Source organism: Juglans microcarpa x Juglans regia, chromosome 3S (assembly GCF_004785595.1).
Source record: "Juglans microcarpa x Juglans regia isolate MS1-56 chromosome 3S, Jm3101_v1.0, whole genome shotgun sequence".
Taxonomy (NCBI): Eukaryota; Viridiplantae; Streptophyta; class Magnoliopsida; order Fagales; family Juglandaceae; genus Juglans; species Juglans microcarpa x Juglans regia.
The window spans coordinates 12,062,717-12,134,805 of record NC_054599.1 but is presented as its reverse complement, the minus strand read 5'-3'; the positions used below and the strand labels follow the sequence as shown (position 1 = coordinate 12,134,805).

Sequence of the window (72,089 nt, the reverse complement as noted above, 5' to 3'; positions counted from 1 at the left end):
GATGGATTTAGGAAGGCCCTAGATTGGTTTATAGGCTCAAGCTTTTTGGTTAAAAAGGCTTAGGAGAGACATTAAAGACTTAGGCCCAACTTGATGGACACAAGACCATGGGCCTAACTTATTGGACATGAGAAATTAGGCCAAACATAGAAAGCATAAGGCCATTGGGCCCAACTTAGTAAGATTTAAGACTTCGGCCCAATTGAGGAAAGACCCAAAGATTGAGACCCAACTTAGTGGACCATAGAGGCCAAATATAGGCCCAATAAATCTAGACATAAGATGCATGTATAAAGCCCACAACCAAGACTTGTTCATATGGCACATTAAAAGCCCAAGCCATGAAGCCCAAGCCTTTTATTTCATTTCATTCTTCCAAATGGGACCCACATACATCATACCACTAGTTTTCCTTCTCCCACAACCCAACCACACGCCCCTAGGGTTCCCATTCAACCTTGGTTAAGCTTTTAACTTGAGTTAAAAATCACTATTCATCTCACTCATGAATAGTAACCCAAACATCATGATTTTTCATAGTTTTCTTGAAACCTTTTTCTTCATAATTCAAATCTGAAATCTTTGTTTTATGAACTTGTTTTGCATCACTCTTAGAAAACTCTTGAAGGTTAGAACTAACCCAACCCATGTTACTTGAGTCAAAGACATGTCATTGCCACCACAACCCACCAATCAGCTACTTGGTGCAAAAACCATGTAGCCCCTTCAACTACCAAAGCCACACCCCTTCCACAAATTTTTCAGGAGTTTTTTTTTGCACCACTCAACGCTTATAATGTCCCCTAAAACCAGACCTAAGAGTTGTCCAAAAAAAATTTCACAAGCAAAGCCAAGAACCCAACTATTTCCCCTAGAAAGTGTAGTTGAATTCAAGCTGGTTTCACCTTCATCTTTCATGAATTTTCTGCACCTATTTGCCTCGCTTTCTATAACATCCCTCCTAAAAAGCTTGTTAAGACTTAACCATTAGCTCCCTTATTCTTAGTTAGCAAAAGATTGTTATTATTGTTGGAGAAATTTTTTTGGGATTATTTTCAGCACGAGAATCACATTTTTTTATTTTTGGAAGGGTTTTAGTATTATATTATATTTTAGATTAATTGCCAAGAAGCCAATTGTAACGAATCGACCCAATAATTTTAAGGTCGAGACATTAATAATTTTGATCGGGCCTAAATTATATTTAATGAGCCATATTGGATAAGCCAACTAGCGATAAATTGTTGAGGTTGATTGAGAGTTTTAATCAGGCTCAATAACTAAGTTAAATCCCATTTATTATTTATTGAATGAGTTAGACTCATTTTAGAATTTAAAGATCGGCCATTAGAAATTTATTTGAACTTAAAATTATCACTGATTGAACTCCCCTACGCAGTCTCAGTCACTCCAATCATATATTAAATGAATTACTAGAGCATGTTTTTAAATTCAAATGTTCTTCTTGAATGATCGTGACCGAGTCCAACTCGAACTTGAATTTGTTGGCATCCTATTCCAACAAGGACACAACTTTACAAATCATCTTCACGTTAAAACTCTTTAACTGAATCCAACTCAAACTAGTCGTCATCCTCTACCAAATGTCTCTATAAATATCTCTATTCTGCATGTTATTTGAAAAAAAAAACCAAAAACCTCCCAGTCCAGTACAATGATTTATTTTGTGTTAGAAATTTTAGTAAGCAACACTACAAGATAAGTAGCTTGATCATAAATTAGGATTAACATATGTTAAATAGTTTATATAAATTATTATTAAAGCCAGTTCTTTCAAAACTAGTGTTAGCGTACCACACATGTCATGATATCTGCAAGCACATCATTCGTCATGTTTCATTCCGTAGATTATAGTTATGTATGTATTATACTCTCACGTTGCATAAGACATGTAAGGTTTTATAAGATCAAGTGTAAGATAAGCTTATAACAGTTAATCAGTGACCATTTAGATGCATGGTACCAATGCTTATGGGTGGATGTGCAAGCTACGGAGTTAAGTGTGTGGGCCAATATGATAAGTATGATAAGTTAGATAATTTAAAAAAACGTATGCATGACATAAGTATATGTATGAATGATCATGATTTTAAATTTTCAGCATAAGGTATTTTTTGAAAAATCTTATGTTAAATATGTTTACGTTATGATAGATTTCTTGCTGAGTTATCGACTCATTTTAGTTTGTTTTTAAGTTTTTAAACCACCCCAGGTCAGGATAATTATGACGATAGAGTTGTAAGATGGGACTTAATCCAGAGAGGCATGACAATTGCCGAGATCATGTACATAAATTTTAAGTTATGATTTTTATGGCACTGTGTAACACCCTGCCCATTTATCCTTATAGATTAACTCTTAGATTAACACTAGAATTTAGAAGACTAGCTCCTTAGAGTAAGTAGTCAACGACCCTAAGAGATTTGGAAAGAACTAAATTAAATTTAGAATCTTGGTTAAGAGCATTGATCAATAACCACACGATTAGTGATCTTGAAACCATGTTTTAAGCTTAATTTCTTTATTCTTATCATTTCTCATCCTTTTGCTCTAAAATTTCCTTGTTTGGTTATCTATTTCTATTACTCATAGATCATATTAGAATTTTAGATAAACCTTTAGACATGTCATTTAGGGTAATGACATGTCAAACGTCAAAACCATAGAATCAACACCCATGTGTACTTAAGTATGCAATGGACTAATGTGCCCCTAACTCGAATATTTTTATACCATTTTTTTTTATCAAGAACATTTCTATCATTGGCCCTTCATTTATTCATGAAATTTCCTACCAAACTTGATTTTCAAACACCCTAGCTAAAATCCCAAATTTTTGTCCAATCTGAAAATGCCCTTGAATTTTCGGCAACCACCCGTGAAAATTCCCCATTTATTTGATCACCACTTCATGACCCAATCCCACCGTCTACCACCTAAAGAGGATACTGTAGTATGCCTCTTAACTAGCCACAAATTGCCAAGAGGATAGTCCAGACAAAAGATTTTGCCTTGTGAATTACTCCATACCCGGCAGCACCACTAACCCTTAAGCATGACATTAATTGGACCACCCTTTCACCGCTACCACACGGCAAAGCCCCTCTCCCCATAGCCATTTCAGCCTACTCTAAGGTGCAATGATACCAAACTAGCCAACCACCCAAGGAGGATCTAGGCTAGGCGACATCATCACCACCACCCAAACCCCCTAGTGGGAGGCCACCTTGCCAACGCCACACACACCCCTTGGAGCCTATTTTAACTCCACTCCACCCTCACTTCACCTCCTCAAACTCCTTTGAGTGTTCTTGAGAGTTCTCGTCCTCTAGTTCTTTGAAGTTCTTAAGTGTTCTAAGTGAGTTCTTGAGTTGTGAGCTTCAAAGGCTATGAAATCTTTGTAAGTTTTCTCTCTAGATCTTAGTTTATATATTAAGTTGTGGTTTTGAGTGTTAGCATTACTTTTGGGTGATTATAGCATGAGATACCATGTTTAGCTCAAGCTGAATATTGGTGGATATGTTTATTGTTTAAATTGTTTCGGGTGAAAATATTAGTTATGCCATGCCTTGATAATTCATGATATGATTTGACTATGTCTTAAGAGTAATTTTTTAAGGTTTAGTTTGAGGCTAGAAACATGCCATAATAGGTTTTAATCCCTATCTTGTGTTTATTATCAAAGCATGTATGGTTTGACTTTTAATCATTGACTTATTTTATTTAGTCTTGAAATATGAACATTTAGAAAACCTTCTGATTGGGATAAGAAGAATGCATGATTTAATTCTAGCATGTCATTGATGGAAAGGTCATATCATGCATCACTTGAGGTTTAGCTAGAATTTAAGGATTTTATTAGGCATGACTAAGTGTTGTGATGAACTTGCTCAAAGTTAAGCTTTTACTTCGTCATTAAGGATTTATAGTGATCATTTTTTATTGGAGGAATTTTTCATGCATGCATTCATGAGGATCAATAGTCAAAATTTCATATAGGCATTAACTAGAGAGCATGCCACAAATTGAGGATGAATAGGCTAAGATCACTTTGATTTTTTATTAAGGCATAGACATTCTTAGAATGTGCAAGATATGAGGACTATGAATTTTGGTTAAGATTGGAGAGCATTTGCATTAGTAGCAATATTTGGAAGATTAAGGGTATTTTCATAATTTCCCTTTTATCTAGAAACTTTTATTTTTCCTTAAGCTAGTATAGATTCGAACTTAGTACAATTTTTATCACAGCCACTACCTCACTTCCAACTTCAACAGTCTGTAAGTTGGCTTCTAGGTTACACTTTGATGATTATTTATGATTTATTGATAAATGCCGCATTCATTTTATAACTGTCATTTTGAGCATGAAATGTCACATCTTAAGTTCCATTTTTTTTTTTATTTTGCATACAATCATAATTTTTGAAATGTGCTCATACATGCATGTCATGAAAATCATTTTTAAAAGCATTGCATGAAAAATTATTTTATCACAACTCCAAAGACTAGGATGGGGAAGTATCTTGGTGGAACTCATCTGTCCACTTTGGAGTGATTAAATATGGAGTGGTGACCCTTGGGTTGACGAAGAACAGTCAATAGGATTCGAATGAGTTATTTTTAAAGAATGCTAGAGCTAAGTTATAAGTTACGACACCTAATGTTGGTGGGTGTGGGGCCCCTGGCCCCCCGCTTGGGATTGGCCAGTGACTGAGACGCCAGGACATATAACACAAGGCTACACACCCCTCGTACATGACAGATAATATGCTATGCACCAAAGTACACTAGCTGTATGCAATAACTAGCAGCGAAAAAATAGTAAAAGTCGGATAAACTAAGCAACATGATAAGCAATTGCAAAGCACATGGACCATACTAACATCATATCCCAAACATTGTCGAAACATAAACATGTGTCATAAAGGCATAATATCCCAAAATCATAAAGTATAGTTTAAAATTCCCAAAACACAGGACCTCCTCAAAAACATAGTTCCACAAAAGTTGAAGTCTAAAACCATAAGTACTATTTACTTTTTTTTTTGTAACTTAAGCTCCCGTATTCTTCATGAAGATTCGGGCTTCACATGTTTTTCCAAAGCCTTATCTTATCCTGGTTGTTACGCCGCTCGAACTCCACAATGATTTCAAGTATACCAGTGATCTCTCGGTCGATGGCCTTGAGTCGCTCTAGGATGGAGGGCACGGGCTGATTCACAGCCATCTTAGTTACAATCCTCTTTGGAGGACGAGGTGCTATTCTCTTCCTCTTGGTTATGGTCGTCATTTACTAAACCTGTCACAATTTTTACCATTCCGGTTGGAGAATGGTAGTGGAAACTACCACAATGAGAATTCAAGAAATCTCAATAAGTAATCACACAACATACCACAATTAACACAAGCATACAAAAGGTATATCATGAAATGCATGCATGGGCATGTACTTGACATATGCCTTTGACCAGAACTTGACTTGTGCACTTGACCATTTTCAAAAGAATTGTAACAGAAACTTAAGCTTTTCATAAAAACGTCTTAACTTTTTCTTATTCACATGAATTTATTCAAAACTTACCTTATTAGAACATATCACAAGATTTGCATTGAGTGATCCTTAGCACTTAGGCTCATATTCTTATTTAGAGGGTGGACACAACACAGTTCCCTTTAGCATCGTGTGTTCCTGCTAATTACCGCACCATCAACGGTCCGTGCACCATGATGAATACGTCATAAACAGAGATTCATATTAACTCGATCTTACTTCATTGGGTTACATGCCTTATAAACCCACTAGTATTAGGTGCTTCCTTGCTCTGGTACCATTTGAAAATAATCCATTCAAGGCTCATCGATAGTACTTTGTCAACCCAGGGGTTACCACTCCATTCTTAAACACTCCAGAGTGGACAAAGGAGTTCCACTAGGACATTCCCTCGCCCCAGCACTTGGGGTCGTGATAAAACTTATAAACTTTTTCTTTGAAAACATTTTTTCCGAAATGCATGTGACATGAGACTTATAACATACTTACTTATACTTGACATATGACATGTAAAATGACATGCATGAAATAACCAAGCATAACATGTTCATTTCATAGCATGATAACATAAACCATATGAGATATCAAAATACATACATGAAATCATGAGAACTTGCTTAGGCCGAAACATATAGGCACAAAAACATGAAGATTCATCACTTAGGCATGTTCCAAACTTCAAGCATATAATATAGAAATCAAGACATAGTAAAACAAAATATGAAATGATAGGTTTTTGACCAAGGTCTGAAACTTCCAATACATGTTCAAACCGAAATATCATGTTACATAAACCATCAACCTTAAGATCATATTAGTATATTCAAACAAACAATCAAGAGATAGTAAACAGAGCAATCGAAACTATGGAAGGATTTATACAAACATATACAAGCATTAACCAAGAGTATGTTGAGTGTATACATACAAAAATATATGTAAAGAAATACTAGCAAGCTGTAAATCCGAAGATACTATACTAGACAGAGTATCTAAAACCCTACCTCATGTTCTTGAGTGTGTGTGTGGATTTCTAGGGCATCACTTGGTCTTAAACCATTTGACTTCTTGGGTTTTTGGGTTAAAACACCTTCATTTCACTTATGAAGTAAAACAAAACCTGAAGTAAGCAAAGATACATGTGATGGTCGAAAACATGGAGGATGAACTCCCCCTTACTAATCGGCTTCAAGGGTTTTCGTAAAAACCCTAAGTCATTTTTCCAAGAAAACGTTAGAAAGTGTGGGTGTTCTATCTTTCTCAACGTCTAATGAGATTTGAATCTTATTTTCAGATTGAGAAGTGACATGTGTGTGTGCAAGACTCAGAAGAAGCCGATCCTTACCTTGCTAATCCTTGGTGGTGCTGAAATCCCTTCTCTTTCAAGGATCCTCCTTGTTTGGTTGGAAAGAAAATACAAGAAAGTGAGGGAACTTTCAAATGAACATGGGAGAATTGTGTGGAGAGAGTGAGAGCCCATGCAATTCTGAAAAAATGGCAAGGGAAAAGCCCCTTGGCATGAACCCCTTCCTTTTTATATAAGACCCTTCACTTCCCTCCTTGGTTGCTTCCAAAATTCTTGTATGGATGACAAGTGGCATAGGTTTCTTTTTTCCCCTTTCCCTTTTGCTGAAATGCCTCTTGGATTTCCTCACTTGGATTGCATTGGGAAGATTCATCTTGGGAGGTGGCGTGTAGGGTTCCTCTTCGCTTGGCCGAAATTCCCTTCTCTCCCCTTTATGCCCTTCCTTTCCTTAAACAAGTAAATATTTCTTCAAGGGTAGCTTGGTAAAACATTTCATACCTTTTCTTTTTCCCAAGAAGTAACCTTTGGCATGGATGACAAGTGGCATTGGGCATGTGCCATAGCCCTAGCCGTCCACTCCTTCTCCCCTTCCCAAGGTGATGGTTGATCTTCCAAGTGCTCCTTCCCTAGATGACCTTTCACGTACCATTGGTCCAAAATAAACTAAGTGACAAGTGGCAAGTGAATGGGATGTTGGGGAGTGTGCTAGCCGAAACCCTAAGGTTATACTTGTCCTTGATACAAAAGTCTTCACATAATCTTCTAGAAACTTAGTGCATGCTTGACACTTGGCAAAAGTTGACTAAATTCGAAATCCTTTGTGCCTCCCTTTGGTTTCCTATGCAAAACTTATAGAAAAGCTTCATTTCACTTCCCAAGGCTTCCCTTTCCAAGAAATCTACCTTGGAACTCGAATTCTGGACAAAACAATGGGCTAGGCGTGCAAGCCATTCTTGGTGCTTTCCTACACCTTTCTCTCCTCCTTAACCCACTATCAAGACTAGATTCAAGGTGTAACATTCTCATGACACATGGCACTAGTGACTTAGAATTGAGTCATGGGCCTAAACCATTGGAACTGGGTTTCTAAATAGGGTTGAAATTACAAAGTAAACTAAGGCGATTCTCTTCTTCGGCTCAAGTTACCACATCAAAGATTTTATGGCCTTCCAAAGTAACTAAGGCTCCTAAAATGCCATGACAACCTAGAACGAATTCTAAGGGCCAAGTGTAGACAAACTCGGGCCATCACATCCTCCCCTCCTTAGAAAAAGATTTCGTCCTCGAAATCAGCGTCGCAACTATTAATCAAAACACTCATAAGAAGAAATATCGGGCTACTACCTCTTCCATAAGCGGCGTAGACTTCTCGAATGATGTTGAGGATGAGGGCATTTCATCTACCTCCAGGGTCACGTAATCCTGTGAAAAGTAAAATATAGCTTCCAAGTCATAATCAAAATACATATTGACTCGCATTTTGTTCAACCTATGCTCTATCTCAAGCTCCGTGTCCTCGATTGGTTGACCTTCTTTATGGAAACAAATACGATCCGCAGACGTATCTGAGGTCTCGAAAGATATGAACCGACTTGCGCGTTCTTCTGCAGTGCAACTCGATTATGCTTCTGGATTGAAATTGTGCAGATTTCTTCTTTCTACTTCCTTTGAGCTACTCCACAGTTGCTGTTCCTCATGTGGTAATGCTCGTCGAAAATGAAGCATTCTTTGAGCGTCCGCATCCATCACATGAGTGCGATGACGCTTAAACATCTCCATCTGTCTTGATTGTTCCGCTATCACTTATTGTTTTCTTCTAAGGCGATCTTTGATATGACGTTCTCTTCGTTCTCTCAACTATGCCATTGAAGAAATAGACAAATGTGGGGTCCTTCTAGTTAGTACCATCCCTTGTTTCAAGGGTTTGGTAGGTATACACAAGGTTACCACGCTTAAACAAACAAACATGGAAGAGACAGATTTCACATAAAACAAAACATTCACAACATACATATCTATAACACACAATTCATACATACATCAAGAGTTCTAAGATACAAACAAATGAGGACATTCACTTCTCATTGTACCCTCCCATTCCCAAGTTGTTTCTTCAAATTCTGGGTTATTCCAGAGCACTTTCACTAGAGGTATCTTTCGACTCCTCAACTCTTTTTCCTTGCGATCCACGATCTGCACTAGTCATTCTATATAAGACTAGTTGGGTTGAAGCTGAATCTCGTCGGGCTCCATAACTACTAGCCGTCTTTCTCTGAAGCTTTTCTTCAAGGTTGACACATGAAACACAATATGTATTCCTTGCATTTCTGTTGGCAGATCCAATCTGTAAGCTACTGGATCGACTCTTTTGATTATCTCATAGGGTCCAATGTATCGGGGACTCAACTTTCCCTTTTTACAGAAACGTATGACTCCTTTATGGGTGATACTTTGAGGTATACCCAATCTCCCTTGCAAACTCCAGACTCCTACGTTGGTTATCGGTATAGCTCTTCTGTCTGTTCTGGGCTGCTTTCATTCTTTCTTGAATCATGGTTACTTGTTTCTGGACTTCTTGTAAGTATTAGGGTCCTAGCATTTTCCTTTCACCCACTTCATCCCAATACAAAGGGGATCTACATTTTCTTCCATATAAAACCTCGTAGGGTGCCATCTGAATGGTAGTCTGAAAACTATTATTGTAGGTAAATTACACCAAAGGTAGGTGAGTTTCCCAATCACCACTTAGCTCCATAACACATGCTCACAACATGTCTTCCAAAGTCTGGATTGTACGTTCCGTCTGAGGGTGATAAGTGCTGCTAATATTCAGACGAGTGCCTAATAGCTTTTGCAAACTTTGCCAAAATCGTGAAGTAAGATGGGTATCTTGGTCAATTTGAGAAAGTTTCTCCATAGAGTTCGTGTTAACTTTGGGTAGAAAATGCGCGCTCTTAGTCAATTGGTCGACTATAACCCATATCGAATTCTTTCCTGAAGATGTCCTTGGCAGACAGATTACAAAGTCCATCGACACAGCATCCCATTTCCACTTTGGGATAGGCAATGACTGTAGTTCACCTACCGGTTTTTGATGTTCAGCTTTTACCATCTGGCAGATGGAGCATTTTGCCACAAATTATGCTACTTCCTTCTTAATTCCATCCCACCAAAACTGACCTTTCAAATCTTGGTACATCTTTGTACTGCCAGGGTGCATTGTGTAAGGGGTGCAATGAGCCTCCGTTAGTATCTTTTCCTTAAGTTCAATGATGTTAGGAATCACTTTCCTCTCCTCATAAAAGAGCATCTCATTCCTTCCAATAGAGAAACGTTGTGGTCCTTCTGATTTTAGAATCTTCTGTCGAAGCTTCTCCAGTTTCTCATCTTTAGGCTATCCCTCTAGGATTTCTTCGTCAGTCACAGATATGAACTCTTGTACTTCTATAAAAATGGCATCTCGCGGCTGATCTCCAATCATTAGGTTCCTCAATTTTGCTAAGACCGATGGTAAGTCTATCTAAGCCTTACGGCTAAGTGCGTTAGCTACAACGTTAGCCTTGCTGGAGTGATATTTAATCTCACACTGATAATCACTAATGGTCTCCACCCATCTCCATTTCCTCATATTCAGATTTTTCTGACTGAATAGGTACTTGAGACTTTTGTGGTCCATGTACACTAATCGTTTCTCTTTGTACAAATAGTGCCTCCAAATCTTTAGTGCAAAAACTACTGCTGCCAATTCCAAGTCATGGGTAGGATAATTCCATTCATGATCCTTGAGCTGACGTGAAGCATAAGCAACAACTCTTCCTTCTTGCATTAGAACGCAACCCAAGCCCATCTTATCACTGTAGACTATATAGGGCTTGTGACGTTCTGGTAGTGCTAATACTGGGGCCGAAGTCAACCTCTTCTTCAACTCCTGAAATCTTTTCTCACATTGCTCAGTCCATACATATATAGCATTCTTTCTTGTCAGAGCCGTTAAAGGGCTAGAAAGTCTAGAAAACACTTCTACAAACCTTCGGTAGTATCCTGCCAAACCGAGGAAACTAAGTACTTCATGGGCATTAGTTGGCCTTTGCCATTCCGTTACAACATCAATCTTGGTAGGGTCCACTGCCACTCCTTTGCTAGAAATCACGTCCCAAAAATTTCACTTCGCGGAGCCAGAATTCACACTTACTAAGTCTGGCATACAACTAATGTTCCTGTAATATCTTTAGTACACTCCTCAAGTGCCTCTTATGCTCTTCCTCATCATAGGAGTAGATCAATATGTCGTTTAAGAACACCACTACAAAACTGTCTAAGTATTGTCGGAAAATCTGATTCATCAGTTCCATAAATGCGGCAAGGGCATTTGTCAGCCCAAAAGGCATGACTAGGAACTCCAAGTGTCCATAGCGAGTTCAAAAAGCAGTCTTAGAGATGTCTTGCTCCCTGATTCTGAGTTTGTGATATTCGGATCGTAAATCAATCTTTGAGAAAATTGCAACTCCTTGTAATTGATCTAATAGATCGTCTATCCTTGGCAAGGGATATTTATTCTTGACAGTCACCTTGTTCAAATCCCAATAATCGATACACATCCAAAGAGTCCCATCCTTTTTCTTAACAAACAAGACTGGTGCTCCCGGCGACGATGAGCTAGGTTGGATAAAACCCTTCGCTAGAAGCTCTTCAATTTGCACTTTAAGCTCTTTCAATTCTACTAGGGCCATTCGATAGGGTGCCTTATGCACTGGGGCTGTGGCTAGTTCAAGCTCGATTACCAATTCCGTCTCTCCATCTGGGGGTAATCCAGGTAATTTGTCGGTGAAGACCCTAGGAAACTCCTCAATCACAGGGATTTCTTAGATTTCTTTAGGTCATACTGTTACATCCATCATCATTACTAGATAAACATTGCCCCCATTCACCAAACTCTTCTTGACTTGTTTAGCTGTTACCGTAGACGGATCAAGTCGAACAGTCTGGCCCATATAACCCTTTCGCGTGCAGGTAGATTGAACACTACTTCCCGCCATCGACAATCTATCTGGGTGTAATGTCTAGACAACCAGTCCATTCTTAAGATTAGATCGAATTCCATCAAGTGGAAGACAATCAAATCCGCAGTCAAGACTAAGTTTGCGATTTCCAACAGGCAATTCTTAACTACACTTGTGCAACCGATTACTTTCTCATCGGGAATAGCTACTAAAACTTCCTGAGGCATTTGCTCAGCCTTGAGCTCACATCGTCGTACGCATCTACTAGAGATAAAATACCTTGATGCTTCGGAATCAAACAAAGCACATACCACGTACTGCTTCAATCTAACTTTACCTAAAGAGGTAACTATAATTACTCAAGATTCCTAGACACAAGCTATCTATGACTTGAGACGAAGTTGGAAATGTTACAAGTAATTACTCTTGCATTTGCCGTCTCATCAGCTTCTAGGTCTATCTCTCCTGGTGTAATAGCATAAACCTTATCTTTTGTTGTAGTCTTGGGTTTAGCTTTTGGCATTGATGCTCCTCCAGGCGTAATGCATACAATCCTGGATCATATGGCCGGTTTGACCACATCTAAAACATGCTCCCGAGGCCCTTCAACATTTTCCACTGTGCCTTTTCCCGCATTGGTGACAAGGTGGTGGAGTGACGGGTGCTGTCTTCTTGACTACCACGCCCTTTCCTTTGCTTGTAGTTATAGGGGCCTTTCGCTTCCTTGTACTACTTCTTGATGAGTAAGGAAATCCCCTTTTCCTATTCGCTTGAGCCTGTGCGATTAGACTTCATTGCTCCGCCTCTAGTATCGAAGTTGCATTAACCAATTCTTGGAAATTTCCTATTTGTACACATGCCACTTGGTTTCGGATATGAGGTTGCAAACTGTCCTGGAACTTCCTTCCTTGCATCTTCTCAGTACTAATCAAATGAGGCGTGAACCTCCCCATTTCCATAAAACGAGTAGCATATTGATTGACCGTCATATTCCCTTGGGTCAAACTTGCAAATTTCAAAGCTTTTTGCTGCTTAGCAGTCTTTGGAAAGAAATGATTATCAAACTGTCTTGAATCATTCCCAAGTGAGTGCAGTCAGACTTCCCAATTCTTGGGCCAAAAGCTGCCTTTTGGTGTGCCACCAAATTCCAGCTTCTCCTTGAAGCATGTGGCTTGCGTACTGGACATTCTGCTCTTCCAAGCATCCGCTAACTTCATAGGAAGATGTGTTCTTATGCCGGTTTTGAACCATGATTTCCTTCTCCTGAAAATGCACAAAACCAGTATGGGCCAGTCCCTTCCTTAAAGGAGAATAACCATTCTTCTCTTGAACTTGTGATCTTACGGGCGTAGCTTCATCTTCCTCTGGATTCAAGCCTATAACTATAAGATCCAAGCCTACAACAACGTGTGGCTTTATCCAGAGACGTAATTGCTCTGGTGCCATGCCCTATGGCGCCCCTAGCCCCTACTTGGGATTGGACGGTGACTAAGATGTTGGAACATGTAACACAAGGCTACACATCCCTCGTACATGACAAATAATATTCTATGCACCTAAGTACACTAGCAGTATGCAATAACGTAGCAACAAAAAATAGTAAAAGTTGGATAAACTAAGCAACACGATAAGCAATGGCAAAGCACATGGCACCATACTAATATCATATCTCAAACATTGTTGAAACGTAAACATGTGTCATAAAGGCATAATATCCCAAAATCATAAAGTATAGTTTAAAACTCCCAAAACACGGGACCTCCTAAAAAACATAGTTCCACAAAAGTTGAAGTCTAAAACCATAAGTACTATATTTCATTTTTTTTCCTTTCCAAAATAACTTAAGCTCCCGTACTCTTCAAGAAGATTCGGGCTTCACACGTTTTTCCAAAGCCTTATCCTCATCCCCGTTGTTATGCTGCTTGAACTCCGCAATGAATTCAAGTATACCAATGATCTCCCAGTCGAGGGCCTCGAGTTGCTCCAAGATGGAGGGCTCAGGCTGATTCACAGCTATCTTAGGCACAATCCTCTTCGGAGGAGGAGGTTTTGTTCTCTTCCTTTTGGTCATGGTCGTTGTTTACTAAACATGTCACAACTTCTATCATTCTGGTTGGGGAATGGTAGTAGAAACTACCACAATGAGATTTCAAGAAATCTCAGCAAGTAATTACACAACATACTATAGTTAACACAAGCATACAAAAGGTATATCATGAAATGTGTGCATAGACATGTACTTGACTTATGCCTTTGACCAGAACTTGACTTATGCCATTGACTAGAACTTCACTTGTGCACTTGACCATTTTCAAAAGACTTGTAACAGAGACTTAAGCTTTTCATAAAAACTTCTTAACTTTTTCTTATTCACGTGAACTTATTCAGAACTTGCCTTATCAGATCATATCACAAGATTTGCATTGAGTGATCCTTAGCACTTAGGCTCATATTCTTATTCAGAAGGTGGACACAACACGGTTCCCCTTAGCACCGCGTGTTCCTGCTAGTTACTACACCATCAACGGTCCATGCACCGTGATGAATACGTCATAAACAGAGATTCATATTAACTCGACTTTACTTCGTCAGGGTACATGCCTTATGCACCAACTAGCGTTAGGTGCTTCCTCGCTCCGATATTCTTTGTCGACCTAGGGGTTACCACTCCATTCTTAAACACTTTAGACTGGACAGAGGAGTTCCACTTGGACATTCCCCCACCCTAACACTTGGGGTTGTGATAAAAATTCTAAACTTTTTCTTTGAAAACACTTTTTTAAAACTCCTTTGAAAACACTTTTCCCTAGATGCATGTGACATGAGACTTGTAACATACTTACTTTACTTGACATATGACATGTGAAATCCATGCATGAATAACCAAACATAACATGGTCATTTCATAGCATGATAACATAAACCATATGAGATATCAAAACACATACATGGAATCATGAGAACTTGCTTAGGCCGAAACACATAGGCACAAAAACATGAAGATTCATCACTTAAAAATGTTCCAAACCTCAAGCGTATAATATAGAAATCAAGACATAGTGAAACAAAACATAAAATCATAGGTTTTTGACCAAGGTCCAAAACTTCCAAGACATGTTCAAACCGAAACATCATGTTGCATAAACCATCAACCTTAATAAAGTGAAAACCGAAACTTATAGGAGTATTTTATGGCATTTTCATCACAAATCCGAAACATATAATTCCTTCCTTAGAGTTACTTAAGATCATATTTGCATATTCAAACAAACAATCAAGAGATAGCAAACAAAGCAATCGAAACCATGGAAGGATTTATACAAATATATACAAACATTAACCAAGAGTAAGCTGAGTGTATACTTACAAAAATCCACGTAAAGAAATACTAGCAAGCTGTAAATTTGAACATACTATATTAGAAGGAGTATCTAAAACCCTACCTCATGTTCTTGAGTGTGTGTGTGGATTTTTAGGGCATCACTTGGTCTTAAACCTTTCAGCTTCTAGGAGTTTTGGCTTAAAACACCTTCATTTCACTCATGAAGTAAACCAAAACCTAAAGTAAGCAAAGATACATGTGGTGGTCGAAAACATGAAGGATGAACTCCCCCTTACTAATCTGCTTCAAGGGTTTTCTTAAAAACCCTAAGTCATTTTTCCAAGAAAACGTTAGAAAGTGTGGGTGTTCTATCTTTCTCAAAGTCAAATGAGATTTGAATCTCATTTTCGGATTGAGAAGTGACATGTGTGTGTGCAAGACATAGGGAAAGCCAATCCTTACCTTGCTAATCCTTGGTGGTGGCGAAATCCCTTCTCTTGCAAGGATTTTCCATGTTTGGTTGGAAAGAAAATACAAGAAAGTGAGGGAACTTTCAAATGAACATGGGAGAATTGTGTGAAGAGAGTGAGAGCTCATGCAATTCCAAAAAAATGGCAAGGGAAAAGTCCCTTGGCGTGAACCCCTTCCTTTTTATAGAAGACATTTCACTTCTCTCCTTGGTTGCTTTCAAAATCCTTGCATGGATGACAAGTGGCATAGGTTTCTTCTTCTCCTTTCCCTTTTGCCGAAATGCCTCTTGGAGTTCCCCACTTGGATTGCATTGGGAAGAGACATCTTGGGAGGTGGCGTGTAGGGTTCCTCTTCCCTTAGCTGAAATTCGAGTCTCTCCCCTTTATGCCATTCCTTTCCTTAAACAGGTAAATATTTCTTGAAGGGTAGTTTGGTAAAATTATACATGCATTTTCCTTTTCCCAACAAGTATCCTTTGGCATGGATGACAAGTCGCATTGGGCATGTGCCATAACCCTAGCCATCCATTCCGTCTCCCTTTCCTTAGATGATACTTCATCTTCCAAGTGCTCATTCCCTAGATGACCTTTCATGTACCATTGGTCCAAAATAAACTAGGTGACAAGTGGCAAGTGAATGGGATGCTTGGGAGTGTGCTAGCTGAAACCCTAAGGGCATACTTGTCCTTGATACAAAAGTCTCTTCACATAATCTTCTAGAAACTTAGTGCATGTTTGGCACTTGGCAAAAGATGACTAAATTCGAAATCCTATGTGCCTCCCTTCGGTTTCTTATGCAAAACTTCTAGAAAAGCTCCATTTCACTTCCCTAGGCTTTCCTTTCCAAGAAATCTACCTTGGAAGTTGAATTTTTGACATGGGCCTAAACCATTGGACTTGGGTTTCTAAATAGGGCCGAAATTAAAAAGTAAACTAAGGCCACTCTCCTCTTGGGCTCAAGTTACCACATCAAAGATTCAGAGGCCTTCCAAAGTAACTAAGGCTCCTAAAATGCCATGGCAACCTGAATAAATTCTAAGGGCCAAGCCTAGACAAACTCGGGCCATCACATTGGGTGTACATGTTATGATTTTTATGATATTAAGTTATGTTATGTTACCATTGCATTGAGAACGAGTATGCAAACAACGTAGTTTGGACGTGAGTTGTACTACAATCATCGACAGGTACTCACAGTGCATATGTGGAACTGTGATGATACCATACGTTACGTTAATTTTATGACTTTATGTGATTCATGATGAAAGACTAAGTTTTTAACGATGGAAGTGAAATTATGTTTTCTGTAAGAAAATGTGCATAAAAAATCTATTTTCTTGAGAAATCTGAATGGGAGATAAATACATTTTTCTGCACTGCATGCATTTCATGTTTATCACTCTTCATGTATAGTTTATCTTTGTGCACGTTAGTTGTATAACTTACTGAGATTTCTAGTAAATCTCATGCTTTGTGGACCAACTATCATTTCGAATGATAGATAGAAGTTGTAGATGTAGATGGACCCAATGGACAAGTGGATCAAGAGGATTGAGGGGGAACCAAACGTTGACAGGAGACTTGATCTTATTTTGATATTTTGGCCTGACCCTTCGTGCCATAGAGCACATGACGCAGCTGGTTTAGATTTTTTTGGAAAGCTTGGTATTTTGTACTAAGATTAAGCTACTTGATGATTTGAATTTATGGTTTAATCAATATTATTGGGATGATTTTAGTTATTCTGGCATGATTTCATTTTCACCCTTACTTTTCACTGCGATTATTGCATACTGCTAATTGCACTTCTAGGATGCATTATATACTAACTATCATGTACAGGGGTATGTGACCTTGTTTTGTATGACCCAACGCTCTAAGTCTTTGTTACATCCCAAGCGGAGGTTGGGGGCATCACAGAGTGGTATCAGAGAAATTATGTCTCTGGGTAGACGCACATGTCCTTAGGTAAATGCCAAAATGTAGGTTTTGATCTTTAGATCGGGTAGGCTTGAATCATGAAGCAAAGATTGGATTTGATGCACGTACCTGATAGGATGGACCATGAAAGAAGGGAAAAGAACCCCGAAGGATCCAATACTCATCATGAACATGATCATTGTTTGGATGGAGGGCACGATTTGGCAAACGCAATTCGTCAGATGATGAAGACCCTGAAGTAGCAACAAGATTTAATTTTGAGACGAAACCCTCAGGTTGAGAGATAGGAGAATCAAGGTTGTTCGTATGAAAAATTCCTGATATACCGATACCCTAGTTTTATGGTTGTCGAGAAAGTCTCCAACCCTAAAACCTTAAATTTATGGGTGATCCAAAAATGTTACATTCCTCAATTCGTGACTTCCATTCCTGTTCCATGATTAGGACGACTGGGTCATGTCACCCTTGTTCTGCACTGATGTTGTCATGCTTTCCTAGTATAAAACATCAATTTCCATCTATCTTAGGATGAGACGCCCTTAAACTCAGCTTGGGATTTGAAGAAGCTTGAAGCGTCGGGATATGCAACACAAGGTTACATACCTTCATTCATGACCGTTGAAGATGTAGTGCACCTAGCATGCATCTAATAGTATGCAATATTCACAATGGATAATTTTTTTAACACAAGGTTACGTATCCCTGTTCATGACAGTTGAAGATGTAGTGCACCTAGCCTGCATCTAACAATATGCAATATTTGCAATGGATAAATTTTTTTCTTTGAGCAATAGTATGTGCTAGAAGTAATATATCTCAAGACATTAATATCCTTCATCAGATTCACATAATAACTGATATCCAAAAGGTTATATTACTCATCCAACAGGTTTGTAACACAAAAAGTACTGGAGACAGTGCTCCATAAATATAGTTTGGAAGTAAAATCTACTATACTAAATCGTTGAGCCACTCATGTTGCTCAACTATGATATCCAAATTGACGTCCAGAAAATGGGGATTTGACTCCATCAACTCCTTGTTTGTGTTCCACATTCTATTTGATCTCATCCAATCTCCCATGCATAGGTTCTCCAGATCCTAACACATCGTCTACTATTCTTGAGGGAATGGTAGCTGGAACTACAAAGTGAGATTTGTAAACAAATCTCATAAAGTGAAGTACCAAATTACTAATGGTATGTATGCATGCATGACTGTCAAATGGCATGAATGCGTTGTGATATGAACATGAATATGCATGACATGACTTGGCAAATAACATGACATGTGCTTAACTGAAAATATATGACTAAACATGGATGTGACATGATTTGACCGAAGTGAAATTGACATGAACTGAACTTGACATGAACGTGACATGAATTGACTTTAAAGGTAAAGTGATTCATATGGAAATAACATGAAAATGTATATTGTTGTCTTGTGGTGTTAACACGATGTCCTTGTCTCATGGAGTTATCACGATGTTCTAGTCTCATGGTATTACCATGATTTATTAATAATGACTTGAAAAATAACTTGATTGTACGTGAACATAAAATGACTAGACTTTGAAAATATTTCTTGATGGACTCGTGATATGTAACCATGGCGTGTAACAAATAAACATGTACATAAAGATGATATGGCATTCATGGCATGTGACAAATGAACTTATAACAGATGACATGGCATATGATAATGAATTTGTAATAGATGACGGGGAATATCGTGGTATGTAACAGTTCATAATGTACTTGAAATAATTGACATGCCATGTGTGATAACTCGAACCTAGTTAGATTTTATCCGTGTTTATTATTCATTGCCTTAATACTATTTTAGAGCCATGAGATTAGGTCTAGTTGGATAAAGGCCTTAATGTTCTTCGTTGCAAATGTTTCGGTTTTACTTGAGGTTATGTTGATATTTCACATGTCATGAAGATTCGGTTACTGTAAGGTTAAGTGTTCCAGATTCATGTGATGTTGTCATGATTTTATGCTTTGATTCACCTTTGCCATGACTTTTATCTATTATGCTTCAAGTTTGGAACATGTTAAAGTAAAATTTCTCCATGTATATATGCTTTTGATGTTTTAGCCAAGTCATGTTCTTCTATGCTCATGAAGTTATTTTGATATTTCTTGTGTCCTATGTTATCATGGCATGATTTGAATATGTTACGCTTAATTATCTCCTACACGACATTTCATGTGTCACATGCCAAGTGTAAGGAGTAAGTCTTAAGTCTCATGTCACATGCATTTGGGTAAATGGTCTTTTAAAAAGTGTCTGAAAATGTTTTATCATGATCCCAAATGCTAGGACGGGGGAATGTCTTGGTGGAACTTCTATGTCCACTCTGGAGTGCTAAATTATAAAGTTACCCCTCTGCATGTGGGAAATTAGAATTTTGCCCCTAAAATAAGAATTTTATATACTAACTCCAAATCCCGCCAAAATTTATATTTCTCGTAAAATTTGGTTCTATATCCAAATATCAAATTAGAAAAATTTTAAGAAAATCACAACTAGGAGAACTTCTATGAACGAACCACTCTAGGGCAAAAAGCAAGACTATTGCATACTTGACCCTCACACACACATTCATGCTTAAACTGATTTTACCAACTTCCAAAAATCATATCCTACATTCTAAAATCATGCTAAGGCCTAAAGAAATACATTTCATAAAAATCATACACTCCTTATACCAACAAAAATGACAAAAATAGTAAGTTTTGGTAAAATAGAACAAACTCTTAATGTTATTGGTCTAACACTTTTCAAATCAACTCCAAGGACTCCAAAACTCTTAATGTTATCTGGCATGTTATCAAACCTAAGTGATAACATGCCAGATAAAACTACCAAAATACAAAATTCATCACTAAACAACCATAATGCTCACTAAGTTCAAAACCGTGTACATATTTTGACTTTTGATCAAAATCACTACATCCGAAATTTTCATGAATAAAATTTCAAGAAATAAAATCATATACCTCACATTCATGTTTGAGTCCTAACCCAACCTTTCCATGCATAACAATTATTCCATCAAGAACAAAACCAATATTCTCCAAAAGGAACTTCCTAACACATAGTCAAAGCCTTAAGAACATAATATGTGAATATCAAGAGCATTGGATCATGTTTCCATAATAAAAGATTACAACTTTTCCAAAACAGAAACTATTTTGATACTTCCAGTTTCTAACTTTCCAAAATCATGCAAAATTCTTTATAAAAAGTATTAATATGCAACAAATCCAAACCTAACTTGCATATTAACATGTTAAATCATCGACACAGATTGGTCTACCCAATATTTCACCACAAAACTCGTCCAAATGACAAAGTTCACACAACACCGAAACTGTCACCCAATATGACTTTTGCATGCTCAAACCCAATTTTCAGCCTCAATACACCACCAAAAATTACACAAAATATATCAATGGAAACTCTACTCAATGCTCAAAATCGTTATGTATAGATTTTTGTGAGAATCGACCTACAAAGTCTTTGACAAAACTAAGCAAGAACAACTAGGAAAACGTCCTGAAGACTCTCTCTCGAGCTTTCTCTAGAAAAAGGAATGTAAATGAAAAATGCGAGTGTGGGAGGTAAGTGGCATGATATACATGGTAGGGGGCTGAAATGGGGAGTCTAAATGACCCTTGGTTGGGAGGTTGGAAGCCCAGAAGGTTGAGGAAAGGTGGCTGCTCAGTGGCTGTCCCCTTGCTACCAAAGCTGGCTGAGTGGATGGCTTAGGGTGAGTAGGCTTTTCGTCATCCATCAAAAGACCATTGGGGGCTGAAGTTAGTTGTGGTTTGGGCCCTTGTATAGGCCTTGGAAGGGGGAAGAAACCTCCTTAAGAAGCCTCCCGTGGTGGTGGTTTTAGGTGGGCCAAAATGAGCCTTACTAATGGGCTGAAATTTTGGGGTTTCATGGGCTTCACTTTGGGGTTTCGGTTGAGTTCAAGCCCAAATCCAAATTTTCTTGGCCAATGTGATTACCAAGATGTAATATAGAGGTTAAGGATGCATGAGAAAAATATTGAGTGATTAATAGCATATGGAAGTGATCAATCCAAGTGATTAAACACTTACTAAAAAATTGGGCCATAAAGGATTGAAATCATGGTTTAGGGTTTCGAACATCATAAGGGTTTTAGGGTTTCAATTGAAGTTCAATGGTTTGGGATTTCACTAGGGTGTAAGGCCTCTTTTGGTTGGTCCAAAAGTGTTTCGGGTGGTCAGAATAGTGTTTGGAGAGGTGGCACGATCACATGGCTCAATTGGCATTTAATCCATCACACTTAACTCATTAAGTGACAAGTGTCCTAGTATTATTCCAATGAATGGCTAGGAATGTGCCAAGTGTCCATCCAAGAAACAATCCTAGTGATTTTAAATGGACCTAGACCTTTCATATAGTGATTTGACAATTGCTTGAAGTGGGTGCCACATGGCGCTATCCCAGGTGTTACGATTCACCCAAAAAATTACAAAAATTATTATTGCACCATAAAATCTTAAATATTCATACAAGTCTAGTGGTATAATTTATTTCCCAAAATTCGACTCCTAAAGTGCCTCAAATAAATCAAAAGGCATTTTCTAGCACTTTTATTGCACCCAAAAATGAAAAATGTATTATTGCACAGTAAAATACTAGATATTGATCTAAAACTAATAATGCAATTTGTTTCTCAATTTAGAGCATTAGCATTGGTCTATGCATATGCATATGCAAAATCACCTCTTTTGCATATCCATTTTGCCATTCAAGCAAAATTTCCACATTGGCTTATGCATATTTGAGACAAAATAATAATAAAATATTATTATTTTATTATTATTAATTTTTTGCTAAAATCAATTTTTTTTATATATATTTTGCAATTAACATCCACTACATACATTTGACATTAATAATACAAATGCAATAATAAAAAATATAATTTTTTTATATATTATATTAAAAATATAATAGAATGAAAAAAATATATATAATATATTATAATAATAAAATGAATGTGCAAGTGAAGGTTTGTTGTGTTGTTGAAGGAGGGAGAAAAGGAAATGATTGTGAGAGAGAGAGTGGGAGGGGAGAGAAATAATGATTAAAATATGATTTGTTGGGTGAATAGTGGTTATCCAAATTTGGATAAGCACTGTTCATAGGTAGCTAAATATTTGGATATGCACAAGCCAATGTAGAGGATTTTAGGATCATATCATGCAAATATGACTTTGCATATGCATATGCATAGACCAATGCTAATGCTCTTATATCTCAAATAACTAAAACAACACTTCTATCACCATATTGGTCAAATAACTAAAACAACACTTCTATCACCATATTGGGTAGAAAACCAACTATGCTGACAAACTAAAACCTAAGCGGTCACTCGATTTGTTAAATCTTTCTAGGACTTCACGACACTAATAAGGTCTATAGAAATTCATCCACTGAATTTATAGCGGCTAACACATCCTCCCCTCCTAGAAAAAGGATTTCATCGTCGAAATCTACCCCCATACATGTGACGCCCCCAGACTCCAATTAGGATTAGATAGAGATTGAAGTATTGGGACATGCAACTCAAGGTTACACACCCCTCGTTCATGACAGTTAATATGCAATGCACTTAGCATGTTTCTAACAGTATGCAACAATCACAGTAGACAAAGTTCAATTCTAAGTAAAGATTGAGCAATTAAAGTATGGTACCAAATAAAGTAACTATTAATCCCAAAATTACTTTGTTAAAAAATCTCCCAATACACAAAAATGAAAAGGGTTTAAAAATAACCCTTGATACCAAGTTCATCCTCAAAAGGATCATAGATGACATATAGGCTATTCGATAATTTTTGGAGTCCTACAAATCCCCTATTTTTAGGGATAAATTTGTAATTTTCTATAAGTTGAGGGGTAACTTTGCAAACTTGGTCCTAAGTTAGTGAATTTTATTATTATGAGGATTAAGTGAGATACTCTAATTCTAGAATGTATCTCATTTCATTTTACAATCTTTTACACTACGCTTACGTAACATTTCTATAAGTTAGCTTCTAACATACTTCTAGTATTTTTAAGCATGTATGGTAGTAAGATTGATTGATTATATCCATGTCCATTTATGCTGATGTTAATTATTTATAACATGTCATGCTGTTCGCATAAAAATATATGTGCAAGTGCACAAAATCATAACAAGTAGTAAGTGTTTTAAAGGAAACGATTATCCAAATTAATTACTATTTGGAAAACTAAAATTTGAAAAATGGTTTATCTAAATTAAACTGAAGAATAGAACATTAAAATTAAGATTTTAAAAATAATAAGAATAGATCTAGAGTATTTGACTTCACCAAGTCAATGTCACACAATTTATTCTTCTTTTTAATTTTTTTTATAGAATCCCAATTATCCCAAGTTGATGATAAAAATCCCATAACTATTTAATATTTTCTCTCGAACAATACCAAAAATATCTCTAACTAATAATTCTATATCTCTATGTGAATTTAACTAATTAGAGACTCATTAAGTTCTTTGGATTTTTCTCAAAAGTCACACTTGTCATGGTAAAGCATCTCTACCTTTGCTCAATTAATGGTGTTTAAACCTAGAGCTTTAATTACAAATCACCTCTCGGTCTCATTGCAATCTAAAAGATTGAACAATAGTTAGCTAGAAAATTATAAGCATTAAGAATAAGGAATAAATACTCAATCATGGAAATATTTAAAATAAAATAACTTGGAGTATAAATTGTGTCTTTAATGGCTCTAGAAAATAGAATTTGTTCATAATGAAAATGAAAAAAAAAATAAAACTAGTGTTCTTCGTTGAAGTCGGTTGATGAAACATGCGGCTCTCACTTCTGCCCTCTAGTTCCGCCTTCTCGAAAGTTCACTTAAAAAATAAATTCTGGAACTCTACACTCAGACCCAGACTAAGACTAAAACTAAGATTAAGAACCAAGACGAGATTAAATAGAAATCAAAACTCAAATCCGGAAACAAAATAAATGCGGCTACAATTTAGCCTAAAAATCTGGAAATTTGTTTTTAAAGATAAATGTTAACATAAAAGGAATTATCCCAAAGAACAACAGAATCATCTAACATGGAAGATTTAGTGATATGCGGCTTGATTTATGGAGTTCAGGAGGATTTGGTGGTCAGTAGATTGATTGTTGAATTCAGAAGGGTCCCACCGAGTAGATGCCGTGTGCACTTTATATAACTGGCATAGAGGTCACAAATGAATGGGCGTGGAGGTCACAAAGATCACACGGCCCTTCCCTCGCCTTTTCTAGTTGTTGCCCACGATGTCGTTTAGGTTGGTCTTTTAAGTCAGTCATTTAGAATAGTTCCCAATCTAACCGCCTAGAGCCATGTTGCCAAATCTTCGCTCCTTCTGGTCGCAAGTTTCCTTGCCTACAGAGAGGTAAGTCTTGAGAAAAATCTCTTTGCTGCCCATGGGACAAGACTCCTCGCCCAAATCTCATCAGCTCTCTTCAAATCTTGTTGCCTCTCATCGGTATGGATTCGTAAGCTCTTCTTTTGTAGCAAAATGCTCACTTTTTTGCACTAAATCTTCTCATTCCTTCAAATTCAAGAAAATAAATAAAAATATGTAGAAATAAAATGAAATCAATAGTATTGAAGGGAAAATGACACTTTTCATAAATAAAAGAGTGATAAAAATCACATAAAAATAACACTTATCAAATACTCCAAACTTAAGCTTTGCACGCCCTCGAGCAAATAAGAAAGAAAGACAATTAAAACAAGTATTGGTTTGTTTCATAAAATGTATTGCCTCAAAGATTGTCTAAAGTCTATAATTCAAAGGAATCATTCAAGATCAATCAAGTCTAAAAGTTAAGTCAAACTCAATTCCACCGCATTATCCATCCCACATTCATGCATACCCATCATTCTCACTTCATTATTAGCTCTCCGAATAGTTTTATGCAAAACAAGTAAATAAATAATGGATCTCTAAAAGCTCCATAGGCTTGCTTTTCAAATCACTCTCCATTAATGTAGAACAGAAACTACCACCTGGGATCAATAGGTCTTTATTAAGCTTGTAATGTAATGCTAGGGTGAGGGTTACAAAGAAAATGTAGGATTCAAATAAAGAAAGAGAACTTAAGTTTGAACATCAACATAATAAATAGAGCATTCCCACTTTTAACATAAACATCTCTTCTCAATCATTGTAAATCTCTCAACATACCTCTCTTTACTGCACTTTCAAGTATCTCTCTCTCTACCCCTCTATTCAGCAGATCATATTTCTTTTTTTTTGAAATATTCCATACCTTTTCGACTGTCTTTGTGGATGACTCTCGTCGGCCTTTTCTTGTTGGCCACATAGTAGACGAGTTGACTTTTCACACCCCCAAACTTATGATTTTGATAATATCGCTATAATTACTTTACTTGTAGATCTTCTACCTCTCTTGCCTTTCATGCTCTTGTGAGTCTATGACTTTGTGTAAACTTAGTTCTCTTGAAAGGTAAGGATATTAGTGTTTAAGCTCAAATACAGTAAGGAATATAAGGTTTACAAGAAAAAAAAAATATAAGGCCAAATATATTTCAATAAAGCTCAAAGGGATGACTAGAGATAAAGATTATAAACAGGTAAGTTTGAAAGGCTCAATCGGTCCAAAGAATGCCTTAATCATTTCCCCAGTAATATTCTATCTAGGATCTCCCCTCGAGTGTAATCAAACAAGTTCTAGAGTAAGTTGAGACCATATAAATTCATAAAATTCACATAAAATTTCTCTACGTACTCAAAACAATTAATGTTCAGAAGAAGCATTCATTGAACATAGAAAATATCAAATCAAGTAAGATCAAGTAAATAATTAACAACTAAACTTAAGCAATGAGAATTCTTCTTAAAAATTATAATCAATTTCAATCATATTCCTATCATAGACTTTTTTTATTCATCAAATCATATTGTTTTTATCATCATCATCATTATTAATATTATTATTATTATTATTATTATTATTATAAATAAAATAAAATATTTTCGCCCCAAACTTAAATATCACATTGTCCCCAATGGGAAAAGGAAGAAAAATTAAAGCAAAGAGAAGGTAAGAGATGCTCCCCTAATTTTTTTTCTAGTCTTCCAATTGAATATTTTCCTTGAAGGTTCAGCCGTGCACTCCTTGGACATCTCCTCGCCTCTTCATTCCTGTAAGGTGAAATAAAAAGAATAATATTAAGCAAAAATAAAACTTAAAAAAATAAAATTAAAAAAAAACATGGGTTGCCTCCCAAAAGCGCTTTATTTAAAGTTTATAGCTAGACATTGTCCTCTCATTATTTATTACTGGTGAGATCAATGGAACACTTTTCCGAGTTAAAGGCTCCATCCATATAGGGTTTTAATCTCTGTTAATTTACTTTAAATGTGCTTGTTGTCACTTGATGGACTTCAACCGCCCCATAGGGAAAGACACGGGTCACCACAAACGGTCCCGACCGCCGAGAGCACAAGTTTCGCCAGAAGAGTCGAAGTTTTGAGTTAAATAATAAAACTTTCTGCCCGACTTTGAATTCCCTTCTCAGAATATGCTTATTGTGCCATCTTTTCGTTTTATCTTTGTAATTTTGAGCATTCTCATAAGCATCATTGCAGAACTCATCCATCTTGTTGATCTACAGCATTCTCTTCTCTCCAGCATCTTGTAAATCGAAGTTCAGTGTTCTCGTTGCCCAATAGGCTCTGTGTTCTAGCTCCACGGGTAGATGTCAAGCTTTTCCATAAAAGAGCCGATAAGGTGACATCCCGATCGGTGTTTTGAATATTGTCTGATAGGCCCATAGAGCATCATCTAACCTTTTTGCCTAGTCTCCAAATCAGGAAAGAATGTTCTTCTATAGGAAATTCACAACAACGCTCGCATCATTGGTTGGCAAGGCGACCGCCAAAATATTGTTTAAGGGCATCTCATGTTTCCTAGAAATGTTGCCAACCCTTTGACAATGATCACATAAATTAACAAAATTAAAATAGTCTTTGAAAATAGTCGGCCAATAAAAGCTGTATTGTAAAACTTTCGCTGTTGTTTTTACTCCGCCAAAGTGGCCACCTGCTTCCGATGAGTGGCAATGTCTAAGTATGCTCTCCATCTCTTCCTCGGGCACACATCTCCTGATTATCTGGTTCGTGCAGTGCCGGTATAGAAAAAGTTCCTCCCAAAAATAAAATTTCAAGTCAGAGAAGAACTTCTTCTTTTGTTGATATGTCATCTCGGTCGGTAGGATTCTGGACACCAAATAATTTACCATGGAACAACTTGTATAGCCATTAATTGCTCGTCTGGGAAGGTCTCATTAATTGGAAAATTCTCCTCGCCAGCTATCTCTTTAAATTCAAGGCGAGATAAGTGGTCGGCCATTACATTCTCGGTACCTTTCTTATCTCTTATTTCCAAATTGAACTCTTGTAGTAGTAGAATCCATCTTAACTGTCTTGGTTTGGCATCCCTCTTCGACATCAAGTATTTAAGAGTTGAGTGATCGGTGTAGACGACCACCTTCAAACCTATCAAATAAGAACGAAATTTGTCAAAGGCAAACACAACTGCTAACAATTCTTTTTCAGTAGTAGCATAATTAAGTTTAGCTCATGTTAAGGTCTAACTTGCATAATTAATAACATGAAAATTTTTATCTTTTCTCTATCCCAAAACAGTCCCTAGCATCACACATTAATTCAAAAGGTAAATTCCAATCCGGTGATACAATGATAGGTGCTGAAATTAATTTCTTTTTAAATGTTTCAAAAGCATGCAAGCATTCATTAGAAAATTCAAACCGAGTATCTTTAATCAACAGAGTGTAGAGAGGTTTATTAATTTAGAAAAAATCCTTGATAAATTGATGATAGAACCCGACGTGACCCAAGAACCTCCTCATGCCCTTCACATTGGTCGATGGTGGGAGTTTTTCAATAACTTCTATTTTTGCTAGGTCTACCTCAATTCTCATGAAATGTGGTGGCTGAGCACTATTCCCTCCTTGACCATGAAGTGGCATTTTTTCCAATTTAAAACAAGATTTGTCTCCTTACATCTCTGCATAACCAAAGATAAATTAGATAAGCAATTATCAAAAGAGAGACCAACAACCGAGAAGTCATCCATGAAGACTTCTAAAACTTTTTCCACCATGTCCGAGAAGATGGACATCATGCATCTTTAAAAAGTGGTTGGCTCATTGCAAAGACTGAAATGCATGTGCCTATATGCAAAAGTGTCGTAATGACAGGTGAAAGTGGTATTTTCTTGATCCTTGGGTGCAATGACTATTTGACTGTAACTGGAATATCCATCTAGAAAACAGTAGTAGGCGTGACCAACAAGTCTTTCTAGCATTTGATCAATAAACGGTAAGGACAAATGGTCTTTCCGAGTTGCATCATCAGTCTTCGATAGTCTATGCATACTCGCCATCCCATGACCGTCCTCGTCGGTGTGAGTTCATTGTTTTCATTCTTGATCACGGTTATCCCTCTTTTCTTTAGGACGACTTGCACTGAACTTACCCATGCACTATCTGAGATTGGATAAATGATCCCAGCATCTAAAAGCTTCAATACTTTTTTATGCACTACTTCTTGCATCGATGGGTTCAATCTCCTCTGAGGTTGGATGATTGGTTTAAAATTATCTTCCATCAAGATCTCTTGTGCATGCAAATTGAAGGACTAATTCCTTTGATCTCTAAGATGGTCCAACCCAAGGCCATTTTGTATTCCTACAAGACACTCAGCAACTTCTCTTCCTCTACATCACTCAAAGAACTGTTGATAACAACTGAAAAAGTAAAGTCCTGGCCTAAGAAGGCGTACCTTAAATTTGATGGAAGCGGTTTGAGTTCAAGCTTGGGTAGTTCCTTACTTGGCGACCTCGACTGAGATGAGTTTAGCTCTTCCACTTTCAATTTTATTGATGGAGAAAAGGGAAGGTGTAGCTTCCAAATATCGCTCACACTCCTTAACTTGTTCATCTTCGGATTCAATAGACGTATAGTGAGTAAGACATACCTCGAGTGGTACCTTTGGAATTCAGCTCCATATGTCTCGTTGGCCTTGACCATGTCTCGGTCTCTTATTTGAAAACAAGAATGTACCTCGGACGGGAATTCCATAGATTTAAACACGTCAAACCTGTCCTGCTCCTTGCCAACCCTCAGAACAAGTTTTCCTTTCTGGATATCAATTAAAATTCTCCCCGTCACCAGGAAAGGTCGCCCTAGTATCAAAGGAATCTTCTCGTCCTCCTCCATATCAAGCACAATGAAGTCAGCCTGGAAGATGAACTTATCAACTTTCACCAGTACATCCTCAATGATTCCTCTTGGGTATTTAATAGATTTGTCCTCCAATTGTAGAGAGATGGTGGTCTGCTTTGCTTCTCTAAGGCCAATTTCTTGAAAGCAGAGAGAGGCATTAGATTAATACTTACCCCTAAGTCGCATAAAGCTTTATCAAAATAGGAATTTCCTATAGTGCAAGGGATCGTGAAACTCCTCTGATCTTTCAACTTAGGCGGCAACTTTTTTTGTAAAATTGCATTGCTCTCCTCGATCAGCATCACAATCTCATGCTCCTCCAACTTCTACTTGTTTGATAATATATCCTTCAAAAATTTTTCATATTTAGGCATTTGCTCTAAAGTTTCAATCAGAGGAATATTAATATACAGTTGCTTAAATATACTCAGAAATTTAGAAAACTAATTATCAATCTTATTTTTTCTTAATCTCAGCGGAAAAGGAATTGGTGGATTATAAATTGAACAAGAATAAGTTTAAAAAATAAACTCCCTGAATTTCTTAGATTTTGTAGCCCCTTTATTTTCTCTAGTCTTCTCAGCTTCCTCGTCGGTCGCCTGCCGATTTGCTTCTTTTATCTCATACTCAGTTTCCTTCTTCTCGAACTCTACATTTTCGGCAACTTCTGCGTCTCGCTCAGTATTTACCGACTCATCATATGTCCGCCCACTTCTCAATGTTATGGCCTTGTGATGGAAGCCTCACTCACGCTCAAGTGTTTACGATCGTGTTGGATGGATGAATCAAGGGCTACTTCAAGGCAACACCAAGATCCAAATGAGTGGAAGTTGAAAATCAAGACTAACTCGGGCTAGCACTCAATTCTCAAAAATTGGGGTGACAAAGCATAAACTTCACTTTTATTGAAAATAACATAATAATCAATTACAATGCAAAACTGAAATAAGTAGTACTAGAGTTCGGCTAGCCCTCCCCCAATTATCGTAATCCCAAAACAATTTAAACTTCTAAAATTAAGGAAACAATCCCAACAACTCCTAAAACAAAGAAAACAAATTAACTAAATAACAAATAGATAAACTTCCTAATTTGAAGAAGCACAACTCGGTCATCATCCTCCAAATCGCCCAATCCCCTAAAATCAAGGGATTTGCCAACAACTCAGTCAACTTCTAGGTGGCAATTGGTTGGTCCTGCGTGGCCTTGCCTTATGCGCCCAAAGTCTCACTCTCCATGCCCAAAGTCTCACCCTCCGCGCCATGCAAGCACCCCAAAGCCACCCTCCTCGCCTCGCATGCTTAGCCCTCCTAGTGGCATTGCGGATAGCCCTTATTGCATCTCCATCATTCCCCCCCCTTCAAGACTGACCTTGTCCCCAAGGTCTAGTTCTGGAAATTTCTACTTGAGAACCCGAACACTCTCCCATGTAGCATCTTCGATTGGATGCCCCTTCCATTGAATCAAGGCTTTGGTTCTCACTTGGCCTCCCTTCCTCACAAACCTATACTCCATGATCTTCTCAGGTTAGATTGCCATCCTTCCCTCTTCATCCACCATGGGCAATTCATTCACCACCTTGGTTGGATCTCCAACCTTCCTCCTTAGCCATGAGACGTGAAAAATAGGATGAATGTGAACCCCGATCGGTAGGTGTAGCTTGTAAGCAAGCCGTCCACACTTCTCCAACACTTGATATGGGCCAAAATATTTAGCCATCAACTTGCTCAATGTTGCATTGGATAGTGCCTTGTGCTCCCTCGGTAAGTATTTGAGAAATACCCAATCTCCCTGCTCAAAGGACTCCATTCTTCTTCCCTTGTCAAAGTGCTTCTTCATTTGGTCTTCAGCACGTGCCAAGTTCTTTTTGAGTTCTTAAAAGATCTCATCCCTCTCTCTAAGCTCCATATCCACCAACTCATTAGGTGAACTCCCTATTCATAGGTTACAAGCATCGGTGGTGGATTCCCATAGAGCACCTCAAATGGTGTCATCTTGATTGATCAGTGGTACGATGTGTTGTACCAAAATTTAGCCCAAGCCAAATGCTCCTCCCACTACTTCAAGTATTGGTGCACAAAGCACCTAAAGTATTGCTCAAGAGTCCTTTTGGCCATCGGTTTGAGGGTGATAGGTTGAACTTCGGGCCAATTCCGTCCCATGCATCTTGAAGTACTCCTTCCAAAAATTGCTCATGAACACACGGTCCCTATCCATCATAAGACTGTTCATCCGGGTTTCGACCTAGGAACGCGGGTATACCCAGACCGGAACCCTGACCGGGTTGGTCCGGGTCAAACCCAAGTCGAAACCCGAGTGAATCCGGGTTCCAGGTTATACTCGGTTTTATTTTTTTAAACAGTATAGGTTCATATATAATGTTTTTTACTAAAGGTTCATACTAAAAGTTCATACCTGGATAACTCCTTTTCAAGTAAAAGCCTATATTTTATGAAAGTTATTTCAAGAAAAATCCATTTGAAAGCACAATTCTTTTTATGCAAAGGCCTATATTTATTTAAAAAATTTCAAACCATAATTATTTTTCATATAAAAGCCTTTATTTTATTAAAAACAATTCTAAGAAGTCAAGTTGGAATGAATTATATTTGTGTTGTAAATACTAAATGCATAAATTCATCGATGCATGCATCACAATGCAATCCACTACATATTACATTATTTGTTATTATACATTATATTACAAAATACAAAATTACAATATATGAATTACAAAATCAGTAGCATGTCCATCAATGATTTAATCTCCACACCAACTAGCAAACTTCAAGTAATTGGACTGAAAGAGAACCTGCAAAAAACAAAAAGTTTTGAACAAGGATTTATATATATATTTTTTCTAAGTAAACAAGGATTATATACAAGGATTAAGACAAATTCCACTTACTAAATTAAAGATTAAGATGAGAAAAAAGTCAATTTTGCTCGATGCTTCTATACAAAGATAAAAACTGCGAGTTAATGACATCATACCCTTAAAATGAAAGCTTAATTATGAGAAATCATTGGAAATTTCTTTATTGAAAGTAACAAAACCTGACTAAAGAGCAAATAGTAAAAGGAAAATGATTTACACACAACACTTTATATAACATTTTATACAATATTTTATACAACTATGTTTTAAATGAGAGGTATTTTTGTAAAATATTTTATAAAAGTAACATAATTTTACAAAAATACCTCATTTTATAACATTGTTGTGCAATGTATTGTACAACGTGTTGTGTGTATATCATTACTCATAGTAAAATCTAGGCATTACTTAATTTACCAAATCGGTGAAAAGATCAATCCAAGTCATGTTCATCATGTGATCCAGAATTTCACAAAATAGAATGAAAATGACAAATCTGAAAATGTGGCTACAAATATATTCATTTCTTGTTGTGCTACCACTATGTCTTTTAAAACATATATATATATATATATATATTACTCCATGCTTAAGAAATTTGTTAATAAACTTTATATATTAAAACCAAAATTCAAAGAAATATGTAGATAATCAAAGTTGAGGGGAAGCACATGAAGTGGGAGGAGATCCAGACTTGATCAGTACTCAGTTCCATTGAATTACAAGCATAAAGGTGCAACTTTGGCCAACTACAACATGTATGTTCAACTATTACCTAGAATCCAAGCTCACAAATGGATTCTCATTTTTTTTTCTCCAAAGACACCCACACTAACAAATATTTTGTAGATTTTTCATTCAAATAGATATCCATAGACAACCACTTCTCTTAGCAAAATTAATAAACAAAAACCTAAAACAAAGTTTAGATCCACCACAATAGATCAGGTTTGATCATTATATAATAAAGTAAGTTGTCATGAGAGCCACCTTGAATAGAAATTTTTTATATCTCTATTTTGGAGGTTTACCATTATCTTGAATTCTCATGTTAGACCTTATGAAGCCCATTGAAAAATAGACAAGTTTAGAAACTTTCAAACAACCATATCCAATGGTCATCTTTATTCAAAACTACATATGTTTTACACTGGACAGAAGCCATACTTCTGAAACATACTCAACATATTTCTGAAGCCAACCCACCTCTCAATGGCCTTAAAACTTCTTGGAGTCGATACCCATGGCTCTAGCATTTTGTAGCTAAACAGATCTAAACAAATTTGTTATTTATTTTTCCTTTTATATACATGGCAACAAACCCAATCTTCAAGTGCGTAAAAAAATGTTTATTTATTTTTCCTTTGTTCAACTAAATAGATCTAACCCATAAAAATACTCCTCAAACATTCTCACCAAAACAAACCCAAAATCAACAAAGAGAGAAGAAAACATACCCATGGATGAAGTCGACGGCACGAGGATGAAGACGACGCATCAAACCCAGACAAAGCACCCAACAGTTGCTAGATCTCCCCGATAGCCACCAGCATCCATTGGTTTGGGACCCTCTTGCAAATCTGGAAACAAAAAAAATAATGTATTCAAAATCAAATATTAATGCGAACATTTACCCAAGAGGGTCTCAGGAAACACATCTAGGAGACCAATCGGGAAAATATTTGCTGAAAGGCCGGCAGTGAGACAGATCGTGGACCCATGGTCACTAGTGGGGAGTGAAGAACGAAAGAGAGACGGCATCGGCTAGGGTTTTGCATGTGTGAGAGAGGTCACTGGTGGGGAGTGAAGAATGACACACGGTGGCGGCTAGGGTTTCGCGAGAGAGAGAGAGAGAGAGAGAGAGAGGGAGGGGATGGGAGATGGATGTGAGAGAGAGGGAGGGGGACACGAGAATGGGACTGGGTTTGGGTTTTACACTGGGTTTTTTTTTTTAAAAAAAAAAAAACACCAGGGCACCGGGTTTAAAATCTGGGTTCCGGCCCTGATATATCAGGGTACCGGTCCGAAAAAAAATGGGGCCCGGTTGAACAGGCCTAATCTGTCACAATGCTTCGCGACATCCCATGGACCTTCATCACGTGATCCACACATAAAGTTTAGCAATAGTCTTGGCCGTGTATGGATGCACCATTGCAATGAAGTGTGCATACTTAGTCAAGCGGTCTACCACCACAAGAACCCCATCACATCCATTTGAAAGTGGCAACCTCTCCACAAAGTCCATGATGACATCCTCCCAAATATGAGTAGGGATCAATAAGGGTTGCATCAACCCCTTGGGCTTGCTACTCTCACTCTTCACCCTTTGACAAGTGTCACACCTCCTAACATACTCCCTCACTTTTCCTTTCATGCCATCCCAATAGAACAAGTTAGCCACCCTTACCTAAGTACGGTACACTCCTGAATGTCCCGCTTCCTTGGTATCATGAAAGTGGCCTAAAATCTTCATTCTAAGATCTCCCATACTCGGTACCACAACTCTCTCCTTATATTTTAGTAGCCCATCACGCATCTCATAGTTTTTTTTCTACTCCCTTAGCCTCCACATCTAACTTCTCCATCACCCCTTTTACACCTTAGATCATTTTTTATTCCCTCTCTAATCTAATCCCACACTCCCCATGAAGGACCCGAAAGGGCCTCCATCACCTCAACATCTTCCCTCCTAGATAGGGCATCCGCTACACTAATCTCCCTACTCGGCCTATACACCAATTGAAATTCAAATTCAAGTAACTTAGATACCCACCTTTGTTGATCCAGAGTGGTGATTCTTTGCTCCAAAAGATGCTTCAAAGGTTGTTGATCCGTGACTATCAAGAACTTTCGCCCCAACATATAAGGCCTCTATACCCTCACGGCCTCCATGATAGCAAGCATCTCTCGTGCATACACACTCCACCCTTTCTTTTGAACACTAAGGGCCTTGCTAATGAAGGCTAGTGGCCTCCCTTCTTGTGTCAATACCACCTACCCCCACATTGCTTGCATTTGTGTGTAACTCAAATGCCTTATCAAAATTAGGCATAGCAAGGACTGGTGTAGCTGTCATGGCCTTCTTAAAAGCTTCAAACGCCTTCTCCCCTTCTTCACTCCGAACGTAATCATTCTTCTTGACCATGTTGGTGAGTGGTCTTGCAATGGAAGCATAATCCTAGACAAACTTTCTATAGTAACCCGTGAGCCCTAGAAAGCCCCTCAATTCAGTGATGGTCTTCGGTTTGGGCCAAGCCACCATAGCTTCAACCTTTCTTGAATCCACCTTGACCCCCTCATGTGAGATCAAATGCCCCAAGTACTCAATTTCCCCTTGGCCGAATGCACACTTGGACAACTTAATATAGAAAGAGTTGTCAAGTAGCACCCCCAAGATAACCTCCAAGTGCTCCAAACGATCCTCCCATGTCTTCGAACAAACAAGAATATCATCGAAAAATACCAACACATACCTCTTCAAATACGGCTTAAAGATTTGGTTCATGCATGCTTGAAAAGTTGAAGGAGCATTGCATAGACCAAACGGCATCACCAAGTACTCGAAGTGGCCATTGTGAGTTCGAAAAGCGGTCTTGTGAATGTCCCCTTCATGCATCTTTATTTGATGGTATCCAGCCCGTAGATCAAGTTTGGAGAAGAACATCGAACCTCCAAGCTCATCTAAAATGTCATCAATGGTTGGAATTGGAAATCTATCCTTGATAGTAGCCTCATTGAAGGCTCAGTAGTCAGTGCAAAACCTCTATGTGCCATCCTTCTTCTTCACCATGAGAACCAAACTTGAGAATGGCCTAGTGCTTGGCTGGATGAGCCCATTAGCCAACATCTCATTGACTTGCTTTTCGATCTCGGTCTTTTGGTAATAGGCATACCAGTAGGGGCCATATTAACCAACTTGGTTTCCTCCTTCAATGGAATGCAATGGTCAAATTCCCTTGAGGGTGGAAGTGTCTTCAAATCCTCCATCACCCTAGAAAACCTCCCCAACCAACCCCTTAAGTCATTAGTAACCTCGGTCCCTAACTCTCTCTCCGTGCTCCCATCTTCCACTTCATGCCCCTCACTCAAGCCCCTCGATTGGGAGGCCAATGTGATAGCAAAACATTTCCCCCCTTATCTCAAGATCTTCTCCATCTCATTAGGCTCCACGGCCCCACGGCCTTACATCCCCTTCTTCCATTCATCCTCATGGTCACCCATTTGCCTCCCATCATAAACTCCATAGTCATTTTTCTATAGTCCGGGACTATCTACCCTAGCTCCTTTAGCCATTGCACACCCAACACAACGTCCAACCCCACAATAGGCAAAGAATACAAATCTACTACAATCTCAAGGCCTTGTGTTTTCAAACATACCTTTTTATATACTTCTCTACACATCAACTTCTCCCCATTAGCTACCTTGACTTGAAATTGAGTGACAGAAGTCATAGGCAACCCTAAGTTCTCGGCTACTTTAGAGTTGATGAAGTTTAGGGATGAACCATTATCAACAAGAACCGTGACCTCTATCTCGCCAATGTGAGCTTGTGTTCTCATCGTTCTAGATCCCGCAACACCCGCCAATGCATGGATAGAAATATGAGGATCTCCCTCCATGGCCTCATCTTGTTCTTGCTCTTTTTGCCCTTGCTCTTCCTCCCTTATGTCTTCCTCACTCTATGAGAAAAATTTGCTTGGCTTTGCATTTGTGGCCCATTGTGAATCTCTCATTGCAATTGAAACAAAGACCCTTCCCTTCTCTCTTCATTTTTGCAACTCTTCCCAAGATTGCCTCTTCACGCCTGCGGGTAATGATTTGGTTCCATTTGATACACCTCCACTAGGACCTCCCGGTGAGAAATCCTTGCTAAAAGTTTTGTTTGTACCAAACTTGGAAACCATTGGGGGTGGTTTCCTCACCTCCAAGCGTTTATTCTTCCTCAAATCTTGGAGTTGATCTTCCTTAATCCGTGCAACCTTCAAGGCTTGCATCAAGGGCTTCGGCTTCTTAAGCTTTACTTCCGCCACCAACTCACTCTTCAAGCCTCCCACGAAAGTTCCAATGAGAGCCTTCTTCGACCACCCATGTACCCTTGTAGACAAGTATTCAAACTTCTTTTGATAATCCCTTAAAGATTCGGTTTGGTTGATCTTTGAGAGAGTCTCATGGTAGTCCATTTACTTGGTTGGCCCGAACATCCCTAAGAGCTCCTTGACAAATTTCTGCCATTTCAACTCCCTCCTTTGAGCTTTATTGGTCTTCTTCATCCATTGCCACCATTGGTTAGCCTCCCTCTCAAGGAAGTAGGTGGCATGGGACACTTTAGCATGACCCTCCATGTGATTGTGCTTGAAGTATTGCTCGGCTCTACTAACTGAAATGCTCGGGTCATCACCATTGAATTTGGGAAAGTTCATTGTTGGTTTGAGAACTTCCCTCCTACGTGCGCCTCTTCTCTCACCTTGGTTCCCTTCCTCTCTTTCACTTTCCTCGGTTGATTCCTCATTGTTGCTTGAGGAAACTTGATTAGATAAATCCGAATCCTCCACCCTCTCATGGTGTTGACTCCTTCTGGACCCCACGGAGCCCTCGAGACTATGATGCCTCTCGGTTCTTCTTCTATGGCGCCTTCCATCTCCATTCCTCTTTTGATCCACCAATTGGTGGAGCATCTCATCTAACCTTCCAAGCCGTTCATTGGTGGCGGTGTGTTATGCCTCCAAAGTGGTTTCAAGGCTCTCTCAGTCCACTCCCTATGCATTGGTTGTCGATCGGCCATGAACCTCCTCCTTCAATGGGTTGGACAGCTCTCAATGAAAGCACCAATGATGGAAGCCTCACTTGCGCTCAAGTGTTTATGGTCGTGTTGGATGGATGAATCAAGGGCTATCTAAAGGCAACACCAAGATTTGAATGGTTGGAAGATGAAAATCAAGACTAACTCGGGGTAGCACTAAATTCTCGAAAATTGAGGTGACAAAGCATAAGTTTCACTTTTATTGAAAATAGCATAAAAACAATTACAATGCAAAATTGAAATAAATAGTACTAGGGTTCGGCTAGCCCTCCCACAATTATCACAATCCCAAAACAATTCAAACTTCTAAAATTAAGGAAACAATCCCAACAACTCCTAAAATAAAGGAAACAAATTAACTAAATAACAAATAGATCAACTTCCTAATTTTAAGAAGCACAACTTGGTCATCATCCTCCAAATCGTCCAATCCCCTAAAATCAAGGGATTTGCCAATAACTCGGTCAACTTCTAGGTGGCAATCGGTTGGTCCTGCGTCGCCTTGCCTTGTGTGCCCAAAGTCTCACTCTCCGTGCCCAAAGTCTCACCCTCCATGCCATGCAAGCACGCCAAAGCCACCCTCCTCACCTCGGCATGCTTAGCCCTCTTAGTGGCATGGCGGATAGCCCTTCTTGCATTTCCATCACTTTGACATGTTCCTTTAGATTGGTCATAGTGTTGCTCGGTAAAGTCCCTGTTGTCCTCTCAGTAAGCATGTTTGAGAGCTAACCGATTTGTGCCTCAGGATTGAGGATTGAAGCCAAGTTGTTTTGGATCACCATATCAGCCTTTTGCTTTACCATATCAGTCTTTTGCATGTACTGCATAAACATATCCTCAAGTGTCGGCTTCTTCTCTTACTGTGGAAACTGTTGAGGTGGTCTAGCCGACGCTTGGTTATTGCTCCATGAAAAATTAGGGTGATTTCTCCATCCAGGATTGAACATGTTTGAATAAGGATTATTTTGACGTTGGAAGTTGGACACGTAATGGGCTTGTTCATTACTCGGTTGGGTAAAAGGATTCCCCACTTGACAATCCACTTGACAATCTACACTTGAATGATTTTCTACACAATGATCACAAACAACAGTAGTTTGAATAGCATTAACGTTCATTTTACCTATTTGTTTGGATAGATTTGCCAATTGAGTCGCAATTGCGAATATAGAATCATGCTCAACGATGCTGGCCACCTTCTTTGGTATTGCTCTATCTGCAGCCCACTGATAGTTGTTAGACGACAACTCTTCCGAAAGTTCATATACGGCTTCAAGGGTCTTACTCATTAATGCTCCTCCTGCGGCTGCATTAACCATAGATCGATTTATGGATCCCAAACCATTGTAAAAAAGTTTGTACTTGGAGCTAGGCTGGGAGGTCATGATGTGGACACTTGTGCAATACATCCTTGTATCTCTCTCATGCTTCATATAACGATTCACCATCAAATTGGGTGAAGGTAGTGATATCATTCCTTAACTACGCTGTCTTGGTCGAAGGGAAATATTTCTCTAAAAAATTTTGTGCCAACTACTCCTAGGTGGTGGTGATGCCAAGCAGCAAAGAATTCAACTAAGCTTTTACTTTTTTCCAAAGTGAAAATAGAAAAAGTCTCAATCGAATTGTATTATCTGTCACTCTGTTGTGTTTAAAAGTATCACAAATTTCTTGAAAATTTACAATATGGACATTATGATCCTCTTGTGACAGTTCTCCAAATTGGATGATTTGTTGGATCATTTGAATGATGGTTGGCTTGATCTTGAAGTTATTGGCTTGTATAGCTGGCCGCCATAGACTAGACGTTGCCCCATTGACTGAGGGAATCACATAGTCTGTTAACACCTTGTGCTCTTGGTCAGCCATATTAACTATGGAGGCAGTGAACTCTTTATTTTTCTCTTTATTGATTCGACGTAAGGTTCTTTCAATCACGGGATCGAAAAGTATATGCTCTAATGATTTAGATCGGTGCATGCACTTTTAATTCTTGAAAAGAAAAAAAAATCAAACTGAGATCTAATTTAAACAAATAAAATAAAATCCAAAGTAGTAAAAATCTAACTGGTATCAATATCAATAACAAATAACTATTCCCCAGCAATGGCGCCAAAAACTTATTCACATAAAAATATATCTACAAGTTCACAAAATTGTAACAAGTAGTTAACTGTTTTAAAGAAAACGGTTATAGAACCCACATGGAATAATTATGCTATTGAGTATTGAAATTGACTGAATTAATTATTATTTAGAAAACCAAAATTTGAAGAATAGTTTATCTAAATTAAACTGAAAAAAAAGAGAACATTAAAATTAAGATTTTAAAAATAATAAGAATACATCTAGAGCATTTGATTTCACTTAGCAAATCTCATACAATTTAGTTTTTCTTTTTATAGAATCTCAATTATCTCAAGTTGATGATAAAAATCTCTTAACTATTCAATATTTTTTCTCGAATAATACCAAAAATATCTCCAACTAATAACTTCATATCTTTATGTGAATTTAACTAATTGGAGACTCATTAAGTTCTTTAAATTTTTCTTGAAAATCATACTAGTTGCAGTAAAGCATCTCTGCTTTCGCTCAACTAATGATGTTTAATCCTAAAACTTTAATCACAAGTCACCTCTCAATCTCATTGCAATCCAAAAGATCAAACAATAATTAGTTAGAAAATTGTAAGAATTAATAACAAAGAATAAACACTCAATCATGAAAATATTGAAAATAAAATGACTTGGAATATAAATTGTGTGTTCAATGCTAGGCTACATCAAAACTCTAGAAAATAGAATTAGTACATAATGGAATTGAAAATAAAAAGAATAAAACTGGAGTTCTTCGTTGAAGTCAGTTGATGAAACATGTGACTCTCACCTCTGCCCTCCAGTTCTGTATTCTTGAAAGAACACTTAAAGATTAAATTCTAGAACTCTAAACTCAGACTTAGACTAAAACTAAAACTAAGATTAAGAACCAAAACTCTCTATTCATTTCACAAGATGAGATTAAATAGATGTCAAAACTCAAGTCTGGAAACAAAATAAATGCAGCTACAATTTAGTCTAAAAATTGAAAAATTAGTTTCTAAAGATAAATGTTAACATAAAAGGAATTATCTTAAGAATAACGGAATTTAGGAGATTCAGGAGGATTTAGTGGTCAGCAGATTGATTGTGGAATTCAGAAGGGTCCCACCTAGTTGATGTTGTGTGGACTTTATATAACTGGCGTGGAGGTCACAAATGAACGGGTGTTGAGCTCACAAAGATCACATGATCCTCTCCTTGCCTACCGAGTAGAAAGACACCCGATTGGGGTGAAAGTCTCCTCTCGCATTTTCTAGTTGTTGACCATGATGTCGTTTAGGTTGGTCTTTTAAGTTGGTCGGTTAAACTAGTTGCCCAATCTAACCGCCTAGAGCCTTGTCGCCAATTCTTCGCGCCTTCTGGTCGCGAGTTTCCTCGCCTACCAAGTGGTAAGTGTTCTCGCCTTTGGGTGAGAAAAATCTCTTTGCTCCCCACGGGATAATGCTCTTTGCCCAAATCTCATTGGCTCTCTGTAGATCTCACTGCCTCTCATCGGTCTGGATCCGTAAACTCTTCTTTTGTACCAAAATACTTTCATTTTTGCACTAAATATTCTCATTCCTTCAAATCCAAGAAAATAAATAAAAATATGTAAAAATAAAATAAAATCAATAGTATTGAAGGGAAAATGACACTTTTCATAAATAAAAGAGCGATAAAAATTATATAAAAATAACACTTATCACATGCCATGTCATCTATTACTGTTACACAATTATTTGTTAATGAGTATTTGTTTTACACCATGAATGTCATGTCATCATATCTGTTATATGATTATCTATTACATGCCATGAATACCATGTTATAAGAATCAAGTATGACTTGAAATGTTTCTAAGTCATGTATGAGTCTTTTATTTTATCATGACCTTAAGTGCTAGGATAGGGAGTTATCCTAGTGGAACTCATCTGCTCATTCTGGAGTATTTAAATTGGATGTGGAATCCCTTAATTTGACGAAGTACAGTCGACAGACTTCAAATAGGACCTAAGTAACTGGTCTCTAAAGTGAAGTCAATCACCAAAAGCCGATGGTGCCAAAATTACACGTTTACAAGTTCAGGTTCTCATGACGTACTCATAGCTGGTGCATAAGCTTGTGATGTGATGTGGAATCCAAGAATCCACTCTCCCAATCAAAATAAATAACAAATCCTATCCTAATAATTAGGAGATGCTTAGGAATAAGAGGAGATGAAAAATTTGTGAATAGTAATGAAATTATTTGAGTAAAGATATTTATTAGGTTTTGAGAAGTGAGAGAAAAAAAGTTAAAAAATATATATAAACTTAAAATATTATTAGAATATTATTTTTTAATATTATTTTTGTTCTGTGATTTGAAATATTTGAATTGTTTTTTGTGTATTGTTTGGAAGTTTGAAAAAATTTAATGATTAAATGAAAAAGTTGAATATTTAAAATTGAAAAGTATTTGTATTTGAGTGATGTTTGTTAAGGAAATTTTAAGAAACTTTAAAATGAGACGAGATGAGACGTGTTTCTTAAACAACCCCTTAATGTTGTTGCTAGCAGTGAATGAGATGGAAACACAAACATGCTGGGAATCCACATCTTTCCCGATGTAATAGCATCATGTACTATTTTTGAAAAAGAATAGACTCCAGCATTAAAAAATTAATTTTTTCATATGAGTTTTATATTTACTCACTTTTTTTAGAATGAATGTACAACGCTTGTACACTCTATGACTGCAAATATCATTTCTTCAAAAAAAATAATTTATTTTTTCTTTCCGTAATTAAAAATTTTAAAAAAATTGATAAAATATTAAAGCCGATCCAAATTGAATCTTTCCCTCAAAACAACCATCGTTCCCACCTACCTTCTCAAATTCGGCCGCACCACTTCTTCTTGCAAAGTGTCCAAACCCCACTGTTGAAACCAAGGTAGAAAGGTACAAGGAGGTCTTATGGAGGAAACCTGAACTTTAATTGATATAAACGAATAGAATCTCGTGTACATATTTGGATGCGGTTTAGATAGTGAGTTGAAATGAAATAAGTTGAGATGAAAAGTTAAAAATTAATTAAAATATTGTTAAAATATTATTTTTTAATATTATTATTTTTTTGAAAATTAAAAAAATTAAATTATTTATTATATTTTGTGTAAAAATTTAAAAAAATTATAATAATGAGATAAAATATTTTTACTATTCAAATAGGGTGTCAAGCTTACAGTGTTTTTTTTTTTTTTTCTCTTACAAATAAGCCTTGTGAACTTCTTTTTTTTTTTTTTTGCCAAGGATTCGACCTTGATGTTCCCCACATTAATGCTATATTTTGTATGCCTCTGGTGTTTTTTTTTTTTTTTCGTCTCTATACGGCTGCATCAAGGTCCTTGGAAATGCTCCATTTGTGCAGAACATTGCCGAAGACATCATAAAACACAATATCCGCATTGGTTGGAGTCATTTGCAGTGACATAAAACCCTGTCCATCATAATATAGCTTCAATTCCTCTGGATTCCACTTCTTAATGTCACCTCTCCATGCCTTTGAACCCCCTCCACTGGTTAGAAATTGGGTTTGACTGCCACAAAAACTATGCATCCAAGTTAGACATTTAAGGAAATTAAGATTTTAATTCATGTACTATTTATAATAGATAATAATCCTAAATCTTGCATGTCATAGTTAGTCACATTTATTGATTTCGTATACGTTACGTAGTTGACACATAAAACTATTTAAAATATGAATAATTCTATATACAATCGTGAAGTGCATAAACGTCGCGTAATTGTTTTGAAAAAAAGTAGGGTCTACTATTAAAAAATTAATTTCTTCATGTAGATCCTATATTTTATTCACCTTTTTCAAAATGATTATACGGCGGTTACACAATTCACGATTGTAAAAATCACGTGATCAATAATCAAATAAAAGATGGTAAGATCTAGCTAGAAAAATATTTTACAATATTTAAATTACTTTTCGGCGCTAGTAATGTGCTCCAGGCAGTGATCATGGCCATTCATGTACATGTCCACGTTATTTGCCTGAAATATATAATGGGTTTTAATTAGAATTTATCAACTCCATCTTAACAATATTCTCTATCAATAATGAATCATTTATAATTATATAATCCTGATTTGCATGCAACTGGATGAATTTGATATGAATATTTGGAAATAATTACCAGCAGGATTGGGAGAAGATGCTCTTCAAGCTCTTTCGTTACACCATGATGCCCGGCGCTCTTGATTGTATGATGACCCACCACAATCTTCCATTTTGCACTGGAATCCCTTAATGCTGAATCCAAATCCTATTGCAAAACCAAATACCAAGCTACCGATTAGAACTTCAATTATATATATATATATATATATATATATATATAGTTTATTTTGATAAAAGTGGACAGGCTCTCATTGTAGGTTATCAATTTAATTTGAAAAATGATTATCTATCGAATTTTAACATCATACGACTCTATATTAATTGAAGGGCCGTTTTGTAGAATTAAATTTTTTTTAATGAAATGACATCATGTTTGTATTAATTGACTGTAAAAATAAGTTATAAAATAATTTAAAAAGAGTTTATTTCCGATTATCATTTGGCTATTCTCATCAGCAATTATTTTTATATTTTAATGTATTTCAATATATTTTTATTAAAACTCATTGATATATTTTTGTATTGAAGTTTATATATTGTAAGAGATTTTCTGCAAAAATAGTATCATATTAATTTATTTTTAATTAGTTTATTTTACTTAAATGTTGCATCCCTTGGAACAAAAATCAGAGTCCACGTAAAGATAAAATATTAATTATTTTGGATACTGAGAGTATTTCAGGTATTCTCAGAATATATCACTGCTATTTATTATTTTTTATATATTTTTTATTACTATTTAATATTTTATAATTATTTTTTTACTATTATTTGCAGAATGTTTGAAAATATATTTTACTATAACCTAAATTACCTTCAAGAGGTTTGATAGATAGTCCTCTCGTGGTAGCACACCTTTCCAATCGTAGGTGTGGTTCTTTGGGTGGGTAAAATACTCGTCAACGAATGGAGTTGTGTCTACGAGGAAAAACTCAGTAAATTCTGCACCATAAGAAGAGAAAATAAAAAACAAACCAGACTTTTCTTAATTTCTAAGTAAAAATGTGTACAATAAAAACTATGCTGTCTGTAAAGGGTGGATTACAAAATGATGAAGAACAGTATATTTTTACCTGTGCTGACAATAAAAGATCTCATGCACAGCCATCTTGGGTCCATTTCTCTGAGGATGGGACTCAATTGTGCCTCTACATCGCCCCTATAATCGTGGTTGCCCAAAACTGCCACAAAATACAAAAGAAAACAAACAAACAAACAAACAAACACTGGGAATCATAACAGGTGTCCTACAATTAATCGTGGTTGCCCAAATACTACAATTAATTTTATGAGATGTAAATGCTTGAATCTTGATGAAATATAATTACCGGTGTACCATTGTTTCTGCAAGCTGGGGGAGTCGTAGATATTGATAAAGGATTCATGAAATTCCGGATCAAGCACACCTTTCAAACCGTCCTCATAAAAGTTATCCCCAGTTGAGATGACGAAGTCTATGTCTAGTTTCTCTGCCACAACTCCCATCTACAATAATTGCAAAAATTAAGTTGCGTACAAATTCTGAAGAGGATTGATGAGGACGCATGTGATGTCTTGGAAAGTTTGGTATTTGTGCTTGGGATATGCCAATGTTCAATTTGGAATATGCCTTTAAAATATCTAAGCATATCGAGAATCCGTAATATTAATATATGTATATATGTAGATTTGAAGACGTGGGGCGAGTCACACAGCCTTAGCTTAATGTAAAACCAATAATTGAAAGGCCAACTAATTCCATGCTTTGCTTCTAATTTGACCCAAATACACTGTTCAGGCCTCTTCCTCAGTTACGTTCTGGCCCTCTGGTATCTTTGTGTGAGACTAAATTAAAAAATAAAAATAAAACTCTACACATTCTCATATTATTATATAGGAAAATATTTTAGACACAAGAGGATTACACAAAAATAAACTTATAAACTGATGTGGTTTGATATGGTACGCCCGATTGTAAAATTATTTTTATTGTAAAGTAAATCTAACGAATCTTATGAAATTATATCAGTTTGTGAATTTATTTTTATATAATTTCTTTATGTATGTAACACTTCTCTATTATATATTATTGAAAAAATAATCGACAAATGTTTTATTAATATTCTCAGACCATCTTCTAGTCCTTAATCCCGAACAACACCAAAATCAGGCTCTTGATAAGGTTGAGCTCTAGGGTCATGAATAATGCGGCGCGCATTGACGTGCTTGGATAAAAATTTATTTAAAATAATATTAGATACAGTCGTAGAGTATGTAAATACTATATAATTTTTTTGAAAAATAGTGGAGTCTACTATTAAAAAATTATTATTTTTTATATAGATCTCATTTTTTTCAAATCGATTGCGCGGCGCTTGTGTACTCCGTAACCGCAAATATTATTTCTTTAAAAAGTATGGGTACCGCTTGCATGAACTTTCTTTATAACTATATAAAAACTTTGTTTACCGTAATGCTTTGCAAATATATATTATATATATCGTCTTCATTAACATTGGCATTGGTCGCCGCCGAACGTACCATCATTATATATCATATTTGTGAAATTAACATAATTCAAGATATACAGTACTTATATATGCAAACACACGTGCATGTAAATATGTGCGCTTTTCACACAAAGATCATATATAATATATTGATGGTTATAAAGACATGATCATAATTGATACAAGCACACTGAAAAAAATTAAAGATGATGATGGAGAAGAAGAGCTAGCTTTTTACCTGAAGAGCGACTTGTGATTGGTTGTAGAGTCCTCTTCTACCCCAATCTCCCACGACCAAAAAGCTTAGAGACCCATCGGTTTTGGCGGGGTGTCTTACGCGCTGAAGCTCCGATATGGAAGGAACAAAGCATAGCAAAAGATTGGCGGTGAAGAAAAGAAAGAGAGCCAGGGTACTGGTATTGTGGAAGATCAGGTCTGAAGCCATGGTATCAAGGGGAGGTAGCTAGGAAACGAATATCGAGATCGAGATCGGTAAAAATGGTAGCTTTGCCTTGGAGAACAATAATATTGGAAGGCCTGTTATATATATATATATATATATATATATATATATATATATATATAATATAAGAAGTGCATTAATACGTTTGGAAAAAATACTAGTTTCGCTTAAATATGGTGATATTCGGGAAGTTCTCACAAGCTTGCTAGCTTCAATATGTCTTTGAAAATGATATATTGCTAACGGTCAACAAACGTATTTGCCACATATAAAATGAGAAAAATAAAAAAGCATAGCTGCATGTTGTACATGTTGTTGCCTGATAAACCACGACGTTCAGCCAGAAGATTCAAACCACATCTCAAATATTTGGGAGGAGGTTAGACGGGCGACGCAAGCGGGATGTAAGGACGTAGTGCATGGGATCGAAAGGCGTGCATATGTGCATGGACTGGGTAATAGTCGTTAGAGACATTTCGGCTTGATGTTATCTTCTGTTTTATGTTATCTTCTGCTGCATTTCTATTTCAATTAGTACGTGGAGTCAATTTCCATTATTTCAATTGTTAGGCATCGGCTACTGGTAGTGGCCTTAGGATGTTCCTCTGTTTTCGGCAAATTCTGTATTTCAATTTCTGTTTCAATTTTGTGAACATGGACTGCTATTTAAGTAGCCATGGGTTATCAATGAAAAGGCAACAAAATTTATTCCAGTAAAAACTGTGGTACCTCCTCATCCGAAGAGGACATTTTCTTGATTATTATCATTTACGTTAACAAGGGACCTATCATTGGCCTCAGAGCCAGGTTACTATGGGAACCAACAAGGAGCGTATTGAGCACTTGGAGTATGGACTTGGTGCTGTACAAGAAGGACTACAGTGAATGGAGGAAACTCTCAATCGACTTTCCAATGTATTGTAAACTAACCCGGAATCCTCAAATCAGGGCAATCACCACCGGGAAAACCAAGATGGAGGGCAGATGGTCGTCTCGTCCAAATCAGCCAAGCTAGAGTTTCCACGCTTCTCTGGAGACGATCCAACGGAGTGGTTCAATCGGGTGGAACAATTCTTTGAATACCAAGGTACTGCAGAGAACCAAAAAGTTTCCATGGCGGCGTACCACCTTGAAGGGGAAGCCAACCAATGGTGGCAGTGGCTTCGCAGGACGTTACATGAAGGACATGTGATTTCTTGGGAAAAATTTGAAGAGGAATTATGGGCTCGCTTCGGACCATCAGGATGCGAAGACTTTGATGAAGCTCTCTCACGGATTAGGCAAATGGGAACATTGAGAGACTATCAACGTGAGTTTGAGAAGCTAGGCAATAAGATACGTGAAACAAAAGGCGTTAGTAGGGACATTCATGGGTGGCTTGAAGGATGAGATTTCTGATGGGATAAGGATGTTCAAACCGCAATCCTTCAAGGAGGCCATTAATCTGGCACGAATGCGGGACGAGTAGCTTGCACGCCAGCAACGGTTTGCGTGATCACCATCCACAAGAGCTCCTCTAGTCTTTCCATCAACCACGCGTGTAACTCCTGCTACTTCTGTTGTTCCAATCAGGCGTTTAACGTGGGAAGAAATGCAAAAGAGAAGGGCTCAAGGTCTCTGCTTCAATTGCAACCAACGCTTCACCGCTGGGCATAAATGTCAAAAGCCATAGTTACTACTCTTGGAGGGGCATATGGCTAATGTAATATGCGAAGACATTATTGATCAACAAACACTGGAGGAAGACCAAGGTGGAGATACAGGGGAAGTACAAGAACCTGAACAAGAACCCGAGATCACGTTGCATCCATTAACGGGGTGGTCGGGTCCCAAAACCATGCGCATAACAGCAAAAATGGGTCCTCACGAAGTAGTGGTTTTGGTTGACAACGGATCGACGCACAACTTCATCAACGAGCGTTTGGCGAACATGCTCAAGTTGCCAGTCGTACCTACGGAAGCATTTTCTGTCCGAGTGGCTAATGGAGAAAAACTAAAGTGCCAAGGGCGTTACGATAAGGTACAAGTGGAGCTGCAGGGTACCGAGTCTTACCTCACCCTTTTTTCTCTGCCATTAATAGGTTTGGACCTTGTACTTGGTGTGCAATGGCTTGAAATGCTTGGATCTGTGGTCTGTGACTAGAAGAAATTGACCATGGACTTTACTTGGAAAAACCTAGATTTGAAGATTGCAAGGTGTAGACGTGCGAGCAATTCAGGAGACAACACTGAACGAAATATCGAAGGAGCTCTGCCAAGGCTATGCCTTATTTGCGATATACATTCAACCAACCTTGGGAACAACCTCACATGATGCGCCATTTGATGTTAAACAACAAGAGATGCAGAGGATACTTAAAGACTATGAGGACGTATTCCATGAGCCCTCAAGTCTGCCACCAGTGCGCGAGGTTGAGCATTTCATTACGCTCAAGGAGGGGACTGAGCCAATCAATGTACGGCTGTATCGATATGTACATTTTCAGAAGGAAGAAATTGAAAAACAAGTTCAGGAGATGCTGAATTCCAGCCTCATTCGTCCAAGCACCAGTCCGTTCTCGTCGCCAGTATTATTGGTAAAGAAAAAAGATGGAAGTTGGAGATTTTGCACAGACTACTGCGCACTCAATACCGCCACCATCAAGGACCGATTTCCCATTCCGATGGTAGACAACATGTTAGATGAATTACATGGTGCTTCATAATTTACCAAGCTCGATCTAAGGGCCGGATACTACCAAGTAAGAGTAAATCCTTCCGACATTCTCAAAACTGCTTTTCGTACTCACAACGGTCATTACGAATATTTAGTGATGCCGTTTGGCCTATGTAATGCACCCTCTACATTCCAAACCATTATGAACTTTATAATTCGACCTTATCTTCGAAAGTTTATTTTGGTCTTCTTCGATGATATTCTCGTATATAGTTCTACTTGGGAAAGGCATGTGGTACATGTTAAACAAACCTTGGGGATTTTGAGGCAACAACAATTTTTTGCTAAGACCAGCAAGTGTGCATTTGGCCAACAGGAGCTAGAATATTTGGGACACATTGTTACGCCTCAAGGAGTGAAGGTCGATAATCATAAAATTGCCGCCATGGTGGCATGGCCTCAACCAACTAATATTTCTGAATTATATGGGTTTTTAGGCTTGACAGGATATTACAAGAAATTTGTTCGGAAATATGGCATCATCGCTCGACCTCTCACCAACCTCTTCAAGAAAGGGCAGTTCGGATGGAACGAGGAAGCCGAAGGAGCCTTCATGACACTCAAACGAGCGATGACCACCACCCCTGTTTTGGCCATGCCCAATTTTAATGAGCCCTTCACCATAGAAACAGACGCTGCAGGGGAAGGAATAGGCGCAGTATTAACTCAACAAGGCAAACCCATTGCCTTTATGAGCAGTGCACTGGGAGTTACAAAAAAATCATGGTCCACCTACGCCAAAGAAATGCTTGCAATTGTGAAGGCTATACGCGCATGGCGACCATATTTATTGGGGAGGAAGTTCTTCATCCAAACCGACTAACGCAGCTTAAAGTATTTTCTGGAACAACATTTGGCAACACCAAAGCAGCAGAAATGGGTAGCCAAATTACTAGGCTACGAGTATGAGATCACCTATCACCCAGGTCGTGAAAATTCTGCTGCGGACACCCTCTCACGCAAGCCCAACAGTCCAGTCCTCAATCACCTCCATTTACCCACCGTAACCATATGGGATGAAGTTCGGAAGGCATACGAAGGAGACCCATACATTCAATCAATCGCGCTAATGGCCAAGAGTCAAACCGAAGGGCCCTATACACAACAACAGGGATTAATTTTCTTCAAAGGCAGAGTACTCATTCCTTCCGAAGGAGAGTTACGAAAACAGTTGCTACATGAGGCTCACGACTCAAAGATCGGGGGGCATTCAGGAGTGTTGCGGACATTCAAACGACTGGCTCAACAATTTTATTGGCCAAAAATGTATCGAGAAGTTCACGAATACGTTAAGCACTGTGCAGTATGCCAGAGGATGAAATCCGAGACACTCTCACATGCGGGACTTCTCCAACCGTTGCCCATTCCTTGCCAAGTATGGGATGATATCACTCTTGACTTCATTGAAGGACTGCCCACGTCCCACGGCAAGGACACAATATTGGTGGTAGTGGACAGGTTGAGTAAAGCTACACATTTTCTAACTCTAACTCATCCGTTTACTGCAAAAGGTGTGGCTGAAAAATTTGTGGAAGGGGTTATCAAGTTGCATGGCTTGCCAAAGTCTATCATCAGTGATCATGATCCGGTCTTCATTAGCAGGTTTTGGCAAGAATTTTTTCAAATGTTAGGCACAAAATTACAACTTAGCTCCGCTTATCATCCGCAAACCGACGGACAAACGGAAGTAGTTAACTGCTGTGTAGAGCAGTATCTTCAGTGTTTTGTGCATCAATGGCCGCGCAAGTGGAGTGCCTATCTTCCTTGAGCTGAGTTATGGTATAATACACTGTATCATGCCTCAACAGGAATGTTTCCGTTTCAAGCTTTATACGGACGTCCACCTCCCTCAATTCCACTTTATCATAATGGTCTTTCTTCTGTAAACGAAGTGGATGAGCATCTGAATAATAGAGACGAGTTATTACGGCAGCTCAAAGTTAATCTAGAAGCCTCCATCAATCGTATGAAACAAACAGCTGATCAAAAGAGGAGGGATGTCACGTTCGAAGTAGGTGAAATGGTCTTTCTCAAGTTGCATCCCTATCAGCAACAGTCGGTTTTTAAACGTGCCCACCAAAAGCTTGCCAGTCGATTTTATGGGCCATATCCGGTGCTACAAAAAATCAGAGCAGTTGCTTACAAACTTCAGTTGCCAGTGGGAGCCCGCATTCATCTAGTTTTTCACATTTCCCTCTTAAAGAAATTTATTGGCGAAAGTACACGACCTTCTACTGAGTTGCCGCCTATAAATGATGAAGGAACGATCATACTTGAGCCTAAGCACATCCTAGATACCCGCTAGGTCAAACGGGGCAAGAAGTTTGAAGAAGAGCACTTGGTTCAATGGAAACATTTGCCAGCTAAAGAGGCCACGTGGGAGAGGCATCAGTCATTGCTGGAGCAATTTTCGAATGTGGACCTTGAGGACAAGAGTCCACCCAGTGGGGGGAGTATTGATAAACCACGACGTTCAGCCAAAAGATTCAAAACAAATCCCAAATATTTGGGAGGAGGTTAGACAGGCGACGCAAGCGGGACGTAAGGACGTAGTGCATGGTAAAGGCGTGCATACGTGCATGGACTGGGTCATAGCCGTTAAGACATTTCGGCTTGATGTTATCTTCTGTTTTATGTTATCTTCTGTTGCATTTCTATTTCAGTTAGTACGTGGAGTCAATTTCCATTATTTCAATTGTTAGGCGTCGGCTATTGGTAGTGGCCTTAGAATGTTTCTCTGTTTTCGGCAAATTCTTTTTTCAGTTTCTATTTCAGTTTTGTGAACATGGACTGCTATTTAAGCAGCCGTGAGTTATCAATGAAAAGGCAGCAAAATTTATTCCAGTAAAAACTGTGGTACCTCCTCACCGGAAGAGGACATTTTCTTGAGTATTATCACTTACGTTAACAAGGGACCTATTATTGCCATATTTTTCATTGGCTTAATTTATATATATATATATATATATATATATATTAAACTGACTACAAAGAAGGAACAAGCTGAATCATGCATACTAATCATTTACTATAAAATCTGAGTACTTTGATCATTATTTTTTCGATTGACAAGTAAAATGATTTAGATACCATATATTTCAAATGAAGCGGATCAGAGCTGTATTCCTTGAAACAGTATATACGTACGGATCAGTTGCCTATTCAAATTTCAATGTATACGTAAGAGAGGTACGTACGCTACTTGAAAGAAAATAATTAGAATCTTGTGGAGAAATTCCGCTTGAATAGATTCCTTGAATGGACAAAGAAGGAATAGTGGAGTCTAATAGGGGGAAGCAAGGAACCAATGAACGAACGAGGATGAGGTGCAGTAAGATGTAAAAGCAGGAAAAAGGTATGGCTTCAAGAGTTCTAACGAAAAGAAGGTAGCCCATGAGGAGGTACTACTTGCTTTGGTCAATACTTTTGAAAATGTTTTGATCAAGAATTGAATCCCAGATAACCCAAATGCTCCTGACAAAGGCAGAGGCGGAGATGGAGGTTTGGTGGCGAAGTCCACTACAACAAATACCACTTAATCATGGGAAAAAATGCTTTTACCCACAACAATACTGGTGGATAAAACATCCAAAATTCCATGATAAATAGATGTAGACATTGCCTTCTATTGTGGGAAATGACATTATTTCCCACGATCAAAAGTGGTGGAATATATCTCTACCCATGATCAGTCTCGTGGAAAATGTTTGCAAACTATCGTTTGGCCTATGAACAATAATCGTGACAATTATACTTGTTTCTAAGTCCATATTTTGTGGGAATTAACCAAAAGTCACTAAATTACTATTTCCCACCAGCTTCATGATTCTTAACAAGTCTTTTCCCACAAAACCTGCTGATAGAAACTACTAGTTTTTCCACAAAGTTTTACAATGAAACTACTATAATATCACTGTATTGAAGGTACAAAATACCAACTGACCATCAAAAGAATATCAGATATAGGAAAATGCTCAACTAAACAACAAAATCTCATTCACTTAATTAAACCAACACTTGAAGAACTCTAACAAAAAAATCATAAATGTAAATTATATATATCAGAACCGTTTTACACATCTTTCCATTGGCCAGTCAATCAAGGCATGTTGCTTTACTGCAATGTTTGCAAATAGGGGGGAGTACAGGAGGGAAGCCAACATGGTCAATAATGTTCATAACAAAATCCTTGTGCCTAACTACATGTATACATATTTTCGATTCTAAATACATTACTTAAACCACAAATTACTGCTGCTCTTGTGTGCTCCAATTCATATAGTGATCCATGAATTGGTTGCTGATAATCTCCATTCATACTTGGTTGCAAAGCTTCTTAGTCCAGAAATATTAGGGGCTTATAATTTCTTGAAAAACTATGTAGTGATCTATATTAGCCATTTTTGTGTCACATTTCTTATAGGGCAGTAGGGACATATGCTTAGCAATTATGAGGGAAAGATGATACAAATGGGACATAAGGGAAAAAACAATTACCTAGCCAGTAGAACATATTTGCTTAGCAAATCAGTAGGGAGAGATGATACAAACATATGTCCATTCCACAAAAAATAATTCAAGGAACCAAAAAAAGTATTGAAGTATTGCAACCATGACCAAGCAACCTCATATGAACTGACCCAATTAGTCAGCCTAATTCCCAACTTGAAGTATTGCAACATTGACCAAATTTGTTGTAGTGTTCGGAATAGGAGCAGATACGGGTATTCTTCTTGATATTGCTTCTTCAGGGTGTGGCCATTTTTATCTTCACCTAAGGTTTCCTTCTCACCAGGACCGAGCTCCCTTTTTACAGCCATGACTCCCATTTTTCCCAATTGCCTTCTTCTGCTTGTTTGACCAACTCGGTTATTGATCTAGTCGTCATTATTGTCCTCGACGCCCTCAGGTACTACCAATCCCTCTTTGTTTTTCTTTTCCTTTAGATATATTTTTATTTATATTGTTTTTCCTTTTAGGTTTGACTTTGTTGCTCCCAGTACGTTGTTCGAAGGTCATAATTTTTTAATGCTTTTAGTTTATCTTAATTTTCGCAAGACTTTAAAATTAAAACCGGTTACGAATATCTGGTTATATAACTGGATCCGTAACCAGGGTGGGTAAGAGTATATCTTACCCGCCCATGTCTAATCCACGCAAATAATTGCCTGGATTCACCCAGATTTTCGGGTTCTAGACCAGATCGGAAAACAATTCAGCCCGATGCACACTCCTATGCGAGAGAGTGCAATTCGATTAACCTATAGCATTACTCGACAATTTTTCAAAAGAGGTACAAGTAATTTAGGATGTTGACTAAGATGGTTGACTTTGCAAATAAGCCCTTGATAAGGGCCAAAAATACACTTAGACCATTCGGTTTTGACTTAGTACCACTTTGCCTCCAACCATTTTTTAAGTTTGTCCATTTTCACTAAATAAAGCCATTTCACCAAAGGAAGAAAAGAACTCTTACCTTTTTAATGCAAAAGCCCTCCTTGATACCCCACTGGAGCCAACCTGAGAACCTTAAGGGCTCTATCCCTTGCATCGAGGTCTCATTTTGAGTGTTTATCCCAACTAAAGTGTGACACCCCAGATTTCGCTTAGGATTGGATGGGCTCTAAAGCGTCGGGACATGTAACACAAGATTATAACCTACTAATATTCATGACAATTAAAGATGCAATGCACTTAACATATATCGAGCAATATGCAATACTCGCAGTAGATAGTTTTTTTCTTGAGCAACTATTCACCAAATGAGATATATCCCAAAAACTTTGAAACATAATACATAAACATAAAAGTGATAGTCATTCACGATTACAACATAAGTCCAAAAGGTTTTTAATCTCAAAGATATGAGAGACAAAGCTCCATAAGTATATGCATAACCCAAAACATCTACTCAGCTAATCTGTTGAGTATCTCGCACAACTCGATCAGGGACGCCATAATACTATCTATGAATTAGAGCATGGAGGCTATGAGCTTTGCGTTGTGTCTGCATTGCCTAATCGATCGTCTCCAGTCAGCCAATGTATGTTGCATTTCTTGGTCCTGACGCATCGTCTACCATTAAGGGGAGAATGATAGTTGAGACTAACAAGATAAGATTTGAGTAGAAATTTCAGCAAATTAACAAATAACTTAACTAACAGTTTAAAGATGCATGTATAACAGTAAAGACAAGAATGCATAACATTATCATAAATATGTTTGATGTGACTTGAAAAATAACATGACATATACTGACATGGCTTGAATTGACATGAGAAGAATTTGATCGTGGACTGAATTTGAAATTGAACTGAAATTGAACTTGACATAAAGTGAATTGAAATTGAACTGGACATGACATGAACTTGAACGTGAACTGAACATGAACTAAAATTGAACTGGACATGACATGAACTGAACATGAACTTGAATGTGAAATAACATAAGCTTGAACATGAAATAACATGAGCTTCAATGTGAAATACATGAGCTTCAATGTGAAATATATGAACTTGACATCTTGTTCAATAATTAAACATGATTAAAAAAAGTTACCATATGGATGCTACACGGTTCCCCTTGAGCTGTGTGTCCCTACCGATTATCGCATCACAACATAGGTATCTGCACTATAGGTGAGTACATTAACATACGTACCAGTTCCAAGTATCTATACTTGCTATGAAAAAAGTAATGTACGTATCCCGTGACAAGTATATACACCAGCACAAGTACGTATAATATGAAATTGCACGTGTGGAAAACATCATTAGCGTTAGTGCCCGACTTCACTCCAATGACCATTTAATTAGGCCCATTCGAAACCTGTTGATCATTACCTTGTCAACTCAGGGAATTTCACACTAATTTAGATACTCCTGCATGAACAAAAGAATTCTACTAGGATATTACCCCATCCTCATCCTAGCACTGAGGGTCACCAAAATTATTGCACTAAAAAAAAGAGACCACTATTATACCTCATGGCAAGGCTGAAGGCCACTATTGTATCTTGTTGCATGGCCAGGGCCTTTATTATGTCTCATGACTGAGCCAGAAGGTGGCATGACTCAAGTCCCACATTTTTTATTGGGGTAAGCTCTAATACCATTTGTAACGCCCCAATAGAAGACACAAACTACATGGCCTATACTCTAAAATGACTAGTCAATGATACAATTGGAGCTCCATTGGAACATTATGAAGAACAAGAACTTCTCATTTCCAATCAATATGGGATCCCACTACTTACCCTTATCAAAATGGAGTATCACAAGAGAGGAAGCACTAAATAAGTCCATGCATGGGTTATGGTTGTAGTGGATTCACAAAAGCTAATGGAGGCTGAATAAGATTTGATTTTCTAGTTAGGTTAAAAATAAATAGTAATAACAACACGTTACTTCTTCTTTAGCTATTGCGATTAGTTTTGTTTTCGTATATTAAGAATTAGTTTTCTTTTCCATGTTAGCTTATAAAAAAGGTTGTAATGTGTTCAGAAAACATAATGAAAGATGATTACAAAATTACCTCCTTTGTGCTCTTTTACTATATCCGTTCTCCCTCTAGCCTGTTTTTCTTGTGTTTCTAATTTCATGGTCCCCTCTTTCTTTCCTTATTCTCTCACTTTTTTTTTTCCGCGTAGCTAAACAAGTTGCATACATTTCAACAATTAGGTTTTCTCAAGATTCAAGGAAATTGAGAGATAAGTCAGCAAATAATCTGCCCCATAATCCTCAACCTACGGTAGGAGTAGTTCAGCACCTTGGAAACATAACTACCATATTTGGAAAGACAGTGCCCACAAGCCATCCTCCTTGATTTACTCTATGACTTTGTTTAGATAACTTGTATAGGGTTTTGTGTTTATGCTTTCTTATCTTGTTTAATAGCCACCGCCAATATTTTTATCTAGTTTGTTTTATTCTTTCTTTACCTGTATAAATTACCCTCTCGGGTTCCTTTGTATTTCAAGGTTTTACAGCATATTTGAATATATTCAAACTTTCGCAATCTTTCTCATCCTTCATTCAATTCTAACATGGTATCAGAGTAGGATCTTTGACCTGTTCTTTTACTCATCTTCCTCACTCTAATTTCCTTCTGCTACTATCAACTCTCATTCAAGTTTCATCATGTCTATAGATGAACCTATTGATAATCCTCTTGCCAGAAATCTCTCACCATCCAAGGACCCTAACAACCCATATTTCCTTCACCATTCTGATGGCATTAATACTATTGTCATTACTCCACCTCTATCTGGCCCCAACTACCTATCATGGAGCCGATCCTTCACACTTGGACTCTCTGTTAAGAATAAGTTAGGCTTCCTTGATGGAAGCATCACCACTCCTGCTGGAACCAACAATCTTTATGGACCATGGGTTAGATGTAATAATATCATTCTCTCTTGGATCCTTCACTCCATCTCCTAGGAGATAGCATCAAATGTCTGCTTCATAGGTGATGCCAAGAAAGTATGGGACAAACTAAAAGATAGATTTGCACAATCTGACAATGCTCGCATTTTTCAACTTTAGCATCAACTCGGGACCATCATGCAAGGAACTCAATCTGTAAATGAGTATTTTACTCAATTGAATGCAGTATGGGAAGAAATTCACAACTATCGATCATCACCAAACTGCTCATGTGGTCTATGCACTTGTGATACACTCGGTTCTGTTGGAGAAAGGCAACAAACAGACTATGTCTTTAAGTTCCTTATGGGCTTAAGTGACACATATGATGGCATTTGAGGCCAAATCATCATCATGAGTCTCATGCCCTCACTTGACAAAGTCTTCTCACTAGTACTTCAAGAGGAGAGGCAAAGGCAGGCTCGGGTTGCCATTCTTCCTGCTGCAGAATCTTGTGCTTTGGCGGCATCCCACAATTAGACCAAGAAGAAAGATAAATTTGACCTCACTTGTTACAATTGTGGAAAAGCTGGACACACTAAGAACAAGTGCTACCGGTTAATTGGATTTCCTCCTAATTTCAAGTTTACAAAGACCAAACAAGGAAACAATCACTCGGCAAATCAAACCACCAGTCACCTTTCTAATGGCAGTGCAGTAGAACCTGCTCAACTAGCTTTGCATCAAGCTCAGATACAACAGCTCATGTTTTTGGCCAACTCTAAGACATCACAGCTCAGCATAGAGGACACGAGCAAAGGAAAAAAATGCCTCACAGCAGCCTTTCTCACAACCTAACCCTTCCAATCATGGCTCCCACATGGCAGGTATAATAATATACCACTCACTCTCATCCAAAACTCCTATCCTTTCCTCTGAACATGATCACCATTTTGTATCCATGACCACCTGCATTTCACATAAACCAAAACACATCACATGGATAGTGAACACTGGGGCCACATATCACATGGTCTGCTCCACCACTCTCCTCTCTTCCATCACCTCCATTTCTCAAGCTTATGTACAGATGCCAAATGGAGAGAAAGCAGAAGTCACTCACATAGGCACTGTCCAGACTAGTAATGCCTTAACTCTCCATGGAGTACTGTGTATACCATCTTTTACTTTTAATCTTCTCTCAATCAACAAATTAACTCAAGACTCTTCTTTGCATCTTATTTTCTCTCAAAAATAGTGTCTCATTCGGGACTTAGCTACATGGACAATGATTGGAGTTGCTAGAGTTCGAGAGGGACTCTATTTCCTTGATTCCAATTCACTAGGAAGCTCTTTTGACAATCAAATTCCAGCAACAACTAATTCTGATTCCAGTCATTTATCTCGTGTCCAACAAGTTTTAGCAAGTCAAGATTTTCATGTATGGCATTTTAGACAAGGGCATGTATCAAATCAGAGGTTAAATTTGATTTCTTCTCATGCCTCAGATGTAAAATGTACTGATTTTAATCAATGTAATATTTGCCGCTTTACAAAACAGAAAAGAAATCCCTTTCCCCGCAGTGTTTCTTCCACTTCTTCTCCTTTTGAGTTAATCTATTGTAACATTTGGGGACCATATTCACAAGTCACACCTCAAGGATATAAATATTTCCTCAATATTTCCTCACTATAGTGGATGACTATAGTCGAATGACATGGATATTTTTTATGAAGTTTAAATCTGAAACCTGAAGCCTCTTGCAATCCTTCATCTAAATGACACAAACTCAATACAATCTCAAAGTCAAACAAATTAGATCTGATAATGGAGCAGAGTTTTTGATGCAAGATTTCTATAATAAACATGGAGTCCTACATCAAAAGACATGCATTTATACTCGTTAGCAAAATGGAGTAGTTAAAAGGAAACATCAACACCTCATTTCCACTACTCGGGCTTTGCTATTCCAGGCCTCTCTCCCAACCATATTTAGGGGAGATGATGTTCTAACGATAGTTCATTTGATAAATAGGATCCCCACTCCTGTGCTCAACAATCGGTCACCTTATGAGATCTTCTTTTCAGCTCCTCCTTCATATTCACATTTAAGAGTCTTTGGTTGATTATGTTTTATCTCCACTCTCAAACATAACTAGACCAAGCTAGATCCAAGAGCTAAGAGGTGTATTTTCATAGGATATCCGCCAGGGGTTAAGGGGTACAAGGTTTATGATTTGGACAGTCATAAATATAGCATCTCAAGAGACATCATTTTTCATGAAAATCAATTTCATTTCCAGCATCACCACTACAATTCTACATCTTCTCCATCTCTGGACTCCATTCTAACTCACATCCCTTTGGCTGCAGACTTCCAAAATCCTCTTCCCTCATCTTCCTTTCCTTCTTTCAATGATAGAGATCCACTCTCACCTCATTCCCTTGACCCTGCCTCCTCAACCGATCCCTCTTCCCCTCCTTCTGATCCTATTCCTCCCACCACTCTACCAACCACAACCATACCCTCACCTTCTCATTTACCACAAAGTTCACCATCCCCTCCAGCCTTGAGAAGATTGGATAGGGTCAAAAATCCACCTAAATACCTCCTTGATTATCACTGCAACTCAGCATCTTCATCATCACCTCATCATTCCACTGCTCACCCACTTGAGCATTACCCCTCCTACACTCATTTCTCTCCTTCTCACAAGGCCTATACACTCTCCCTCTCCTCTACCCAAGATCCTACTACCTATGCAAAAGCTGTTCTCTCTGAGCATTGGACCAAAGCCATGACAGATGAGTTAAATGCCTTGGAGGCCAACAACATTTGGACAGTCACTACTCTTCCAAACGGAGAGAAAGCAATTGGTTGTCGATATGTCTACAAGACCAAATTGAACTCAAATGGTTCTATAGAAAGGCACAAGGCCCAATTGGTAGCCAAGGGCTACACTCGAAAAGAGTGATTCGACTTCCATGAAACCTTTAGTCCCATTACAAAGCTCACTACTATTCGTGTCTTCCTTGCTTTGGCAGCAATTCATAATTGGCATTTGAACCAATTGGATGTTCACAATGCATTTCTCCATGGGGATCTAGAAGAGGAAATCTACATGGATTTGCCTCCGGGATTTCAGCCTAAGGGGGAGTCGCAGTCAGATCATAATTTAGTTTATAGGCTGCACAAACCCTTTATGGCCTTAAGCAAGCCTCAAGGGAATGGCACTCAAAATTTTCCACATCTCTCATTACCATTGGTTTCCAACAATCCAGGTCAGATTATTCTTTGTTTACAAAGATTCATGATGGCCAATATGTTGCATTGTTAGTATATGTTGATGACATTTTCATTGGAAGCAATGATCTCAAAACAATTGACTTCATCAAGACATATCTGCACAACCAATTTAAGATCAAAGATCTTGGCAATCTAAAGTACTTCCTTGGCTTAGAAATATCAAGATCAGAAAAACGAATTCAATTGAGTCAAAGGAAGTACACTCTTGAGATTTTAAAGAATGCTGGTATGCTCGGATGCAAGCCTATCAACACACCAATGGAATTGAATCATAAACTTTCTCATTTGGCAACAGATCCTCTCATTGACATTACAAGTTATAGGAGGTTGGTTGGAAGGTTGATTTATTTGTCCATTACAAGATCGGATATCACATACTCTGTTATCATCTTGAGTCAATTCATGGATTGCCCTTCACAGATCCATCAGCAAGCTGCACATCGAGTCTTGAGATACATCAAGGGATCCATAGGCCAAGGCCTCCTATATTCTTCCAAGTCTGCACCATTCCTCAGGGCATTTAGTGACTCAAATTGGGCAGCTTGCCCTGAGACTCGAAGATCTACTACTGGTTTTTGCATCTTCTTAGGAGATTCTTTAATTAGCTGGAAATCAAAGAAGCAAACCACCATATCTAGGTCCTTTGCCGAAGTTGAATACCGCGCATTGGCTAACACCAGTTGTGAGATTGTATGACTAATAAATCTGCTGTAAGATTTTAATACCAACCATCCAAGACCTGCCCTCCTATATTGTGATAACCAGGCAGCCATACACCTTACCAAAAATCCAATGTTCCATGAAAGAACAAAGCACATTGAGCTGGACTGTCATCTTGTTAGAGAGAAGGTGCTTGCTGGAACCATTACACCAATACATGTGTGTTCAAAATTACAGATTGCAGACATCCTAACAAAGACTCTACCTACTGCTGCATTCCATTTTCTACTGTCCAAGATGATCCCACTTAATCTGTGCGTCCACCTTGAGGGGGAGTCTCAAGATTCAAGGAAATTGAGAGATAAGTCCGGAGATAATGTGCCCCATAATCCTCAACCTGCTGTAGGAGCAGTTCAGCACCTTGGAAACATAACTGCCATATTTGGAAAGACAGTGCCCACAAGCCATCCTCCTTGATTTACTCTATGCCTTTGTTTAGATAACTTGTATAGGATTTTGTGTTTGTGCTTTCTTATCTTGTTTAATAGCCACCACCAGTATTTTTAGCTAGTTTGTTATATTCTTTCTTTACCTGTATAAATAACCCTCTCGGGTTCCTTTGTATTTCAAGGTTTTACGGCTTATTTGAATATATTCAAACTTTCACAATCTTCTTGTTCCAAGTTATTTTCTCTTAACAGAATTGTAACTTATCTTTCTCATCCTTCATTCAATTCTAACAGGTTTATCTTGCAGACTCTCTCTCTCTCTGCCTGTCTCGGATATGCTTCTCCTTCTTGAAATGTCAAATGTTCACCCAACAAGCAAAAACGAATAATAGGGAGAAAACAAAGCCCAACAAGCAACCAGATCAGAAAAGTAATTTTAGTACATATTAATTTTAATGCATAATCTATCTGTCTTAAAATCGTAGAGGCAATTATGGCTCACGTTGCATGTATATCAGAGGTCTTAAATAAAGAGCCAAGAGCAGTTTTTTCTGGGACTAAAACTTGTTTTACGTGCTAGAGTAGAGTTGCTTGGATGTGCCCCACTTGTGCAGAACATTGCCAAAAATATCATGGAATGAGATGTCAACCCTCGATGGAGTGATTTGGACGGACATGAAGCCTTGCCCGTCGTAGTAGAACTTCATCTCCTCTGGATTCCACCAGTCAACATCACCTCTCCATGCCTTTGAGCCTCCGCCACTTGTTAAAAACTGAATTGGACTGCACCATGAAGATCAGTTCAATTCGATTTGCAGCATTTTTTCAATTCCAGAAAAAAGGTTGTTTCCTTTTTGGGAATGTTTATTACTTTAGATTTACCTGTCGGAGCTACTTATGTGTTCCAAGCAATGGTCATGCCCATTTATGTAAAGATCAACATAGTTTGCCTGAAGAATTAAAAACATTAGTGTTGAGTAGAAGCCCCACTATCATTATAGAATTGGAAAACACTAGTATGTCGTCTCAACTTGACCGCTTGGCAAATTTTTTTTTTTTTTTTTTTTTTTTTGTACTTAGTGATTAAAGAAGTGTTTTTAAGTGTATTGGTGTATTTTTTTATTTTTTAAAAATATTTAAATGTATTAAAAAAATGTGAAATGAAAAAAGCAAAAGAAAAAAAAAAAAAAAACAAACTGGGCGGCATGCCCAGCAATAAATGCTGGGCGGCAGAGTAGCATTGCCCTATAGAATTATTTGTCTACTAGCTAGGATGAATGATCTGTTTCGTGAATTTCACTAAATTCCAACTTTTTCTTCCAAAATTCAGGATCGTTTAAGGCTGGTTTGGATTGGAACTTATCTCACTATTATTCATTACAATTTATAAATTTCAATTCTCAAATCTCAATACTATTCACATATTATTTCAACTCTAAATACAAACGTGACCTTAATGTATGAAGTTTCATAGACCATATATTTAGCAGTCATTTTAAAATTACCTTTAGGATTGGAAGAACATGCACTATAAGCTCATCGGTGTTACCATGGTGTCCAGCACTTCTGATAGTATGGTGACCAACCACGATCTTCCACTTGGCACTCGATTCTTTTAATGCCAAATCAAAGTCCTGTTGAAAAATTGAAATCAGCCATAAACAAAATTCTAGACCTCGTTTAGATGTAAAAATTATCTCATTCTATCTCATCTCATCTTATTGTTATAATTTTTTTAAATTTTTATATAAATATAATAAACAATTTAACTTTTTTAAATCTCAAAATATTAATAATATTAAAAAAATAATATTGTAATAATATTTTATTTTATTTATTTAAAATCTTCTCATCTTATCTCACTATCTAAACGAACACTAACTATTGCTATTTCTTCCAATTTGTATACATATACATGATTTATATAACAATAACGAGTTGATTTTTTACAACTTTATTTTAAGGGTGGCTCTATAACCACTGTTGGGAGCTCTTGCTAGTGCAATTGTTGTATTTCTTTTTTTACTTTTTTTACATGTATTTTTTAAATATTTTTAAATCACAACATCATTGAAAAAACACTTCAGTAAAAAAATTTAAAAAAAAAAAAAAAGTCCAGCGAGAGCGCAGCGGTGAGAGTAGTTTTATTCTTATTTTAAATTGAGAAGATTATGTAAAATATATTGTGAATTAATTATATGAAATTATTCTTATTCTATACTTGGTTTTAAACTATTAAATGATTACCTTTAGAAGATTTGAAAGGTAATGGTCTCGAGGTAGTATGCCTCTCCAGTCATAGACCTCGTCCTTTGGATTGTTGAAGTACTTGTCAACAAAAGGAGTTGTATCCAAGAAGAAAAAGTCTACAATTTCTGTCCAAAAAAGAATTCACACAAATAAGATTAATGTTAGATTTGAATGTTGAAGTAAGTTGAGTTGAGTTGAGATGATAAAATATTGTTAAAATATTATTTTTTAATATTATTATTATTTTAAGATTTAAAAAAGTTGAATTCTTTATTATATTTTGTGTTAAAATTTAAAAAAATTGTAATGATAAGTTGAAATAAGTTTAGTAACCAAACGTATAAGACACTCCTTTTTTTTTATTTAATAATTAAAAAAATATTTTTTAATAATATTATAAATTTTAAAAAAATGATATAAAAAACTAAAAAAAATTAAAAATTTTAAATGCACTAGCGAGAGCCCCGCGGTGGGTGAGTGTAGACCCACCCCAAGATTAATGTGAATGACTAATGCCCACTTTATTGTTCTAAAAAAACGAAAAGGCTGATAAAGGAAAGACTCTTGCTTTATACCTGCATTTACAATGAAAGATCTCCAGCAAAGCCATCTGCTGTCCAACTTCTTAAGTATGGGACTCAGTTGTGCCAAAGCATCACCTCTATAGTCATGATTACCCAAAACTGCAAAAAAATAATAAAAAGCAAACGATTTTTTTTTTTTTTTTTTTTTTAACTTTTCTCAAAATTTTCTTGTTATTTCCGAGTTGAAAATTTGCTCTTTTGGACTGGTTTTGGGGGATTTTATTAATTACCATTGTACCATTGCTTTTGCAAGCTAGGCGCTGTGTAGATATCTGTGAATGACTCGTCAAATGCCGGATCATCGACGCCTGTCAAACCGGCATCGTAGAAGTTATCACCGGTGGAGATCACAAAATCAACGTCCAACTTTTCTCCAACGATTCCCATCTGGATAATATTAAAAAATATTATATTATTAAATTAAATCTGAAAGGTATAAAAAAAAGAATATGCTTTAATTAACATACGCTGCTACACAATTTCTCAATGTTCACACATCATATTTTTTTAAAATTTTTAATATTTTTTTTAAATTTTTTTTAAACTAATTTAATTATTATATTTATTATTTATATATTAAATATTTGATAAAAAAGAAATTAATAAAAAAATATAGTGTAGGAAGATTATATGATCAGTAAGAAGTTGGTAGATTTTTTCTTTTAAGATTTTGAAAAGTTTCAGGCGTGCTACAAAAGCCCATGACCACGGAACGGATCAGTGACATGTCAAACATTTATTGGCCTAAGGCCCTAAAGTAGACAAATTGTAATGGAGGTTTCGTTAAGAAGGTGATCTGGACTCCGACATATAAATAAGTTGTCGTATAGTCATCATGAAGGTATGGTGCAGACATAAAGGATCGAGAGTATAAAGAATCTACGTGGAATTATTCCCTTAGAATAATCAAAAGGGTGTTAAAAAAAAAAAAAAAAGGACCAATAATCAAAGTCGGATGGATTCCAATGTTCACGTGCTACGCTGTCATGATGCCTTTGCCGGTTACGTTAAATATTGGATTAATTTGGATAGTGAAACGTTCAAATTAAATTAAATATTATTTTTTAATATTATTATTATTTAAAAATTTAAAAAATTAAATTATTTATTTATATTTTATATAAAAATTTAAAACAATTATAAAAATAAGATCAAATTAGATTAAATAATTTAATATTATTATTATTTAGAGATATATAATGATTTCTGCAAGTGAAAAGCTCTTTTCTTTTGGTAGGTAAGGATCCTGTAAGGAAAATCAATAATTAAAATAAAAATATAAGAGGTTTGAACGATATATAAGGTATAGAATAAAAATATATGAATATTACAAATTAAAATAAATATATAAAATTAATCATACATTAAATTTTATTTTATAATATAAACAAGATATTATACGTCAGTGTATGAGTCTAATTCCTTGAGATCTGTATATTGTTATATCATTTTTTTATTTAATATATATTATATATATATATATAGTAAGCTTTTGTTTTGTAGTGATTAATCTGCACGTTTATTTTGATGAATGAAAACGTTACTATTTCCAAAACAAGGGAAGAAATGAAGATCTAATTAAGAAAGTGGTAAATAGTATCATGACCTGATGAGCAACTTCAGTTTGGTTGTAACCTCCTCTTCTTCCCCAGTCTCCGACGACCAAAAAGCTTAGAGAACCGTCGGCTTTTGTTGTGGCTTGCTCAAACCGTCGAAGCTCTGCGAGGGAAGGAACCAAACACTTGCTTAAAATGGTAGTGAACATAACACATAAAAAAAGCATACGAATATTGGTGGGAATGGCAGCCATGGTCTTGGGCTGTCGGAAACCGAAAAAAGGAAGGGGAGATGCAGGCCGGAACAGGAAGAAGCTAGCTTGGTCTAGGTATGCTTGCTTATGGGGGCCTTCAAGGCAAAGGCAGCCTTTTTATATAGCTTTGGGGGGTCGCAAAAGTTTATATAAAGTTGACAAGACAAGCATATTGGTCCATAAGATTGGAGTATAAATTCTGGACATCGATTAATAATGGTCCACAAATGGACAAGAAAACCCCACTACTAGTAGTTGGGTCCTTGTGGAGATTACATGATAATACAGGGATCACAAAGCTTGCCATGTGCTAATAATCTTATATGTTGTTGTTGTTATTATTATTATTATTTTAAACACTTAATTGCGTGATGATATAAATATTAAAAATTGAAAGTTTTATCTGTCAAATTGGGTTGGAGGATCCACCTTCAATACTACTAAAATCATGTCAATTTAAGAAACTTAAGACTTTAAATATTTAATTTTCTTTAAACAAGTTCTATATGTGTGCCCTCTACATGATGGACACATAAATCAAAACAGATGAGAAAATAGTTAATCATGGATAATTAGTTTCAACCATCCACATGAGGAATCATCATTCACTCACTCACTCACTTAGGATTGGTTTGGATTCGAAGATGAGATGCGATGATTTTAGATGAAAGATGAAAATTGAAAAAATATATTGTTAAAATATTATTTTTTAATATTATTATTATTTTAAAATTTGAAAAAGTTGAATTGAGATTTGAAAAAGTTGAATTGTTTATTATATTTTATGTGAGAATTTAAGAAAGTTGTAATTATGAGATGAGATAAAACACTTTCTGAATCCAAACGAAACCTTACTATTCAAAAACTACAATTCATTTCTCAACAAATGTTATATTATTGAATTTTTGATCTATTTCAATTATTTTCCTCGGAAGGATCTTAGTCTTTATATTTATTTCTGTATACCATATTACAGGTCCTCTCCCCCTCTCTCCCTTATCATAAAAATCCTCTTATGGCAGAGATCTCACGTGGATCGAATTCATTTAACATATAAAATGTCTGCCAATTACATGTTTTAATCGAAGATATATTTTGTCCTTAAAAGACGTCCTTTTCGTTTTCCATGGCCTTTTGTCCTTGGTGGTCTTTCTCATAATTTTATAAATTGTTGGAGTCAGCCTTTCATAATTGGAATATGTGGAGTTAAAGGGTTTTTATTTTCTAGTTCAATTTTTCAAACGATAAAGGGAAACAAAAACATTTATCCCTTTTTTTTTTTATCTTTACTGTAAAATATGGGTTATTTGTTGACCGTTTCTCACAGAGACATCGGTGAGAATGAGTCTATCACTTGAGAGTCTTTGAAGTGGTCCAATACTCTTCCATCATGTTGATAATTGATCCCATGAAAATAGGATCACGTGAGACACGTAAACACTGAAGTTTGATGGAAGCTTCGCCTATAAATACAGTGTTTGGTCCCCAGACTCACTCACTCAATTCCCTTCGGTATTACACCATCTAAATAGAGTGGAGAAAAGTTTGGAAGTGTCAAACACAAAGAGAAACGCAGTAAAACAGTGAATAGTATCAATGGCCGGAGGTATTTATTTCTTGACATTAAAACCTCTCAATTCTTGTTTCTAAAGTGTAATTCCGCATTCTAGAATTGTGTTTAGTCTAACAGTTGGTATCAGAGCAAGGTTTACCTCTGCCTTGATGTTTACAATCAAAATTCGGTTTATCTCTGTTTTTTTGGCCGAAATTTTTCAAAAATTTTTAAGTTTTGATTTTTAGATGGTTTTGACTTGAAATAAGTTTAGAAATAATTTAGAAATAGTTTTTCTAAACTTTCTGTGCTTAAAAATGTGATTTTTGAGGTGAAAATGGTCTGAAAATCGTGTTTTCTGTGGGCTTTCTGGAGGTTGAAGACGACCCAAACGACATGTCGTTTAAGCAAGGATTGTTTCATTCAGTAATACTAAACGACACGTCGTTTTCTTCAGGAGTCTGTATCCAGTATAATGATAAACGACACGTCGTTTTCAATTTGATGAAAACGACATGTCGTTTTGTTTGAAGCAATTTTATCCAGTATAATGCTAAACGACACGTCGTTTCAATTTGATGAAAACGATATGTCGTTTTGTTCAGAAGCCATTTAACCAGTATGATACTAAACGACACGTCGTTTATGAGGTTGACAAAAATGACATGTCGTTTACATTGCTTTTTTTTTTTTTGTTTTAAACAATAAGGAAAACGACACGTCGTTTATATGGGCCTGTTTAAAAAAAATAAAAAATGGATAATTGTAGTATAAATTTGTTTATTATGCTCATATTTAGTTTACATGAATTGATTAATTTTGATTTATATTAATACATACAATTTTTTGGATGAGTATATAGTTTATAACATGAAATTAAATGTTATGCAGTTTTGATTATGCATTTTTTATGCTTGTATTATGAATATTTTTTGCATAATAATAACATGTTAGTATTAGTTAAAAGTATGTAATTCATAATATTAAGCTAATCTTATGCAATTTGAATGTCTAGTGATCCATATAGTTTTATGTTAATTAGAGAATAGCCACAGCATCTTTAATTAAGTAAAATTATTATGATTGATTAGGATCACATAAAGAATATTAGACATTAATTTTAATTAATTATACTTAATATAATAAATTTTATCCCATAGGAATTTTTATTATATTTATATTATTAATTAGGATAAAATATCAAGTTATTCATAAATTACCTACAGGAATTATGAATTAAGTAAATAATTTGATAGTTTTATCATAAAAGTCTAAGATAGAATATACATCAAATTATAATATACCCTTTAGAATTATGAATTAAATAAATAATTTGATAAAATTCTATCATATAGATTAATTGGATCTACTTGAATTAAAAATTTAGCCCACAGGCAATTTTATGTCATTAGATTCAATTTTTAAAGCATGATTTACATTGGTAACCCATGAATATTTATTTAGGCCTAAATTTTAACGTAAGCATGTAATCTATATGCAGTTACACAACCTACAAATTTCTCTGATATTCGTTATGATATCCCTGAACTTAAGGGAGATAATTACAAAGTTTGGAAGGAGAGAGTTCTTCTTCATTTAGGGTGGATGGACATAGACTATGCTATTAGGAAAGACGAACCACCAGCACTCACTGATACCAGCAATGCAGCAGCCATCGCACTTTATGAGCGATGGAAGTGATCTAATCGCCTCAGCATGATGTTCATTAAGACTAGAATTTCTACTGGTATTCGTGGTTCTGTCGATCAGCATGAAAAGGTCCGAGACTTGCTAAAGGCCATTGATGAACAATTTGTCACTTCAGACAAGGCACTAGCAAGCACCCTAATCATGAAGTTCTCATCCCTAAGGCTCACCAGTGTGAAAGGTGTGCGTGAGTACATCATGCAAATGAGAGACAATGAGGCTCAATTGAAGAAACTCGAGGTTGAAATGTCAGAGTCCTTCCTGGTGCACTACATCTTGAACACCCTCCCGCATCAATATGAACCCTTCAAAATCTCATACAACACACATAAGGATAAATGGTCAATTAATGAACTCATGACCATGTGTGTTCAAGAGGAAGGGAGACTGATGATGGAACGATGTGAAAGTGCAATGTTGGCAACGCATGGAAGGGGCAAATCTCAAGCCAAACTGAAAGGAAAAGGCAAAATACCTCCCCAATGTGGTATTAAGAAAGATTCCAAGTATTTTTTCTGTAAAAAGAAATGACACATGAAGAAGGAATGCTCCAAATTTCAGAAATGGCTTGCAGACAAAGGTAATCCAACCTCACTTATTTGTTATGAATCTAATATGGTTAATGTCAATATTAACACATGGTGGATTGATTCTGGATCAACAATCCACATTTCAAATTCCTTGCAGGGTTTGCAAAACCTAAGGAAGCCAGTGGGAAGTGAGCGAAGCATCTTATCAGGAAACAAGATGGGCTCGCATGTGGAAGCTATAGGAACTTGCTATTTAATTTTATCTAGTGGTTTTGTTTTAAAGTTGGAAA

The 72,089-nt window shown here is 37.0% G+C and overlaps 2 protein-coding genes and 1 non-coding gene across 5 annotated transcripts; 1 reads left to right on the top strand and 2 right to left on the bottom strand.

Moving 5' to 3' along the window:
- The first annotated feature begins 40,038 nt into the window (after positions 1-40,038).
- LOC121258913 lies at positions 40,039-40,145 on the top strand. Its single transcript, XR_005939464.1, has one exon. It is a non-coding gene; the product is annotated as a small nucleolar RNA R71 (small nucleolar RNA).
- A 3,774-nt stretch (positions 40,146-43,919) lies between these two features.
- On the bottom strand, positions 43,920-48,008 carry LOC121257133 (purple acid phosphatase 3-like). 3 transcript variants are annotated; one of them, XM_041158035.1, is made up of 7 exons: positions 47,643-48,005; positions 46,244-46,400; positions 45,989-46,096; positions 45,730-45,857; positions 44,932-45,060; positions 44,721-44,788; positions 43,920-44,319 (listed from the first exon to the last, which is right to left on the bottom strand). In XM_041158035.1, exons 1-7 carry the CDS (start codon positions 47,847-47,849, stop codon positions 44,106-44,108), a joined length of 1,011 nt encoding a protein of 336 aa, XP_041013969.1. In that variant the 5' UTR covers positions 47,850-48,005; the 3' UTR covers positions 43,920-44,105. The 3 variants fall into 3 exon arrangements, with proteins under 3 accessions (XP_041013969.1, XP_041013970.1, XP_041013968.1); XM_041158036.1 differs by having other exon boundaries at positions 43,944-44,331; positions 45,730-45,833; positions 47,643-48,008; XM_041158034.1 differs by having other exon boundaries at positions 43,947-44,331.
- A 15,910-nt stretch (positions 48,009-63,918) lies between these two features.
- Positions 63,919-68,175, bottom strand: LOC121257132 (purple acid phosphatase 3-like). The gene is made up of 7 exons (XM_041158033.1): positions 67,807-68,175; positions 66,431-66,587; positions 66,192-66,299; positions 65,614-65,741; positions 64,872-65,000; positions 64,249-64,316; positions 63,919-64,149 (listed from the first exon to the last, which is right to left on the bottom strand). The coding sequence occupies exons 1-7, from the start codon at positions 68,008-68,010 to the stop codon at positions 63,936-63,938; spliced, it is 1,008 nt and encodes a 335-aa protein (XP_041013967.1). The 5' UTR covers positions 68,011-68,175; the 3' UTR covers positions 63,919-63,935.
- Positions 68,176-72,089: the final 3,914 nt, after the last annotated feature.

Bases quoted from the DNA above. Each gene is read 5' to 3' on its own strand.
- LOC121257133 (XM_041158034.1), bottom strand. From the start codon at position 47,849: ATGGCTTCAGACCTGATCTTCCACAATACCAGTACCCTGGCTCTCTTT. The intron at 45,858-45,988 runs GTAAAAATATAC...CTTATGGTGCAG, and splicing joins ATCTTTTATTGTCAGCACAG to AATTTACTGAGTTTTTCCTC. The intron at 44,789-44,931 runs GTAATTATTTCC...TATATATTTCAG, and splicing joins ATCTTCTCCCAATCCTGCTG to GCAAATAACGTGGACATGTA.
- LOC121257132 (XM_041158033.1), bottom strand. From the start codon at position 68,010: ATGGCTGCCATTCCCACCAATATTCGTATGCTTTTTTTATGTGTTATG. The intron at 65,001-65,613 runs GTAATCATTTAA...ATTTTTCAACAG, and splicing joins ACCTTTCAAATCTTCTAAAG to GACTTTGATTTGGCATTAAA. The intron at 64,150-64,248 runs GTAAATCTAAAG...TTCATGGTGCAG, and splicing joins CACATAAGTAGCTCCGACAG to TCCAATTCAGTTTTTAACAA.